This window comes from Acromyrmex echinatior, chromosome 16 (assembly GCF_024713525.1).
Source record: "Acromyrmex echinatior isolate Ae372 chromosome 16, ASM2471352v2, whole genome shotgun sequence".
NCBI classification, from domain to species: domain Eukaryota; kingdom Metazoa; phylum Arthropoda; class Insecta; order Hymenoptera; family Formicidae; genus Acromyrmex; species Acromyrmex echinatior.
In genome coordinates, this window is record NC_141867.1 from 9,981,196 (window position 1) to 10,053,284 (window position 72,089).

At 36.3% G+C, this 72,089-nt stretch overlaps 1 protein-coding gene across 1 annotated transcript; it reads right to left on the minus strand.

The window, feature by feature from the left end:
• Positions 1-6,847: 6,847 nt before the first annotated feature.
• On the minus strand, positions 6,848-57,544 carry LOC147907162 (facilitated trehalose transporter Tret1-like). The gene is made up of 2 exons (XM_087414635.1): positions 55,033-57,544; positions 6,848-8,207 (listed from the first exon to the last, which is right to left on the minus strand). The coding sequence occupies exons 1-2, from the start codon at positions 55,223-55,225 to the stop codon at positions 7,804-7,806; spliced, it is 597 nt and encodes a 198-aa protein (XP_087270761.1). The 5' UTR covers positions 55,226-57,544; the 3' UTR covers positions 6,848-7,803.
• Positions 57,545-72,089: the final 14,545 nt, after the last annotated feature.

The window sequence follows — 72,089 nt, forward strand, 5'->3', positions numbered from 1 at the left end:
GTATAATAATTGTGGATCACACAGTGCTTAGTACGAGCATTCAATGTACAAATTTCTGAAGACGACACGAATTTTTCTACGCGATCCATTTCATACTCGCTCATATCACTAACATATCCACTATCGTCGGATAGCATTTCTTCGTCGGACGACTCTTGGTCCATTATATTCTCAAAGTCTACTTCCATTTCATCAAACACTTCGTCTCTAATATTCGCGAACTGTTCTAATATATTCTGCTACGTCGACTCTTTCCTCAATGTTACCAATATTCTGGAACTCTACATCATCCATTATATCTTCAAATTCTATTTCCATTGCTTCAAATTACTTGTCTGCATTTACACTATCCATGTCCTCAACGTCTGCATGATGTCAGCCATACTTTTCGCATTACGCTTATTGCGATTCGGTAATCTTTAAAAACGCCAACTGATGCCGCACGCTTATGACCCATTATATATAATATTCTATTTGCGACTTTTTTGTCTCTTTGTCTACCCTCTTTATTGGGTTGCAGCGACGTGTCACCGATCTCTTCGTACAAAAAAATATCGTAATCGTTGTCTCTCTCTTAACGCATCGCGACGTGTCACCCGATCTCACAGTTCTTCTTAGATAAATATCATTATCGACGCTTCTGACTTTGAAAGAATGAACTGTGAGAATGCAGTATGATTTCATCATTTATCTCCCCCTTTTATTTATACTCCCTCACTGATGGCGCTTTGTGTAGCAGACGATACATCGATGATGTGCCACCGATTTCCTAGACAAAAGCCTACGTTATAGTACCGCGACGCATTTCGGAGTGGGATGGCGACGGTGACCTCGCAACGCATTTTTGGGACAGATACGGAGTCCGCAGTGACGGCTCGAATCGCACTTTAGGGTGGACGCGTGATCCGCGGCGGTGGCGCTGGCGCCTGCGGCGGGGTGTGGGGTGGCGGCGATGGCGGCAGCGTCTGCGGCAGTGGGATGTTGGGTGGCGGCGGTGGCGGCGGTCCCAATTATACGTGACATCACAACATGGCGGCATGTATCATCATATCAGTAAACACCGATAGCGCTGGGACTCATCATATCAGTAAACATCGATAGCGCCGGGACTTCCCGCGCTTCCCCTCCCTTCCCTACGCCTTCTCCTCCGCGCCTACGAGTACTCCCCGCGCCCCGCGTCCCCCTCAGAGGACCTGGGTTAGAATCGCCACTATTATACTACTTCGGCATTTTTTAATTTTCACTTTACCGTCTCTTATTAATGATTCTTTTTGTTCTTGCTCTATTTATAAGACCGATATTAAGTTCTTTCTAACATTATAGACGTAATAAACATTTCATAGTACTATGCCTCTCTCTACATTGATGATAATCTTTTTTAGAAAAATATCGCCCCATACTTTTTGCTCTGTTTTGTTTAGCGTCGCTCTATTCTGCTTGTTCGAACCTGCCGCAGTATTAATTATCCTGGAGTTCATCTCTTGAAAGTTAGTGAACTAATCTCGTTTCTTGCACACATGCTTCCGCTATCAAAATCTATGTATTTTTGAGGTCGACGATGTACAAAGACATAAGAAATGCATACTTCTTTTTCTGTCTTATGTCAGGTTTCTAGTGGGATTCATTTCCTTGATCGGTAGTCTCTTGCAAGGTGACTAACTTTTCTACAATTAAAACAAGTAAGCGATTTATACTTTTCGTTAACCCTGCTGGTTCGGCTTTTTTATCTTCGACTTTCTTATTTGTCACCAATGCTTCTTTTGGCGAATCTGTTTTATCGCCTAATCTACATTGATGTCTGTCATATTCCGCTAATAGGACTCTTTTTACTTCTGCCGACGTAAATTTATCATCTGACAAACTCGCCAGAGCTATATTTCAATTCTCGTAGCTGCCTGGAAGTCCGGCCAGTATCGCATATGCTAAATCTTCATCTTTTACTTTGGCATTTACCCGCATCTCTGAAGTTAGAAGCAGCAACTTTCGCTCTCGCAACGTATGCAGACATGTACTCATTGCTTTTCATTTATAAATAATAAAATGACTTTTTATATCGCATAATTCTTACTCTTGATTTAGGAAATAAGTAATAAAGGACTCTTGAAATTTAAAACAATGAAAAAATTAAGGGGCGTATAAGAGTCAATGGTTCGCAATTAAAATTAGAGCAAATAAAAATAAATATATTATAAAGTAAGATATAAGAATAAATTATATTAGATACAAGAATAGAATATATTAGATACAAATTATATTATTATATGTTTCGGCACTTATCGTGCCCTCTTCAGAAGTAGCAAATCAAAAATATGAGACCAAGTCTGTTTTTATGAGACATCGTGAAATCGTTGCCAATAAGGGTAAAAAGACCAAGTTGAAATTTATTTTCGATGTTCTAGAGCAAGGAGATTAAGAAAAACTTAAAATTGTCGAATAAAATAAGTAACAATTTCGTCTCAATAAAATCACTCACCATATGGTTCTGGATATATTTTCGTAGAGAAATCGTCGATCCAACATTGAGAATAAACATAGTAAATAAATGCATAATACCAGTCAGATAATTATTATAAATTAATGAAAGAATGAAACAATGAAATATTTATAACTATACATAGTCACACGCACGCACGCACGCACATTATGACAGTCAAACGTTGATCTGAGTGATAATTATTAGAACAGATTAAGGTAAAAATAAAGTCAAATTTTGTTTATAATTGGTATATACAATTTATGTAGACCCTCGGTATCAATTTGAAGGTTTAAGTTGTTCTTTTGTTTTTTTATGTATATCATCTCGGAGATTAATCGTTTGTTATAATATGGTTTTTCGTCTAAAATTTAAATATTATTCCAATCGAAATCATGTTCCATCTGCAATCTATGTTCGATAATTACAGACCGGGCAGACGTATTCCATGTAATTACGGTATTCAGAAATCCTTGTTTTTAATTATCTGCCCGTCTATCCAACATATATAGTAATGCATCACAATCTTTACACATGATTTTATACACTGCATTATTTCTAGTATGTAGTTGAGAATCTTTTTGTACTTTAATGTACTTTATTCAATTTATTGGGACTGTAAAAAGAAACCTTGATATCATTTTTATTAAATTGTTTAAATTTCTCTGTAATGAATGGAATGTATGGGTATATACAGTGAGCCAGAATTTAGAATTTATTCTTTCTTTATTGTCTCGATTATTTTGTGAATTTAATCTCCTTCTTAGAATTATTAATTCTATTATTAATATTGTTAAAAATAAAAGAAAGAGGGTAATCATTGAATAAAAGTGTATTTACAATAAGAGTCAAATTTTTTGAATGGTATTCAGTGTCAGAAAGTAATAATGTTTTGTCAACTAGGTTAAAAATTATACTTCTTTTTTGTGAGACAGGGTGATTGGATAGATAATTCAAGAATCCGTCTGAAAAGGTAGGTTTATAATATCAATCGAAATAAAACTGTTCATTTTTTATCTCTATTTTTATATTTAGAAAATTTAATAAGTTACAACCAATTTCTAAAGTAAATTGGAGGTATAGATGGAAAGAATTAAAACATTCAAGGAAAGTATTTGTTTTTGAAGTTGGGACTGCAATGCAAATGTTATCAACATATCTATAGTAAAAAGAAACATTATCATTAAAAGACATCAAGGCCCTTTTTTCTAATTTTTGCTATATCAGCAATGATGGGTGACAACGGAGAGTGACACGGCTCATGAGAGTGCCATACGTTTGTTTATAAGTGATTGTTGAAGATAAAAAATGTGGAATCTAACACAAATCGAACAGCCGTCAAGAATTCTATTTTGGGTTATGTACTATTTTTTAAAATGAATCTCCAATTTTCATTGATGCAGTCCACAGCCAGCTCAGTTGGAATGCTAGTAAAAAGGGAAATTACATCCAACGAAATCAGTGTATGGCCTGCATCAATTTTAACTTTTTTAAGATTGTTTACTAACTCGAAACTGTTTTTTTATAAAGCTATCTGTTATAGGGATGAATGTATGTAAGATGTTGTGTAAATAAGAGGAAATAGAATATAATAGATTGCTTATAGATAAGACAATAATTCTGAAGGGACAGTTCTCTTTGTGTTCTCTTAGATAATGCATAGGCCATCGGCAATGAACCATCACTGCAATATGCTTTTATATTGAGAATCATTTATATAGTTACATCTCTTCCATCTTGTGAGCATGTCTTTAAGAAAAGTTATAAGTTTTTTGATTGGATCTTTTTTGATTATTGAATAAGTAATCTTATCATTGAACATCTCAGTTACTTTGTTAGTATAACTTTCTCTGTCTGAAAATACTATGATATTGCCTTTGTCAGCATGTATCAGTATAACACTAGGGTGTTCTAATAAAAATGTTTTAGTGTCAGTTTCTAATTAAGTAACTTTTTTTCCATAGTTATCTTGCCAAGAGAGGAAGAGACAATATTATTTAATATGTTTATGGAGTAGTTAGCAATATCTTTCTTGGACTACTATGTTCATACCTACAATCTAATATGTTGTTTTTATTTTTGTTGAGTAAAGTGAAATTCTCGCCTAACTGTAGAAAGCATTGAACATTTTCCGGAATAGAGGATAGATTTACAAATCAATTATTTCTAATAGAGGATAGTGAAGGTAAGATTTTATGTGAGCCAAATTTTGGATCTATTTTGTTTGTATTTGGAAAAAGGGGAGTTTGATTATTTTTTAAGAAAGAAGGTGTATGAATTGTAGAGAGATTATGTAAATAAATAAATTTTACATTGTTAATGACTCCTCTCTCTTATTTTTCAGCCAACTATTTTATTTTGGATTCGAATCGTTTCTTTTCTCTGGTGTAAAAGAAAAAACATGACTTATCTTGAGTGTTGATGAATTCATCGCAAATTTTAATAGATAAATATTGAGATATGCTAACAACAAGATGGAAAATCTGCGATCTATAGTATTGTTTTTTTTCTGTGAGTATCGTTAAGTTCTATTTGCGATATTTTCTTAAGAAACAAATTTTTTTTATGTGAAAATATCTAGGATATATAGTAAAATTTAACATTGAAATTAGTCAATCTAAGTAGATGTTGCGGTATGGTCTTGTAGGTTATATAATGTTTTAAATCGAATATATAAACTACTTTTTATAATTAGTCTACGAAATTTAATCCATAATTTAAGAATTTTAACTACATGAAAACCATAGTTGTGTATAAATTTAAAATATGAAAATTGTATTTGATGCTTCATTACAGCCAATGTGAAAAAACTTAGAAAATAAATAATAAAGGACTCTTGAGATTTAAAACAATGAAAAAATTAAGGGGCGTATAAGAGTCAATGATTCGCAATTAAAATTAGAGTAAATAAAAATAAATATATTATAAAGTAAGATATAAAAATTAGATACAAGTTACATCTTGATTTAGGTTCATGGATTTGTTCAAGCGTCTGTCACACGTCATATATGCACTTTTATAATCCTTTATATGTACCAGTTGATCTATTGCTAGACTTAAATCTGTAGCTACCAACGCCTTATCGTTGTTAGTTTGATATTGTTTTCTATCGGCTGCAGTATCACTTAACTCGATCTTACTGAATGCATAATCAAGTAGTCTTTTATCTTTGAGTTACTTTATTTCGGTTTTCCATGTCCGATAATTTCTATCGAATAGCTTCTCGACTAAATTCTCGTTTCTGTTGTCTATATGACTCATTTTTTTCAATGTTTTTTCTAGAATTTTCTACCTGAGTCTACTTCTTCTATAACCTCTCAACTTCCCAGTATAATGCGCCTTGCCTGTTTATATTTTTTATACTTCTGAACGTACTACCCATAACCATTTGTTAGGGGGGAGCGAATAAATAAAGATGATGATTTACAAGAATTATAAGCACTTTATTGGGCCACAGTTCGATTCGCGCTCACAACGCTTAAAAATTATTTTATCCTTGTTATTTGTCAAATGTCAAACGAAGATAAAATAATATTCATGAGCATTGTCATAAATCAGACCATGGCTTCGTACAATTGCCATCGACATGTCTAATGAATGTGATTGCGCTTGTGAGTACAAAGGAACAAGAAGATATACATAAAAAAGCAAAGAGGGCGCGCCTAGCAACGACAAGACTTATTAGTCGATAAAATGTCAATAAGTAATCGATCGTGATCTACAAGAATGGAAAGTTCGCATTTCACCAGACGCTAATTAATGTCTGGGCAAGCAATTATTCATTATTTTTCTATAACAAATATTTTTTCTCTTTTATAGATTCGAAAATCCTTTTCCAGGATTAAAGTATATTAATATGTTTTTATAAGATGGAGTTTATGCAGAGGATGACCAAAAATTTCGAAATTAATGTATTTTTTACCATTTCTTAGTGTAATATGGCATCTCAAGTCGTGACAACATTTGCTTGATACGAAAGTTTTGCAATCTTTTTTACGAAATGGTAATTCACATACACATAGTTTGCGCGAATAAATAACATCAAGAGAATTAGACTTAAGGAAAGAGACCCAACTGTTCCCCTCCGATCTTATTGTATGTTATTCTCCAAACAAAAATAAGCGATGTATTTTTTATACCCATGCACTTTTAAGAGATGAAACACCTTTTAGAAAAAAATTGGTTTTTCTCTTTCAAAGCGGATATTGTCGAAACTGAAAGAAAAAAATGTTTAAAATAAAATTTGCATTGTTTCAAGAGTACTTTATAAACAACAAAAACAAAATCAAAAGAAAAAAATTTTATATATTTTTTTTATTTGTTTATCTCCACCATTTAACTTTTTTTTTAATTTTGATTTTTTTATAATAAAAAAAGATTATTTTAAGATGAATTCAATCATGTGTGATAAAAATGTTAATCGCTTTATCGCGACGAATTTGTTATATGAAAATTGACACGTACAATTGTGTGTATAGATTGCATGAGATATTGGTGTGATAAAATGTAAAAACATGTCGATGCGCTGGAAAAACAGCGACCTCTGCTGACTTCATCGGAGTTCAGACTTTATTTTAGGATTCCCTTAAATTAGTTTTTGATTTTGCCAGTTCCAGCAAGAAACAACTCATCGAATTAATATCGAATCTCGACATCGTTTCGATTATTTTGCCGTCAATTGCATGTCAGATTGATGTCTCATTTCTCACTAGGATGGTTTTCGCAATCATGTTATTTTTGTCAAGAAACTGAATTTGTCAAAAAACTAAACTTATCAAGAAAATCTATTACACTAAATCTATTACACTATATTTGTTAATAATATTTTAACTTAAAACAAAATACAGCAAATCTGCTTTTTGGACTGCTCAAAGACTGCCAACGAACGCTTTCAATATTCCACAATTGCAAAATGAGGTAATACGTTTTCTTGCTGGGTTGATTATGATGTTATCATTTTTAAAGCACACTGTTGACAGTTGCCGTGTGCTGCAGCTTACATCAAAACGCTAGAAAAAATGACTAAATTTCCAAGATAAATTAAAATTAAAGAATAAAATAGAAGCTTTTAAATTACCACCGTACCACATATCAGAAAATATTCATCTTCAGCAAGTCCATATTTCGAACTAATTGCACTGAGAAAAATGTCTGGTTGAAAATGAAGCTTTTGACATTAATTGGAATTTCAGTTGTCTGAACTGAAATTTTAATAGATTTAACCAGAAAATTCTGATTCGTCTATTTTCAATTAGAATTCCTATTAATCTAACCAGATATTTTTCTCATTGCGAAAATTCACATCATTATTGCAATCTGATATCTCAAGTTCACTCCATACTGTTCATTTCTATTTGTTCATCCTCAAGACTAAAGCTTTTTTGTATTTTGGCTAGACTGTAACCACGAGTATCTTTTACAAGTAGGGCGCAAAGTATTCCAGCTATCCAGCAAAGGCCAGCAAAGAGCCACATAGTCTTTGGGACACCAAGGACACCCACCATCTCTCCGAATGTTATAGCTGCTATTAGAGATAGTGCCCAATTAAAAGCAGCTGCACATGCAACGGCAGTTTCTCTGATTTGCATAGGAAAAACATCGCCTAATAGCGCCCATGAAATCGGTCCGACACCGACATTGAAAGCGGCAAAAAAGAGAGTTGTCCAAGTTGGCGGCATCCAAAAATACAAGTCATCATACTCTGGATCTTGATCCTTTAATTTATAAAACCATCCTGCAAATCAAAATTTGAAATTATTTTACTTTATATTTAGTTTTATTTACATAAATATTTACTGCCAAATATGCATTTATGTTTTCACATACACGCATGCGCGCGCGCACTTAATAAAAACTTTTTGTTGTTATTGAGTTTTTTGGTTATATTATTTTTAGTGACAAAAGAATAATTTTTCCTAATCAAAATTATCTTTTTAATACTCATTTATTTTAAACGTTCGTATTAGGTGTAGTAAAAAGAAATCCATTATTTTTCCAATAGATGGCTTTAGTAATCTGTATCTCGTCTACGCGTGATATAGATTAAAGCCTCTATTGGAAAATCTATTAGAAAAATAATGGATTTCTTTTTACTATACCTAATATTTGAAATACTGTGTTCTTTTTCAGTGCTCACTCTCACAAGAGAACCATCGGAACTGACTTTTACCGATTTTAATGAGTTTTGGATAGATGTAGAGCATGAAAAAATATTAGACCCATATTTTTTTATGCTTATCTCGAAATTTAAAACACTCCTTCAAAAATAATGGAATGTATTATTTTTAAAAAATATCTTTTAAATGATGAGATATATCCAAAAATATTTTATATAAAAATTGTGTAGTTTCTTATGCTCTGTATAACTGCAAAAAAGACATGTTGCAAAAATCAATTTTGCAACAAATTGTTATAAACAAATTATTAAAAATTAAACTATAATAATAATAATAAAGTTCAATAAATTAAACAAGCAGAAAGAAAAGGGCTACGAGCCTAAAACAATTATTATAAAATAAAAGAATTTTTTGAACAGTTGATAAATAAAACATGTCATCAATTTAAAATATAAAATTTGATCGGTAACAAATAAAATAAAACAAAATGTAATGTAAAATTGCCACAGGAATAAGAAATCAAAAATAATAAAAAAATACAGAACGAGTCGCAAGTAATAAAAAGAAAGGTACAAAACGAGTCGTAAGTAACAAAAATAAAAATAAAAAGGCAAAAAATCTAATATTATGAGAAATATACATAAGAATTATTAAAGCGGATAGAAAATATATGATGTACCGTCATACATTATATATGTTTAATTTAATACACAAATAAATTGAAAATAAATACCTTTTATTGTGTATTAAAGTGATATGTTATGTCTTATTAGGCAATGCGATGAGATAGAATGTAATCCTCTCTCTAAGATGCTCAGAGACAATGTGAAATACAAAATATAAAGACAAGAAGTTGGAGTGGTAAACTAAAAAGGAAGGGGAACATAAGAGGGAGAAAATAAAGAGGGAAAAGAAAATGGGAAGAGAAATGAATAGAAAAAGAATGCAGCTAAGAAGGAGAAAGAGATTGAATGATCTGTGAGTAAAGTTTCAGGTAAAGATTTAGTATCATTTTATTTATTAAAACCTTGTTTCTGTCTTCTAATGTGAATCATTTCAGACACCAATCTCTTATTATACGAAGATTCGCAGTCTAAAATTTTTACCTCGTCCCAACTAAAATTGTGGTCAAAATTAATACGATGATCAATTATGACAGTGGGAGAACTAGTGTTCTTCTTAATGTCAGAGATATGTTCGTGTAATCTCGTACTCAATTTTTTTTTTGTCTGACCAACATAACTCGCTTCACAATCGTCACAGGAGATTTTATAAACTACATTCTGGTTAAATAGGAAATCAAACTTATCTTTTTCTCTTTTTATAAAACTTTTTAATGTGTTAGGAATAGAAAAGGATACTTTACAATGGAACATACTGGAAATAGGAAGGAAACTTTCGGAAATAGATTTGACGTAAGGAATCGTAAAATATTTGTCTTTCTCTTGTGAATTACGTGTAATATGTTTATTATGTATATGAAACTTTAATCTTTGTTCAATTGTAGAGAAGATAAAAGAGAGAGAATAACAATTATTTAAAAAGGTATGAATAGTATCTATCAGATTTTTTTATTGGAATCGTGGATGTGAGAGGATAATTTTGTTAATGAAACTAATAATAGTGCCTTTTTTATGGCAGAGGATGATTTGAATGGAAATTAAGAAACCTTCCCAAACACGTCTTTTTATGATAAATATCAAATATAATTCTCTGGTTATCTATAACAAACATCATATCAAGAAAATTCAATCTGTCACTTGTACCAACCTCTAAAGTAAATTGCAATCTCTTATGTAAAGAATTAAAAATATTTAAAGCGTCATTGATAGTATCAGATGGAAATGCAAGAATGACATCATCAACATATCTAAAGTAAAACAATGGTTGTACTGACAATTTTTTAAGTGCTATTTCTTCTAGATCTTGCATTACAATGTCGGCGATTATCGGCGATAATGGTGAACTCATTGGAGTACCGAATACCTGTTTGTAAGTTCTGTTATTAAAAGCAAAAAAAGTTGAATCTAAAATAAATCTAACTGCAATAATGAATTCGTTTTTTGAGATGTTTGTCTTCGCCGAAATGTAAACCCATCTCCTATCGATGCTATTTAATACTAGCTCAACAGGAATATTAGTAAAGAGATATTAAGTGTACAAAAAAGTTCTGAGCTTTTTTTTATAAAATTCAATCTTTATTCAAAAACAAACGAAAAAATATTAATCAGCGAAATATTCTCCGTTTGCATCAACGATCTTTTGCCATATTTCGGGGAGCTTGCGAATTCCTTGACGATAGAAACTCACCGGCTTCGAAGCGATAAAGTCATCAATGCATTTTCGTATCTCTTCTAATCTCACGAAATGTGTATTAGCCAAATGATGCTGCAGCGACCGGAATAGATAGTAATCGGAAGGCGCCATGTCTGGGCTATACGCCGCGTGCGGAAGAAGTTCCCAGCCTAACGCAAAGATATGGTCCTGAGTCGCTTTCGCAACATGAGGTCGAGCATTGTCATGAAGCAAGATCACTTTACGACGTCCTTGGTCAGTAAATGGCCTCTTTTCTTCTAATGCATCGCTCAAATTGGTCAATTGTTGTTGGTAGCGGTCTGCCGTGACTGTTTCACCCGGTTGTAACAACTCGTAGTACAACACACCCTTCCAATCCCACCAGATACAGAGCAAAACCTTCTTGGCGTGGATATTGGGCGTCGATGTCGAAGGTTGACCAGGATCAACCCATGATTTTCTACGTTTAGGGTTATCATAAAGAATCCACTTTTCATCGCCTGTAATGATTTTGTGCAGAAAATCTTTTTTCCGGAACTTTGAAAGTAAAGTGAGTGCAGTGTCACGCCGTCGATTTTTGTTGTCTTCGGACAATTCATGCGGAACCCATCTGCCTTCCTTCTGAACCTTTCCCATCGTATGTAATCGTACGGAAATGGCTTGCTGCGTAACGCCAAGCTGTTCTGCAAGCTCCTTTTCAGTTTGCGCAGAGTTTATATCCAGCAGTGCTTGCAATTCGTCCGTTTCAATCTTTTCAGGGCGTCCAGCACGCGATTCATCTTTAAGACTGAAATCTCCTTGGCGAAACTTTTGATACCGTCTTTTACATGTAGCATGACTTACAGCGTTCTCTCCATATGCAGCACAAATCATTGCAGTGGCTTCAGCAGCATTTTTCTTCAGATGAAACGCGAAGTGGATGGAAAATCGAATATGCTCTTTTGTTATTGCCATCGTGAACACTACTGATTTTTGAGGTTATGTGCATCAAACGCCAAACCGTATGGCATTTTAGAAGGCCAAATGTTAACGCTTTAAAACCGCAAAAGGGCGGGAAGATATATAAAATTTAAATTGTTATTTCGGTTGTATCAAATCTAAAGCTCAGACTTTTTTGTACACCTAATACTATATCTAACGAAGCCAAAACATATTCAGAGACAGTACCATTTAAAACAGTATCATTTAAATGCTCAATCAAATAAAACTGACTCTTTAATGTGACTAGGAGCTTTTGGTATGCTATCATTAATTATATCATGTATTATGTAAAAAAAGAGAAAGATAATATATTGAGCTGTTAACAGAGGACACAATCACTCTCAATTACGTCTGGATCACTGGATTATGTCTTTATGTATTTTGGTCAAACCGTAAGCTCTAGGTATAACATCATCAGTTGTAAGCAATCTCCGATATGTTTGCTGATCAATAAACCGATCACGCTTCCATCTCACCAACAATATAGGTAAGTCTTGAGTCAATTTCCTACTCGGATCTTTATTAATGATTACATAAATGTTAATGTCTGAAAGAATCTCCTCTATTTTCGATACATAGGCGTCAAGAGTAGATCCTTGTCAAGAGCAACAGTAACACTTCTCTTGTCAGCGTTTGTGATAAGTGTATTAAGATGATCATTAATAAATCTTTTGTAACATGTAGCCACTCCAAAATCTGTTTGTTAGTAAAAGTAGGAGAAGGGAAATCGTTATGGAATCTGTTAAGTATTGGGAAAGAATTATTTCTGACAAAGTTGATGATATTCTTGGGACGACCACTAATATTATTTTCAATGTGTTTGATAAATTCAATCAAAGTTTTGTCCGTGTTATCTTTATTGATAGGAAGCCCAAATTTTTCAAGTAATAAATACCGAACTTGTAAGGGAATGTCACTGCCGCTCAAATTAACGAACCATTTGTCATGTAGCGTATCTAGGGGAGGTCTTATTAAATTTTTCTGGATTAATGTCAATTCTTTCAGAATTAGAATGAATATTTTGTGAGACATTGTCGACCGTAAGTTGAATATTTAAAGAGTTGTTATTAGTGTGATTAGAAACAACATATGAGATAGGTCTGATTTTAGATTTGGATAATTTAAAATTTTTTTGCCGCAACCAATCAAAGCAAAAATTGATTGCTGGCATAAAATTTTTAATTATACAAATCTAAATCTACTGGTATATCTACTGAAAGAAGTTGTGTGTACATTTGTTGAAGCAGCAACATCGACTGAATATAAAAAACAATCCAAGTGGAATATTGGAAAAGTGACAAAACAGCAATTACAGTTTATAACAGCATACATATAGACTATTACAGCTATATTACAACTGATATGTACAGAATAAACGGGCACAATTCCAAACACCAGTTGAATTTTGTTTCCAAAGTGATTCTAAAGTAAAATGTGATATTTGTGGCGCAACTACTATACTCATTACTTGTTCTTTATATAGAAAATCACTTTATTATATACTTTTTTTTGTGGCCATCACATTTATAATACCTACCATAAACAAGTACATTATTTGTTTATGTAAAAATTATTTATGCATCAATTCTGTATTAACGTTTTTATGTATCTTTTATCAGTGATCAGAATTAGTTATTCATTTCGGACCGATTCGAAGTGATGCCCATTGTTTCCCCATTATCACTCGCTGCTCGATGGTCGAGCCGCCGATAACGCGACTGGCGCTATGTCTCAGAAGTGTGTCCATTAGTGAAAAATATGCTGGTAACGTATCTTTAGGAAAAACTTGTAAAAAATTTTACTTTCAACATAATTTTTATAAATAAAATTTTTTATTATTTAGATACATTTTTTGCAAAAAATATAAATGACAATAATGTACAATAATTAAAATTAAGATATTTTTTTACATATTAGCTGTATAGGAGGGATTCTAACTCATGAGGTTAGAGGGGGGCGCGGGACGTTCTCGTTGGCGCGAGGGGTACTCGTTGGTGTGGAGGAGTACTCGTAGGCGCGAGGAGGGAGAAAGCGCGGGAAAGGTCTCGGTGACATCAGTATTTACATAAATATAGGACCACGATCGATTGATTATGTAAACATGATGACATTCCGCTATGCGTATTTTTTTCGTTATCCGCCGCTACCGCCATCGCCGCCACCGCCGCTGCCGCCCGTCGTCGCCCCCTCCCCAAAAATGCGTAGATAACAAGGGCTCGCATGTTAAAAAAAGATAGAGCGCGCAATGATATCGGAGTGTGATATAAATAAAGAAAGGACGGAAGAAATGATCAATAGAATAAAAATTCCTTTTCTTTTTTTGTGATGCAGTTTTTCAATACGGTTTTTTACTAGCGTGTCGAGGCAAAAGATAGAAAGTAAAAGAAAGTACATATATAATGATGCGAACAAAAATTTTTTTGAATGTTAAGATGTTGAACTATTATATATATTCATATAAATGAATTAATTTCAGAAATAATAACTGTGTACCGATATGGTTGTCGGACTTTCGGGTTGTGGGACGGTATCCCTTGCGCTCGATCGATTTTCAACGTACATATTTTTTTACTCGATCCATATATTATCACTCGTAATCGAAGTTTACAATTGAATGAAAAAACCTATATACACTGTTTACAGTGTCAGATCGGTGACATGTCGCGACGCGTTAAGAGAAGCGCCAATGTATCAGCTGCTAAACTAAACATAACTCTTCTATAGTAAAATGAAAGTGAAAAGTATGAAATCACACTGCGTTCCCATAGCCCTTAAATTTCTTCGAAGAAATGTCGATAACGATTTTTTCTGGGAAGAGATCGATGGCATGTCGCGACACGTTAAAAGAAGCATTAAAAAAAGCGTTGGTGCTGTTTATATAAACATACCAATGAGATGTGAAAAATATAAATTAAAACCGCTCGTAATGCTGCCTTATCTATTTTTAAAGAAAGTGTGACCCAATAAGCAAAGGGGCAGAGAAGTCACAAATAAAATATATAATGGGTTATAAGCGCTCAGTTGGTGTCCTGGAAGACGAACGAATCGGTCACAATAAGAATAATGGAAAAAATATGGCTAACCATCGTGAGAATGTTGAGAACATACCCAACGTGGTTGAGTTTTAGAAACGTGGATCCGGAACAGTTCGCGAATATTAAAGACGAAGTGTTCGAAGTGTTCGAAGAAATGAAAGTAGATTTTGAGGAAATAATGGACCAAGATTCCGACGAAGAAGTATTATCGGTACTGGTTATGCTAGTGATTTGAGCGAGCATGATATGGATCACGCAAAGAAATTTGTCTCCAGAAATCCGTGTGAATAGCTGTACTAGACACTGCATGATCCGTGCTATTATACAACGGGTGATGCTTTAACTGTATGTGCAGCATGCATGATCCGTTTAGCTGACACCGATATTGTGGGAATATATCTTGTAAGAAAGCACGATATCGATTATATTGATGCGCTAGGCGATCGGTCTTGCACGAATTGCAGAATGCGAATGTACACTATATTTCCGTGCAACAAGTGCCCACACTGCACACATTAAAAAACTATTGTGAACACTATTGTGAAAAAATGAACGCGCGCGCAAAAAGTGTTCCTGAAGACTGTGATCTGCGGAGGAGAGATAAAGATGTGCGAATATCGCCGATGCAGTTTCTACGCGATCGAGAAATACGAGGGGTATCCAGAAAATAAGTTCCGTTTTTTTTTACAAATAAAGTTTTTATTGAAAAAATCTAAAATTTACATGGATAATACTTGACAACTTCTAGTCTTTTTCTACATAATTCCCGTCAATCTCAATACATTTTGTATATCTGGAAACAAGCTTCGAAATCCCTTCTGCATAGAAACTTCCCGCCAGTTCTTTAGTCCAGTTAGTTACAGCTGGGCGACCCAGGTCTCGTCTCCAGTGACTATAGATTTAAGGAAGTCATTTCCCTCATCCCTGTAACGGTCCAAAAATTCTTTACCTGCAGTCACTCGTGTGGCCTTGTGTAGAGGAGTCAGTTCTCTGGGAACCCAACGGGCGCAAACCTTGCGAAATTCGAGTTTTTCTGAAACGATCTCATGGATAAGACTTCGGGATATCTCTGGAAAAAGGTTGTGGAGTTCATCTAAAGTTAAACGACGATCATTGCGAATCGCATTTTCAATTTTTGTCGTCAACTCATCCGTGATAAGGGAGGGTCTGCCTCTCCCACTTTCGTCTTCAAGCGAATGTCTTCCTGCCTTAAATTCTCGGACCCATCTCCGCACCATAGATTCACTTATCACACTCTCTCCATATACAGAAACAAGCTGTTTGTGAATATCAACCGATTTAAAATCTTGAGCAAAAAGAAACTGAATGATGCCGCGCAAAACAATTCGAGAAGGAATCGGAATGGAGGTGGCGGGACGCGAAGTGGAGGACTCCATTTTGATAACCTCTCCTGACCGTGTTTCACGAGCTACTGACGCCGAACACCGCTCATTCTATTCGGTAGCTTCCCCTCTTCAATGCTGTGTTGTCAGCTCGCTCATACATCGACCTTACTAAACGTATAATACAAACGGAACTTATTTTCTGGATACCCCTCGTAGATACACGTGGTGCGAAACAGGGAGTCATTATCAATGACGATGATGAAAAGGAATATTGGTTCGGATGATTAGGAGACGAAACATTGACTTCGAAGAAAGATTTTGGTACAAAACTTTCGGTTTAATAAAGGAACAGTGTTAAAACTCAATGCAAAATGAAAAGAAAATTTAATATAACTGCAGGTGTATTAAGATTCCCGTGGGTGGTAAAAAGTGCGTCGAAGTGATGATAATGGACAAGTTAGTGATGTCATACGATCGCGAGGAGAATCTTGCTAAAAAGGTATTTCGTGACCTGTGTGATAAATATATACGTAATCAATTATGCTATCTCTAAAGCAATTATGCTATCTCTATCTGTAAAGAGTGTATCTTAGTAAATGAACATAATACCAAGGTGATAAAACACTATGATATTCTAGATGTAAAGCGATGCTGCAACGTGTGTGAACGAGTCACGTGCAAGTGCTTCATGTAAGAGTATGATCTAAAACTGTAAAAAAAAAAGACAGAAAATCATGAGTGAGTGGAACGCGAATTGCTGGAGCAATGCGGCCAGGTCGCTACTCTAATGGAGTATTTTGCGTGACGGTAACTATGCGACTAGTGCATCGAGCGGCTCGAAGAACTTTGTCGTGCCAAGCGTCTGCGCCTTGCTGTTGAACACAGAAAATCCATGGTGGCGAGGATCGCGCGACTTGCAAAGTTGCAATTGGAGGAGCACGTTGGTGGCGAATGCGCGAATGGTAACGAACGATCTCTCATCTGGCGAGAGATCGACTCCACGTTTGAAAGCCGTATATTGACGGGCGTTGTGGTCAACGCGGATTACATTGAGCCGCGACGGTTTTTGAAAGACGCGAAAGAAATAGTGTTCGAGCATGTGCGAGACGCTATAGAAAGACACGATAGTGTAAAACCGCGTTCAACGGCAAGTTTGCGACAAACGACAAACGTGAATTAAGAGTAAAAACATTGAGATATACCAATACACCGATTTGCGCGAGTGATACGAGCATTATGTCATCGAGCCCATGTTAACGTCACTCGAAGAGTTCCAGGAACGCGAACAGCAAATGGGCATTGTCGCGAATTCTCTATTTGATTGTGAACATGAACAAATTAAATCCCATGCGTGCGGGATGTCATATCAAAGTTCCGCGGGAAATAGCGATGAAACGAGCGGTGATCAATGTGTGTACGACGAACAATGCGTGCTTCGCGTAGTCGGTGGTCGCCGCTTTGTACTCGGCTGAAAGAAATGCGGATCGAGAATCGTATCCGCATTATATGACAGAATTGAATCTCACGAACATTGAGTTTCCAATGACTTTAAAAGACATTTCCAGATTTGAACGTTTGAACGACATGTCGATTAATATGTACGGCATCGAGAATAAATAGGTTCTTCCTCTGGGCTTACCAGCGACAAGAAAGAGAAATACGTCAATTACTGTTGTACATGCAAGATGTACGTGACGACGTTGTTGGACATTTTGCGTGGACAAAAAAATCTATCCCGTCTCGTGAGATCGCAACTAGGAACAAGAACAAGAAATTTTTCTGCGATCGATAAGTACACATAGAAAATTATAATTTTCCGTCTTACTAATAAAATAATGGTAACAGTTATAATTTTTGTTTTTTTCAGATGCTTGCACTACTTCAGTACGAACGAAAAATTGCAATCGCACGCAATGGACTGTGGGAAAATGAACGACTGCGCTATCCGACTGCCGGCACTGACAAGTGGTTCGAATTTGAAAACTACTGCTATAAGGAGCGCATCTCATTCATTGTCTACGCTGACTTGGAGTGCTTTCTACGGAAGACAGAACCCGAGAGGGAAGATGCATCGTCGTACACGTAACAACAGCACGAGATGTGTGTGTGTGTGTATATATATATATATATATGATATTACGTGCGATGTTCGTACGATGACACGTTATCGTCATATCGGTTCCGTCGCGATGAAGACTGTATAGCATGGTTCGCGCGACAACTCCAAGACTTGGCGCATCATATAAAAAATATTGTATCTGCCAACAATATTGTACCCATGGAAATGTTGTCGAAATAGCAATGGGAGGCGTACCGTAGCGCGATGCGGTGTCACATTTGCAAAAAACCGTTCGCATCAGACAATACGCGGGTACGCGATCATTGCCATCTAACCGGGCGATACCGTGGTCCAGCGCATGCAAATTGCAATCTTAATTATAAATTCATTATATCTTCAGATCGTTTTTTACAATTTATCAGGCTACAACGCGCACTTTATAATTAAGGAAATTGCTATCGCGTACAGTGAACATGTAGGTGTACTACCGATAACTAAAGAAAATTCTATTTCGTTCACTAAATAAAGATACCGCCGAGACAGCAGACTCGCAAAAATACATAAAATTACGATTCATCGATTCATTTAAATTTCTCAGTATAAGCCTCGATAAATTAGCGTCGTTCCTAAACAGAGACAAATTAAAAATCGTACGTTCCAAATTTTCAACATTATCGGATGAAAAATTTGAATTACTGACTCGTAAACGTGTCGTTCCGTGTGTTTCCGAGTATGTTGACTACGTCGAAAAAAAAAATTGTAGAACATACGCTGCGCGAACTATTTTAAAACTCGCTGACAAGCGATATCCGAGAGCAATTGCTAAAACATACATGCATAAGATTTGAGTTACTCATTGACACTGATATGGTCATGATTACCGAGCGCGATATACGCAGTGGCCTCAGTCAATATTCTAATAGAAACGCGCAGGCTAATAACAAATACATACGTTCATACGTCGGAACTGTCGTTGTACTTGATGTATTACGATGATAACAATTTATATGGGTGGCGATATATCAACAATTGCCATACGCCATATTTGAATAGATCAAAGACAAAACGAACTTTGACGTGAACGCGATCGCTCTGGATTCATCCAATGGTTACATTTTCGAAGTCGATCTCGAGTATCTACAACATCTACACGACCAATACACTGACCTGCCGTTCTGTCCGACGCGCAATAAGTCGCTCGGTAAGAGCGAGTCTAAACTTCTAGCGACGCTGTACGATAAACAGCGTTATGTCATCCACTACCGCAACCTGCGGCAATGTATTGTCACGATCTTCGCGTAACAAAGATTCATCTGGTGCTACAATTCGCGTATCTCCATGATTTCGCGAGTACATTGAACTCAATACAAATTTCAGAACTCGCGCAAAAAACGATTTCGAAAAAAATTTATATACAAATTAATGAACAACGCGGTATTCGGTAAAACTATGGAGAATGTGCGCAACCACGTTGACGTAAAATTATTAACAAAATGGGACGGAGACAATAATCGCAAAACCGAATTTTCACAGCCGCAGCGTTTTTGCGGAAAATTTGATCGCCGTCGGACTACGCAAACTTGAGATGAAGTTCAACAAGCTGATTTACGTAGGTATGTGTAAACTTGACATATCGAAAGTCTGCTTGTATGAATTTCATCACGTATGTTACTACTGTTTCGCGACAAATATAAAATTATGTACACCGACGCAGACATAATTTCGGACCGTCTTACATCGAGTGCGAGGATATTTATGAGACTATGAAACGCAATATCGCTAGATTCGACATGAGCGATTATCTGACGGACAACGCATACGGTATGCCTCTCGCGAACAAAAAAGTACCCGGTCTGATGAAGGACGAAAATAACGATGCGATAATAAACCTAATTCATTAGTCTTAGAGCGAAGATGTATGCGGTGAGGTCGGATGGCAAGAAGGACATTAAAAAAAGGCGAAAGATATGAAGAATAACATCGTAGCGCAAATGATAACGTTCGACGATTATACGCGGTGTCACGAAGAGATCGAAATGAATCGCCGTCAATCTAAATTACACGAAGAGTACACGATATCCGAATTAAAAATCGCCCTGAATCCATATTGATGACAAATATATACGATACGTCGTACCGAACTCGACGGACACGTTATCGTGAGGGCATTGACGGATATCTAATGTAATATATGTATCAACATTTATATTATTATTACGTTTTTTACATTTTTTATATTTTCATACAGTGTATATGTATTACTATTATGCTTTATGTATTCTTAATTTGTACTTTGTGTATGTTTTTCTAAATATTATTTAAATATTTCCTAAATATTTAATATATTATACACAGTGCGACAAGTACAGTGGCGAATATCGCACGTGTTATTGAGCGAGATAAATAAGCTGTTGATGCTGCGCGCTTTGGAGAGCGGACGATATCAGAGCATTTCGCTCGTGATATCTGTACGAGTTTCCGCTCTTAGAGCACAACCAAACATTCGTGGGCCATTAAGACGGCTACTCAACTCGAGAAGCCACGCTACGTCATTTTCGCTATACAAACAGGTCGAAAAAACGTCATGTCCGAGGATATAGTCGATTCAACGACTGCAAATTAACCAATGCGAAAGTCTATCTGAATTCGGAATGTTATCTGTATGATGACTTGAATCTGGATTTTGATAAAAACAAATGTGCGATTCTCTACGACTTGTACGTTTCTGCAAGGACTATTATGGATACCAGCATCTCGAGCCGAATTTCATCTTTACAACTTTTTTACGTAATGACCCTTTCGTGATCGTCAATTGCTCTCGACAGAACGAATTGGTCAAGAGTGGCACCATGAAAGTGCGATTAGACTTTGAATGTAAGGAAAACATGCCCGCAAATACAACAGCCTACTATCTCATCATACACAATCGCGTGGTTCAGTATAATCCATTGACCAACGTTGTGCGCAAAATCACCTAAGTGCACCTCCAACACGATATAAAATTTACCATACGCCGCAATCGACCGCAGTCCTCTCGACAATATTTCCATGCCAACGTTCGTGGATCTACAAGGATTCATCATTAACAAGAAATTTATCTTGAATGAAGTAGGTGCTGAAACAAGGGTTCTTACACATTATATTTTTACGAGTCCCGTGCCATAGAAATTTTTGATAAGATCTGACAGGTCTTACACTTCCTGATTGAGTGCTTATCACCATGGATAAGCGATGGGAAGATGGGGTGATCCCGTACAACGAGGCGAAACGCCTGATCACGGCGGCTGTATTTAAAGATAATGCTATGTATTAAGGAATGCTATAAACGAACGTGGCTGTGGAACTTGCTTCTAGATGAGCGAGAACGCATGTACATCGACACCTTGGATGCGGTTTTCGAAGATATAGAATCTAATCTAGATGTTACTAATACTATATGATGGACAACATGTTAAGAATTGCGCATTACAAAATGTATTGGAAATATATAACTGGTTGCAAAAGAATTTTTTCAATAAAAATACATTAACGTGTTTATTATGTATTTCTTTTCCCTTCTTTTGTAATACATGTATGAACGTATGCATGAATATATAAACGTATGTATAAACGTATGTATGAACGTATGTATAAAGGTACGTATGAATGTATATGTATATATGTATGTATGAACGTACGTATAAACATATGTATAAACGTACGAGCATACATACGTATAAATGTATATATGAACGTATTATATACTTATAAACTTGACGTATGTATGAACTTGACAAAGAAAATGCGTACAAAGTCGTGTTGAAACGTGTCGTGACACATTCTTGGAAAGAAGGGGAGGGCCTGCTTCTCCTCTTCGATTCCAGAAGTATTACCATACTTATACGTTATAATTTATGCGGATGCAATCAATTGCGGATGCAAAGTCTTGCAATACCCGCTTATAAGAACGGTTGAAGAAATATACTTCGCTAAAGACAATAACGCATCATACAATGTAAAAAATAAATATAACATGTAAAGTTTCAACGTTCTATACACAAAAGAAACGTTTTTTAACATTATGTATGTACACAGTACGGAACATCGCGCGGTGCATTTACTGAGCAGACATTACGATCTGACGGGCTATAAATTTTTGGAAATTGGAATCAACGTTGGTCCACCGAGTTTCGTGGAGATCGCCCTGGGAGATCATCGCGGACACGAACTGTCGCTATCTCTCAAAACGTGGAACAGCCTCTACGATGGAATATTTACATGATGCTTCGAAATACAAGGACAATTTTAAGCGTTGGACCACTAACCGTCAGAGTTTGCATGCTGAATGATGCTATGCTCGTACGTCTCCATTCTTCGTCCGTACACATTACAATGACTGAAATGCTATGTCGTGTTTGATTTTGACGGGTGTACCGATGTAACGTTCGAACGATTAGCCCGACTCGTCAATACGGTATATACGATTCTGCAATCACGTCTGAGAACGCTATACGCGTCATCTTTAATGGACATCAGCTCGTCGATTGCGAACTATTGGCTTTAGTTTTTAATACGTACGAAAAAAAGACGATGTAATAACATGTGAATAAAAAAAAATTTTTCGTTTACATTACTACATATGTATTTTCTTTTACACCCCATCTTTTGCCTCGACGCGCTAGTAGAAAGCCGTATTGAAAAAACTGCGTCATAAAAAAAAGAGATTTTTACTCTATTGATTCATTTCTTTCGTCCTTTCTTCGATATCAGGTTACGCGCTCCAACATCGTCGCGCTCTATCTTTCTCTAAATGCGAGTCCTTGTTACTTACACATTTTTTGTAACATCTAGATTTCTATAATTTTATAGTCTGCAAACTATTTATGATATAAGTGTTTCATATGCAGCGCAAATCCTAGATAGTCTCGCTATAGCAAAAGATGCTTCTCAGTATCAATCTTTGCCTAATTTCATGTACGCAAAGTATTCGTTAGTCGTTTCAAATTATATTATATTTCGAATTATAATGAAGAGTTTGCACCGTAAGTGATTTTTATAAACATGCAAGATATTCTACCATTTAAGTAGTAGAATCTTAGAATTTTGCACGTTTATGTGATTAAGTAAAAGTGACAGTTATTAGTATGATTTTTTAGAAAAAAATTTTTCCCGTAACAACTATGAGCAACTTAATCGAGATCCACTACGAGTATCTTGTTGAGGGAGTAAGTAGTTTTTTCTTTTTTTATGTAGATTTTATGTATGCTAGATTTTTGTAGCGAATTTGTTTTTCTAATATTTTTTTTACTTTTTATTTGTTCCAGTACATTATGGTTGACAACTTAAGAGTCGTACGGCTTCAGTTACGGAACGAGGTAGTGATTCTATTATAGTAATTCCTCTGATAAGTTCATTATAAATTATAAATTATAACTTATAAATTATAACTTATAAATCATAAATTATTGATAGAGTATTTTCTAATTATCTTTTTCTAATTATTTTGTATAATATTTTTTTCAGGAGACACATCATAGTCATATCAGAATAAGATAAATGTTCATGAACATTTTTAATGCGCAAAAAGATAGGAGGAGAATATTGATATGAGATGAAAGTGATTTCTTCCTGGCGGAACTCTTCGGCCTCCGGCCGTACAAGTCTGATCCGAAATCGGAAAACTGAAATTGTAAGTATGATAAAATTTTATCGATAAAATTTAAAGGAATACTTATATATTTATATATTTATATATTTTACGTTATACATTATTTATATATATATATTTTTTGTATTATTATTTTTTTATCTTACAGAAAGTGGTGGCAGCAGCGTCGAGACCTTCCCGCGTCTTCCCCCTCCTTCCCCGCGCTTACGAGTATCCCACGCCATCTCCCCCTCCGCGCCTCCTCCCCTAGAGGAGACCTGAATTAGAAAAATCCCCCTATTATAACTACTAAAATACCTCTAAAATATGGAATGCGCATAAGTTTTGCCAGTTGTTACAGTTGTTGTTTCTGCATTGGTAGTTGTACCCTTTTTGTAAGCATTTTTATCATTTTTTTGACTTTTTTTTATTTTTCTTAATTTTTTTCTGTTGAGATGCCTCGTCCACACTTATACGGAGCGAAGTAAACTCCATGACTTTCCATGACACGATTATGACGTTTCAGTTCTTCCAATTGACGCTGCGCGGCATTGGATTAATTATCGTTTATTGCTTTTGTGACTCCTGCCGCTCCGCCAATCAGCGAGCCGACGACTCCCAGCAGCTGTAAAATAGGAAACCGCCGCGTTTCGCGAAAGTATTCGCCTTTTTGTTGATTTCTTCTTTGTTTTCAAACCCATACCGATTTTCGTCTTGGTTTTCATAGCCGCTCAAACAGCAGTGGCAGCAGCTCTCTCTCCAAGAGTCGAATCTGTCGCAGTAATATGTTTCCGTGTCTTCTCGGCGAGTATTTTATCAGCTACGTGTCGTTTCGCGAGATCTTTGTTCCGTGAATAAGCTATGTCGTGTTCGCAACACGCCGAGTCCAACGGATTAATGCCTCGATCAGTCGCTTTTCTAAATGTTCCTGGACCGCAAAATTGATCCGGGGATAAATAATTCGAATGGAAGTGCGTTTATCGCGTGATTTAAAAAGCCGCAGCTTTTTGTTGTAGTTGACATTCGCAACAATTTTCCATATTGTAAATGGTGCCGGACCGTTTGCTTTGTTATCGATATGTTATCGATGACGATGTTGCTGAAATTTTGAATCAGTTTTTATATGCAGGTAATTTGTCCCACAGTTAATCCATGTAATTCTTAAACTTTTGTAACAAAATAATTTTCGGTATATATTCCACCTCTTTGGCGGTTAAACTATGTACATCGCAGTTGTCCGACACAATAAGAAACATTTTCAATAGTGAGTAGTTTCGCTCTATAAACAGGTCACGCTTCTATAAATAGGTCCGCTCTCGGTGCAATTTTTTCAGTTTATATCAGTATTATGAAGGAGGGAAGGTGAAGATATGAGATTCGTGCTACAATCGCAAACAATCAAAGTAATTAATGTCGACAACAAAGTACAGACTGAAAAAGAAATGCGCAAGCATGGAAACATGTTACCGATTTTTATACGTGGTATTATCTACGGTTCATCAAACTGTGGCAAAACAAACGTGCTAATAAGTTTACTGGTAAGTCCACGTGGCATACACTTTAAGAACGTGTATGTGTACTCGAAATCGTTGCAACAGCCAAAATATCGATACTTAGAGAATTTATTAGCCTCGATTGAAGAAATTGGTTATTCTACATTCTCCAATAATAGCGATGTCGTTTCACTGAACGAGGCGCTTTCAAATTCCATTTTTATCTTTAATGACGTGGCATGCGATAAGCAAGACGCGATCAGAGAATACTTTGCGATGGATCGACACGCGAACGTCAACTGTTTCTATCTCTGTCAGACGTATGCAAAGATACCGAAGCATCTTATACGTGATAATGCAAATCTGTTGATTTTGTTCAAATAGGATGGTACCAATCTGAAACATGTATATGTTACGTCCAAGCTCCGCATGCATGGAGCTGAGGAAATGAACGCAACAGGAACTAAATTATTAGACCGATTTGATCGTGTCCAGATTCCGGACCGCAAGGGAGCCGTGGGGAAGGACCGACGTAAATCGGGAGGCACTTCGCTTCGTCCTGAAGCTCTTGAAGAGTCGAATGGAGGACGAAGTGGAAATCTCAACTCGTGCTCCGCTGAACATATGAGTCGGACATACTTTTAATTTAAAGGGCCCAAACGAGGTCAGTGTGCTGAGAGCACTTTAACGCCAGATGTCTCTGTACGTCCATATGCCCTGGCTTTCGATCATGGAACTTAATCCAAGTGACCGGAAAGAGGGCGAAGTGCAACCGCGGGAGAGCTTACAACGAATACAAGAAGAGGTTGCTCAAATTAATAAACGAGGGTTTAATTGAACAGTGTTATAATAGAAGCAATATTTGGTAATACATTTTCTTTAGATATAAAAATACAATTCTTTGGTTCTTTATTCTGTAATGTGTTTGCGTATAGGTTTATGTTGTGTGAGTGTATGTATCTTCTGACAAAAGGGAGGAGAGAGACGGAATAAAAAGGGAAGGATCATAAGGGAGGAAGGTAGTCGGAGAAAAGGAAGCGAGAGAGGATACGGGAACGGAAAAGGGATAGTCGGTTCTTTCGATTCGGACCACGACTCGGTTGGCGTCAGAGATAGGTGTGAAAAGGTCGTGAAAAATTAATTTGTTAATATTATGAAAAAGAAAGGAAATGGGATCGGGAGGAGTATAATCATTAATTAATGATAAGATCGGTGTCGAAGATGTTGGAAACGCGCCCTCAATACCGTTGACATAGAGGGCGAGACCGGCCGAGGAGTGACTTTGAGGAAGATGCCGGAAGTAGCCGCGTGTGAACGGAAGAAGATGAGATCGGATCGCGAGCAGAGAGAGTGCTCGCCATTATATATTTCCCGCCATTATAGCCGTTCGCCTCTTTTTACTGCCATTGTTACTACGTTTAATCCGAGTCGTATGCTCTCACTGTTTTATAATAAAGTAGCGTGTTCGTGTAAAAATAAGAAGTGTCTAATATTATTGAGAACCTTACGATCCCGAAACCGCGGCTGCAACATTCTGGTAGAACCGATGGATAGAGGGGTAATTCACATAAAGACGAAGATGTGGGGGAGGAAATCGAGGAGAAGTCATCTGGAAGATGATTAATTGTATTCCTCAGGAATGTGCGGGGAGAGAGAGTATGAGATTTCAAATTCCGGAGTGAGTGATGGCAACTCGGAGTGATTTCCAATTTGCTCAACCGGATATTCTTCATATGTATCAATGTTAGGTGAGCGGGCACGAGCTACCGGTCGGCGAAGACGGATAACCTGTGTGCGGCGGTGGCGAGGAGGAATATTACCATTAGAACGCACTACAATATTCCCTTTCTTTAATTTTCTATTACGAAGAAACTCGAGTAGATAAAGAACAATGAAATGAAATACGATAAGAGACGAAACAGTATGAGAAAAATGAAGGGAACAAGAGAAGAGACGAAGTAGAAACTTACTACTGCGTTGGTTGAAGAAACTCGGTCGAGTGAGGAGAAAGGACCTTGCCGGCGGATTCTGGTGATTAGTAGCTGGGGGTTGCGACCAGATGTCCGAGCTCGATGTCTTCCTCTAACGCTGCCTCTAAATCTGTTAATTTAGGAAGCAAGTGCGCGAATTGAACAGAGTTTCTCCCGCACTAATTCTGAATAGTCAAGTATTGACCGGAAAAAGGAAAATCAGAACTTGGACCGCTACGTCCATCTCCCGGAGAGAAATCGAAAAAATGGGCACTGAGTCTCGCGGAACCGGACTTTTTATAGTAATCTTCTTCGATTAACAGCACACTGATTGGTAGATAGGTTCGTTAATTAGATGATGGGAATCTATTTCTTGCTTTCTAATTGGTCCAAGGTGGAAGAGAACATTGATCTGAATCTTCAGCGTGTCATCCTTAATTTTACGATCTTAAAATTTATGAGAGAACTGCGCGTGCAGTACGTCGAGAAAGCGCACGTGCAGCGTCATCAAATTCCACCCTCTGAACGTCGCATGTAGAGTCTTAGGTTTTATGATCACAGACTCATGAGAATCGTCCGCGACTTGACTATTAAAAAATATCTTGGCGCCGGTCTTGCGCTTCCAATGACATATTTATTATTATTTTAACCGCAGTGTCCGAAGAGCACGAACTTGATGTTTTTTTGGTCTCGCCGCTTGTGCACGTGTACCGATTTTTAATTTATCTCGAAGCGAGGAGATACTGGATTCTTCGTTTTAATTTTTTGTGTGACAAAAAAAATTTTTCGTCTTCTCTAGGCTATAACGCTATAATGTCCTTGTGATATTCGCAACTGTCTTTTTATTTCAACGAATTCCAGATCTCCACGAAAGAAAAAAAATCTGCTGGACATAATATATACAATGTAAATACCGACATGTCTTGCGAGAATCTCTGCGAACTGTGTCGCTGCTGTTTTGCTATTGGCAGCAAAAGTATGGATTTGTAGTGATAGACGAAGACAGTGCGCTCACAAATGGACTATACAGAAAAGGATTTAATGAATATTAACCGCGATACTGCAACGTGGTTAGTCGTTGTCGATACGTCAACTACGCAACATTCCCTTTCAAGTACAACATGGATAGCAGCAAGGAGCTGAAGGATCGGAAGAAGATAGCGAAGCAGATTGCGAAAACCAGTGATTCAATTCGTAAAAAGTATCGCGCTTCGAAAACCGGTAAAATAAACGAAGACATAGTGCTGGAAAGACACTTTCATCTTATCGTCAAACTTCTGAAACTGATTGTCGAAAAAATCATTGGCAAAGAATCTCAGCCCATTAAGAAAGAAGAAAATATTGCAAAGTATAACATTATTAAGAAACGAAACCCAAAAAATAATGAAGATAACGAAGATGATGATGATGATTTCTGGATGGATGGTTTCAATTAACACCATCGCCTAAAAAGCAACAAAAGAACCGATTGTCGGATTCACTTAATTCTACATTGACCGCATATCTCGCAAATTATCATATGAACATTTACATTTTCTCTTAGCTGAAGATGTTTATGAAACGCCCAATGAACCGTTTAAAACGTTAGTTATAGTCTTTACAAACGGAATAAGTTTGTGAAGAGTTGCATGACCAACTGGAGCCGCTGTGAAAAAAATATGTAAACATGCTTTTCGATGGCGATTGACAAAAGGAGATCAATTACGTTTATGGCGTATATCTCAACGAGAACGGCATGATGCTCGGTGATAACCAATTCGATTTAGACACGAGTGATTTCGTGATCATAGATGGACTAAAGTACAAAGGTACACCTGAGTTGTATAAATTAATTTTTAAAAAAATTCTCGACGATACTATTTACACTGAGAATGATAAACTAGCATATAAAAATATACTATTGACAACGAATGCTCATAGACATAATCATAAAGCGAATAATCCAATAGTGGACAGCAAAGGGTACAAATATAAGAATATAAGAGCACTTCGTGTCTGATAAAATATAAGTTGGACGGGCATACCATGCGCATAGGAAACTAAACAACAAGTTAGGTAAAAAAAATATACCGCGTGCCATGACCCTAAATGAAAATAAAATCGATTATGTTCATTGGGACGATTCTAACGAACTTGTGGATCGTCTTCGATTGCTTGAGTCTTCGCGTTCAGAGTTGAGTCTTCAGGCAGGTCACAATGTCCACGATAACGAAATCTTATCGAGGAGCTTCGTGAAGCTGCCTTATTATAAATTGAAACGGGGAATAAGCAGTAATTTTTAGTCGGCGTCGAAATATTGATCAACAACGTTTGCGTAAGACCTTTCTAATATTTTTTTTGCGTCGTATACCACGACAAAAAAATGTCTGAGAAGAAAGTCTTGAAAAGTGGCGATTGAAAAAAAACTGCACGCTCTAGCAAGAAAAAATTTTCCACGCGTGTCATAGTTTACGGATACGATGACTTATGACAGGCTAATGTAGTCGAAATGCGCCCTTACATACGATTCAACAAAGATTACCACTACATTTTTACCGTTATCGATATGTTGAGTAAGCATGCATGAATCATACCGCAAAACAAAGAATGGAAATGAGATGGCTACAGCGATAGCAAAAATAATATTCGAGATGATAGAAGATATCCAAAAAATTTGCAAATCGATATGGGAAAAGAATTTTATAACACAAACGTGCAAAAACTCTTGAAAACACATAACATAAATCATTATTTAACGTATTCCGTAATGAAGGTATCGACCGTCGAACGGTTCAATCGTATATTGAAAAACGATATGTGGAAACAATTTACGCATAATGGAAATTACAAATGGATCGACTTGCTGCCGCGTCTCGTGTCAGAGTACAACACACGAAAACATCGAACTATGCGACCAATCGATGTGACTCCCACAATCGCCAACAAACTTTTAAACACAGTATACAGTAGCGTAAAGATCGTCACACTCCCGCAATTCAAAGTGGATAACTCGATACGTGTGAGCAAATTCAAGACGATCTTTGAGAAAGGTTACATGCCAAATTGGACTACTGAGATGTTTAGAATCGTCAAAGTACAGAAAATTAATCTCGTGATGAGATTATCTTCTGGAAGATTATCGCGGAAAACCGGTCGCTGGAGGATTTTACGAGTACGAGTTGCATCGTGTCGCTAATCCCTACGTATATCTAGTTGAAAAAGTGTTGCGTAAAAAGGGGAATGACATTTATATGAAATGGCTGGAATTTGATAATTCGTACAATTCATGGATATACAAGAACAATGTGTCATAAATGAATGTATTTCTACGAATTATATATCATATATATTTATTATATATTTATTACAATATGCAAATATGTAATTGAGATTTTTTTAATTAAAAAAATACATAATATAAACATATAAAAAAATAAGTTTTTTATTACAAATACATAAGTATACAAAAAAAATGAAATTCATTTTACTTATTTCTCTTTTCTTTTGTATAATATTTTATAATATCCCTATGATAGTGTGTCTGTAGAATCTGGCACAAAGTATCGCTTGTCATCGTACGGACTTAGCAATTTTCGTTTTCGATGTATACTTCGTGCAATTTCGATCTTATGTACGATTGCTTGCACTTCATTTCATTATTTAGACATCGTATGTAATCTTCCAATATTATCGATCTCGCTATAACGTTACTTTTGACTCCTTTTGCCATCTTCGTATCCTTCTTCCCATCGACGTGCAAAGCGTACATTTTTACTCTAAGCCCAACGAATTCAGTCATGATCGTGCCGTTGTTTGCAATTCGTTCTTTCATTAAGCCCGGAATTTTTTTATTAACTAACGGAATACAATCCGCATTGTCGACCGCATAATCGCTAGTATCGAATCGATATCACGTTTCATAATATCGTAGACTCGTATATTGTGGCACTCGATGTAGTAAATGAGACTATCCGTATCAATGTATATAACTTTACAATTTTCACAAAACAGGGGTGCTATATATCCATGGAAATTCGTACAAACATGTCTTGGATATATCGAGGATACACATACCCATGTATATAGGTGTGTCGAATTTCACTTCGAGTTCACGTATTTCTATCGCGACTAGATTCTCGAAAAAAACGCTTTTACTATGAAAGTTTGGTTTCGCGATCGTTGCCTCCGCACCGTATCTTCTGTCCCAATGTGTTACAAGTACATCGTACGTCGACGTAGTTGCGTATGATTCTCCATGATTTTACCAAATACAGCATTATTCATTTAAATTATAAATTTTTCTCAAACTCGTTGTTGGCAAGAGTTCTAAGATTCGAAGAGTTCTATTGAGTTCGATGTATTCGCAAAACCATGGAGATTGTGCGAATTGCAGTACGTGATAAATTTTTGCGATTTTGAGACGAGTATATTGTTATTACAATAATGAGTTGTTATTATAATAACGAGTATATTGTAGATTACAATAATGAATTATATAACGCTTCTTATCATACAACATAGCGAGGAGCTTCTTCTTTCGCTTCTCGGGTGATTTCTCGCGCGTCGGACAGAATGATAAGTCTGTGGGAGCGTCGTGAAGATGTTGCGGATACTCTAAATCTTTCTCGAGAACGTAAGCCCATAGGTGAATTTATCAGTCATAACATCAAAATTTCCTATGATCGACCCATCGAAAATCGGTGTATGGTAATGGTTGACACATTGCCCAACTGTACAGCTTGTTAACATCAAAGTACATAAGGTACGTCAACGGTTTCGATGGATCGTACGACTGCATGTATTTATTGTTAGCCCGTGCATATCTGTTTAAACATTGGCTCTAACTTTCATTCGATGAACATGACTATATCGATATCCGTAAGAAGTTCAAATTTTACACATGTATGTTTTAACATCGCATGCAATGTAAAACCTGGTAGTGTATAATAATACGCGGGGTCGAGCCCGTAACTCGCGATGCAACTGTTACGGAAATTTTTGAAAACGTCGGCTAACAACAAAATGTTTATCTTTAAATACAGATCGCTATATTTACAGAGCGTTCGAGAACTGCTACCACATGTTGATGGCGTGCGCGTAATCGCTCTCGGATACGGTATCACCTGTCAGCGAATTATAAAATAATTCACGCGATGGTGACTCGGTTTCCTCTAACTTTTTGACGCAGTCAATGTACTCGTACGAAAATATGCCTTTGCGTGTGAGAAAATCGAAATCCTCCGCGCTGAAGTTGAAAAATTCTGACCGTGTAATTTTCAATTTATCTTTATCGAGATACGACGCCAATTTTTCTAAACTGAGAAATTTATAAGAATCAATAAAATTTAAATTTATACATTTTTTTCTTATTATTTGCAGTGTCTTCAACATGTTTTGTGAAGGAAATATATTTTTTTTGTTATAGGAAATATATCTACTTGTCCTTTAAACGCGATAGTTGTATCCTTGATAATAAAATAATGCGCGTCGATAAATTATGAAAAACTATGGCAATGCAATGTGAATTTCTGTAATTTAAGTTGCAATTTGAATGCGCGGGACATCTGTATCGCCCAGCCAAGTGGCAATGATCGCGTATCCGTGTGTCATCCGGTGCAAACGGTTTTTCACACACGTGGCAGTACGTAGCGTTGTTAAAATTTATCATATCATCTCGCGTAAAATCTATCATGGGAACGTTAGTGGACATGATAGTTTTTATTTTATAACCTGAATTTTTTAATTCTTTGGCGAACCACGCGACGCAATCGTTACCGTGACGAAACTTATATACACAACAAATCGTCGTACGAACAGCGGACATAATATACTAAACTAAATACCCGATGATGTTGGTACGTATAATTGGACATTTTGATATCCCTCTCCGTCTTCTTCAGAATGTATAATATTCCAAGTCGGCATAGACTATAAACGGGATATATAGATTATAAAGCGTTCCTTCCTGATGTAGTTGCCGAAGCTCAACCACTTGTCGTCTTCACTCGGTAACCTGGTGGTACAGTTGTTTAGTTTTTCACAGTCTATTGCGTGGATCTCCAGTTTTATATTCGAGCTAAAATTAGTGTAAACATCTAAAAAAACCGTATAATTTATTATTTTCTCAAAGAATTTTTTTTATTATAAAAATTTTTTTACGTAATTTTCAATTATATAATATATACATTTCGATCGCAAAAATACTTCTTGCGCTTTTTTTGTTGAGTTGCGAGCTAACAAGGCGGGACAGATCCACGCAAAATGCTCCGCGTTATTGTTCTGTGGATTCTGCACGTAAAGCAAATTGACGTGCTTGTACCTCTTCATATCGGTAAAGGAAAAATCGTCATTTCATTTTGCTTCTCGAAGCCATACGTTGATAGAGATGTCATTGAAATTTTCAAATTTTTTAATTTGATTCAACTAATTGGAAACTGGATGTCTTTAAGATTTAATACCGTCGTATAATTCCGATATGGATATGGTGATTCTCGATGTATTACTTTGAGCCAGGTGTGGAACGGCTATCACTGACCAAGCAAAATACGCGTTGTCTAAAAATTGCAAAAATTGTTGATTACCGCTTTCTTCATTTTAATTTCCCTCGGTAACTCAATGTGGCATCCCGCATGCAATGGATTGTACTTATTTATATTAACAGTCAAATTCAGGATACGCGACTGCGTCCATCCGCGCGCGCGCGCGCGCGCATGTGTGTGTGTGTGTGTGTGTGTGTGTGTGTGTGTGTGTGGGTGTGCGTGCACGTACGTACGTACGTACTACACATAGTGTACATTATTCATTATAAGGGCTTACAAAATTAACAGAAATATGACTGGTCTGTCAGACTGACGTAGCCATTGGTATATTTTTTAACATCACAGTTCAAAGTTAAATAACTGACGTACTAATATCAATTGTGTAATTTATTATAAACGTTTGGACCTTAATCGAGTTATTCTCAATGCAAATATAGACAAATTATGGTGTTTACAAATTATGAAATACGATTCCGGTAATGATTCTATTTCATTTTGTTTATTTGATCTAATATCTAGATAGATTCTAATATAAACTATCAAGAAATTAAACTTTTTTTGATTGTAGAACTTGTTATAATACGTGTTTTTTGCATATAATGCAATATTGTCATAACTTGGTACATATCCGTACCTGAAACAATCAATTGTGTTTTTTATGTTCGAACTGAAACATGGCATGGAGCACGAATACTTTGAATTGTATCAGTATGTAAACAATATAAAGAATTAAAATAATTTAAATAAGTTTTTACGCCAAAAGTGTTATCAATAAATTTAATGCTTTTTTCACAAAATTTGTGATAAAAATTTTATTATAGAATATGAATAAATAGGTAAAGCTTTAAATAATATCGAAAATGCTGCATGATAAATAGACGAATACGTAATTAATAATTTGTGTGTGTGAACTGTTTTCACATTTGGGTCTTCAATGTAAGAACCATGCGACTGTCGGTTCAAAGAAAAAGAAAAGTTCAGAAATACGAAAAGATCTCGATTTAGCAAATTGAGGATTCTGGGAACCCAATGTGTATAGTTAAGATTAAAAGTAATAGACGTTCGATAACGGATAGGTGTTTGATTCGAAAGATGTTTTTGACAGTGATTCGACGATGACATTCGACGATGATTTGATAATTGTCATAAATGTTTTGTAGTTCACTAATATTATTAACATGTGTTAGTGGGTATACGACATAATAGTAAAGCATTTTTCGATTGATGATTTAAGTTTAACAGATAAAAGTGCATAAGTTTTTCTCGGTGAGACGTCGATGTACGGTTGTTACGAAAACACGTTAGATACGATTTTGCACAAATGTAATATAAAAATTTTTTTCTACGGAAAATCGACATGTCACAACATGTTTTGCGGTTAAATTACTTTGTTGAATACTTTGTAGAAACACGATTTTGTAGTTTCGCATAGGTCAAGCGTACCGACTTCAGCAATACTTGTTACCAATAATTATAAGTAAGTAAACATCCGTTTGATCAACAACTGGTGAGTGAATATCATTTCTCAAGGAAACACACAATTATAATACATAATTTTATAATACTACTACTAGTTCCATTCATGATTGCGTTTCAAGATTGAAAAGGGCTTTATCGCGCAGTTTACAGAATTGTCTATATACATATATAAATTCACACCAAAATACAGGGTTGGTCATATTCGACGGAAAGATGTTTTTTTTTTCAATCATGGGAAACGTCGTTACTCGATCTAACATCTCTGTCAAAAGTTACAGTGTTGCCAGATCTTCCTGTCGAATATGGCCAACCCTGTATTTAGGCAATAAGATCAGCTTTGATCGAATATAGGATTTCCTTTACTTAATTGATGGAAATAAAATTTATTTATTCCATTAAAGAAATTTTTTTATACGGTTTATAACATATATATTGTATACACACACACACACACGCACACACACACGCGCGAGCGCGCGCGAGCGCACACAATATATATAATAAAATATATATATAAATATATATATATATATAAAACGTTATAAATATATATAATATATAAAACATATATAAATATATATACAATATATTGTGGCGTGACGTTTTCCGTCCGTCACAAGGGCCGCATGGCCTGACCGAATAGTGCAATATAGCGTCCTGGATCCTCTCACATTTTGGGGGCGGACGCACCTGCGCTTTTCCCGCGTCGTCGTTCGCGTATCTTACGCGTTCCGCGCTGCCATTTTTTTATTTTTTCGTTTCGGTGTATTCCCGTACCGAGGGTTACAGAGGCCGGCGACTCCCGCGACCTTGGCGGAATGACGCAATCTCACCGGGGAGAAGAGGAGGAAGCACGACAAGGATTGAAAGTCCAGAGACGACCGCTGAGGACAGACCCGCCGGGGGGCACGATACCTGGCCCCGGGTCGCACGCAGGTGATATCTTTCCCGCATTCGTTACGCTTTTTTTTTATTGTCGCAAAGCACCTTTTATCGCACCCTCTTCCAGGCGTAAAGCGGATAGAGAGTCGGCACGACATGACGGGGAAGGCCACTTTGCGCTACAAGGACGGCGAGAGCCCCGGATAGGCGCCTCGAAGTCACGAGGCGGCCTGAGAAAGACTACTCGATCTCTCGAATTTCGCGCGCCAGGACATATGCGACATGACGCGGTTTCCGCGAGTAGCGGAAAGCCGCGGGGCCACGCGCTAATCAGGCCCCCTCGCGGGGATAACGAGCCCTGCGTGCGCCCGGGAGGATTAGCGCCCGGCACTTGAGCTGTGGCCCGCTCGGAGAGAGGACGCAGGACGACAACCGATTACGAGCCTTCCAAGGTCAGCTAGAACGAGCACCTGCGAGGGAACCGGTGAGACGAACGTCACCTCTGTACAGTCGCCGGGTTCCGCGTCCGGGAGGCGTAGTTATCGAATTTGTATCGGATATATAAGAGTGAGTGCACGTGGCCTCATCGTGTCTTAGAGTTTCGCGGGATCAGAGTACGCGTGTCGCCTCCCGGAACGGCCCTTGTCGTCGGGATAATTCTGGGGCGTCCGCCAAGGCCACAGCCTCGTCATTTGTTATCGGTTCTTTTCTTGTTATCGCGGATCGCATGTTGCGTCGAAGTCCCGTGCCGTAGTATTGTCGCGTACCGTCTCTATCGTCTGTAGCGTAAGATTTACCTGTTTATTTGGTTTTCGATGTCATAGCCCTTAAGGTCGACTGATAATCGCAATTGATGAGTGTGCCCGACTGTCGTATTGAGATTGTGTATTGCCGAGCTTGCACGTATTCGAGCCTTCCCCTGCGTCGCGTCTGAACAGCGCGAGGTTCCGCGAGCGCGCACGAAGTCACGCCGTGTCCACGCTACAAGCTGCCGAGTTCTGTAACATTTGCGAGGCGATGAAGTATAATTCGCGAGAGTATTTCCGTGTGGCGTGAGCTCGTGCCTCGAGAATGTAACGAAATTGATACGCCTAGTGTAAAACCTCGGGGCTTGTGTAAATCAGTTATTGCGCTTATGTAGAATTTATCGTCTCGGTTGTATCGCCCAATGTAAATGTGAGTCGAAGACTCATTTAATATATGTTTTACTTTGTTACTGTTAAATTCGTGTGTACTTTATTCTCGCTCCTATTCGCTCCTCCAAATGATCTGCTATCCTCGACCACGAACCGCCCCCTCTGCCATTTCCGAGGCTGAGCTACCAGTTGAGAGCCCGTCGACATTCGCAGCTCATTATAATTGACATAAAGAAAATATCACGTAATTTCTGGAAAGAATAGCACGCTCACTCGTGCCTGGCGCCCAACTATCGTTTTGTAATTATGTGCCACCCTTAAGAGTGGTCGCGAGAAGACGCATTTTGTCACGTTTCGTTTAACGCCACCCGGCATCCGATCGCCTGCGAGAATCTTAGCTGTGAATGTGCGACGAAGTTGCGCCACGCTCGTGAGTGCGGTTGCAATATATATATATATATATATATATATATATATATATATATATATATATATATATATTTGTGTTATTTCTTGTTGAAACATTTTACATCAGAAACAAAAATCTTTTATAAATAAAATTAATATTTCCTATAATTAAAAAATAATTATATATTGTAAGATAAATGTATAAGAAAAAGGACTAAATTAATAATCTATAATTGTATGAAATAAATTTAAAAACTGTATAGCTAATGTCACGAATTTACCGTTGTATCTGTAGAAAATTTGTTATTGATCACAATAATGAGATAAAACTATATTTTGCAGCAATTTAATTTTAATTCTATTATAACATTAAATGATTGTTGTTATTAAACAATGATTTGGTATTATAGCAGTTAACATAGATCGTGCAAAAGCGTTCGAAGAAATAATGTATTTACTTTTTAACAGTTTAGGTTGACAAACAATGTTGGCCTCTTTAAAAAGAATTCATAACGTTTTTAACATTAAAGATACACGAATAACGAATTTTCCATGATAACTTAAATTTCGGTAACAAACGTTTGCATGGAAACATGGAAACATATTATTCGTTTTAGCATTTTATATTTACTCATATATTTAGAATTACATTCTTTTTATATTATGATTTGAAGATGCATCATATCTGTAATATATTTAATGTGAAATTTATTAAAATAAAATGTTAGACGTAACAAATTCTTCGAATTAAATGAAAGAAACTCAGATCGCGTTGAGAAATATATCATGATATAACCGTTTTTGCATTCAATAATAAAAAATTACATTATATTAGGTGTTGGAATTAATTCGTAGCGTTTTACAAAGTATTTATAAGTTTTAAAAGTACTTTCATTAATGTATTTTTTAATGCTCATGTGAAATAAATAACATTCTTTCATTAAAAAAACGCTACGAATTAATTCCAACACTTAATAGTTTACGTATTTATAAAGCATTAATTTAAAGAATCTTTAATGTAATAATATTGTAACTAAGTGTTCATTTTTTGTCTACTTACATTCAGTAAGCGTGATAATATTCAATAACAAAGGGATATATAGTATGTGTCACCTCTGGAATCGATTTAAAAAAAATCTCTTTGAAATATCGTTAAACACAATGACATAAGGAAAACACGCTTTCTTAATGCATGCCTAATTTGATTGTTTGTACAAGGATTTATGGTTGGAAGGAAATTTTTTATGAAGAAAGTGACGGTGTTGAAAAATGGAGCCTTTCTTTCATAATATTTTTACATGTCCTATACCATGGAATTTCTTGACAAAATCCGAAAAGGACTGTGCTTCCTAGCTGAGCTTGCCACCATTGCAATGAGAAGACAGGATGATTCTGTACAGCATGGTAAAACGCGTACAATAGTTGTAATTGGTATGGAAGAGAATGATTATTAAGACTCTTATATACGTTAAAAAATTTTAAAAACGCGAATGGCTGGCTGATCTCAATAGCGACGACTTGACCATTGAGATCCTGGATGCTGATTACAAAGATACAGATTTATTACGTAATCTGGATATTACTAATATCCAGATGTCTGTACGACATAGAAAACATGTTAAGAATTGTGCGTTATGAATATGTTTAAAATATACAACTGGTGATCGCAATCCCAGAAAGAAGTGTATCATGTTTAAAAAGTAAAGTATAAGATTATTTTTTAAATATGTTTTAATGTCTTTTCTCGAAATTCATTTTTGAAAAGAGAATAGAAGCAGACAGACTTTATTATCGTTGGCGCCGATCCCTGTGATAAAAAAGATTCCATATCGTTAGAGTGCATTCTTATATGTGTCAATTTGGTATCATTCGACCACGTCACAACAGTACTTCAAAGTATAATGTATATAAAAAAAAATTCCCTCAAGGGGATGTGTAAAAAAAATTTGAAAGGGAACACTGTGTTTGAAAGGTGAGCTCCTGGCAACGTTATCGCATCAGTCGTTCAGAGAGCTTCAAAAGAGTTCAGACAGCTATTGCTAATTATAAGTTCTCCAATAAAATAAAATATCTCAAGCCACGTGAACTATTACGTTTCAATTCAACAGGATAAGATGTGCAAAAGATAAGTTTATTTAATTTTATAAAATATTTGCTTATACGTATTATATGTTATGTATTTTTGTAAAATCTATTTACATGTTTTCTTTTTTTTCACAGCGCATTTTCTCAAACATCATCTAGCACATTTCTTCGAAACCTCGCTACATGCCTCGTATCTTAATGAGAAAATATGCACTGACATCGATAAATTCCTGGACATTGGGATTTATATCTCATGTGCATTGTGATTTATGATAAACGAGACAATCGCATATTCATACCTCATACTACGTGGAAGACGTAGTAGAGGCATGCAGATATCGAGCGATTAATGCAGTCAACAATCCCATCATCATCACCGATTCAAGATCTAAATGTGGAATTTATTAAAATATACGAATAGCGTGAAATTAACATTAAATGGCACATGTTTGTACATGAAACGAACAATTGTGCTTTTCTTATTTCAGCTTGAACAATATGTTGAACATGTATTCTATGAACTGAGTTAATATATGCACGGTGTTAAGAAATTCGAATATTTTGTCATTTTTAAGACAAAATTGTGTTACTAATAAAATTGATGTTGCAAACATTTTGTACAAAATTTATGATAAAAATTCTATTATAGAATGTGAATTAATAGTCTATGGTTTAAATTATATTGTACGTACTGCATTACATGATAAATAAATATATGTTAAAATATATATTCTTTTCTTCTAAAATTATATTTTATCCTTAGTATCTTCGCCACTTCTTCTTCATATCTTCGTAGTAGTATTGAATTAATCAATAAGAAAGCGCGCTTGACCATTTGTATTACATTGATAAAAAAAAATATTATCATAATTAGTGTACTAGATTATATTATTAAAGATTCATAAAAATATTATTATAATTAGTTACTAAGTATTATAGTATCATTAAAAATTCATAATATATTTATCATATCTATTCAATACAATTGTGTGCGAAAGAAGAAACAACAACGTGGGAGAGAGCACAACGGCAGGAAGAGAGAGCGCATACAATAAGTGTAGGACTGCAATGGGCGAGACAGAAAGAACAATGGATAGGAGAGAGAGAGAGAACAATAGGTTAGAACGGATGAGAGAGAGAAGGAACAAACCCTTCCCCTTTACTATGGACCCCGATGACGTGCTTTCCCCTCTTTCGGATCCAGCGTCTCCCCCTCCCTGACCACCCTCGCACACACACATACGCACTAACACGTAGTGGGTTAAAACTCGCCTTGCTATCCTACTTACCTCATACATCGAGAAACGTTATACGGGAAAGTTGTAAAATTATATACTGTAATGCAAACCGTCACAAAAATTATTAACGTAATTAAAGGCGGTCAAAAATTCCTTTCTCATCGGAAATTTCAAAACTTTCTCGGGAAGCATAACGCTATTTACACAGATGTGCCCTTGTATTATGAAATTCGATGGCACAGAGAAATGTTTAGAAAAATTCTTTACAATAAGAAAAGTTTTTCTTTTTTTGCAAAATCAGGTTCCTGCTGAATATAATAAATTTTAATTTTTCTTTGAAGATTTAGATTTACCAATTACATAAATATATAAAAATAAGGACTCTCAATCTTAAAAACAATAATTAGAACTTTAGAACAAGGCTAATGAGAGTCTAACGCTGATGTAAGAGCGAAAAGTTAGGAGATGTAGATAATACTCAAGTGTTGGCGATTGTCTTCATTTTATCGAATGTTCACTTTGGAGTCATTTTCAGCGAAAAAGTCGAATACAATACTTCGTTGAAAATAAGTCACTGGCAGATTGACAGAAATGCAGTAATCAATACGCCATATAAATTATTACTATTTTATTGTTACTTTAATAATTAAAATCAATAATATTCGTGTGACTCACCTCAACGAGAAAACAAACATTCGAAGTTCACAAACATTGAGTCACAATTTTCATGAGATATAAATTAATACAAATCATTGCTCGAATTAATATCGTGTCAGTTGATCTTGACGTGTCATTTGAAATTGAACGTTACAAAGTGATAAGGAGACTTATAAACAAGCAATGACAATAAATAGTAATAAGAGAGTCAACCTATAACTATTTTAAATCTCAATATTGTTTTAATGTGTCTAATAAGGAAGCAAAAAAATAATTCTGCGTCTGTTTTTAAATTAAATTCATTCTTCTGCATGTATATATGAAGTATCTGAATTTAAAAATTTATTGAAAAATCTTTCCTTATTAAGAATTTGGATATTTTTCCAATCAAATTCATGATTAAAACCAAGTCGGTGGTCTGTGATCACTGATTGGTTCTTGTTTCTGCTGTTGATATGATTGCGATGCTCAAATATTCTCGTGGATAATTTTCAACCTGTTTGACCAACAATCTTTACAAGGGATTTTGTACACAACATTTTTATTAGAGAATTTTGGGAGAGCGCGACGCGTTGTCACATCTGCGAGAAATCGTTCGCGCAAGACGATACGCGGATGCGCGATCATTGTCATCTCATCGATAGATACCGCGATCCAGCGCATTCGAGAGAATTGTAACTTAAATTATAAAAATTCGTTTAAAATTCCAGTCATATTTCGCAATTTATCGGGCTACGACGCGCATTTCATAATTAAGGAAATTGCTACCGCGTACGATGGACATGTAGATGTACTATCGATAACCCAAGAAAAATATATTTCATTCACTAAACATGTCGATAGCACCAAAGACAAAAATGAAAAGAATTTTCAGAAAAATGTAAAAATAAGGTTCATTCTTTTAAATTTCTAAATGCAAGCCTCGACAAATTGGTGTAGTATCTCGACAAAAATACATTAAAAATTGTACGTTACGAATTTTTCAAGCTCAGTGCGGAGAATTTTGATCTTCTCACACGAAAAGGTGTCTTTCCGTACGAATATATTGACTGCGTCAAAAAATTACAGAACTTGCGCTTACCACCGCGCGAATTATTTTTTAGTTCATTAACAGGTGATACAGTATCCGAGAGCGATTACGCTGCGAACATCTGGAAGCGATTCTCCATCTGAACGTTCGGCGAGTACAGTGTACTTGAAAACTAATATCTTGCTATTTTCGAAAATTTTCGCAAAGTTGCGTCGTGAGTTACTGTCTCAATCCCGCCCATTATTATACATTGCCAGGATTCACGTAGGACACTATGCTGAAACATATGCGCGTAAGATTTAAGTTGATCACCGACATTGATATGATTATGTTCATCGAGCGCGGTATACGCGGCGGTCTCAGTCACATTCGTCGTATTTGACTACTACGATGTACTGCGATGTGAATAATCTATATGGATGGGCGATGTATCAACCTTTGCTGTACGCTGAATTTCGATGAATCGAAGACGCTGCAAACTTTGACGTGAGCGCGATCGCTCCGGATTCACCTACCAGTTATATTTTCGAGGTCGATTTCAAGTATCCGCAGCATCTACACGACCAGCACACTGACTTACCTTTCTGCCCAACGTGCGATAAACCTCCCGGCAAACGTGAAAATAAACTTCTAGCGACGTTGTACGCTAAGCAGCGTTACATCATCCACTACCGCAACCTGCAGCAATGTACTCGTCACGGTCTTCGCGTAACAAAGATCAACCGAGTGCTACAATTCCCTCAATCTCCATGGCTCCGCGATTACATTGAACTCAATACACAATTTAGAACGCGCGCGAAAAACGATTTCGAGAAAAATTTATATAAATTAATGAACAACGCGGTATTCGATAAAACTATGAAGAATGTGCGCAACTACGTTGACGTAAAATTATTAATAAAATGGGACGGTACGACGCGGAGGCAATGATTGCGAAACCGAATTTTCACAGCCGCTGCGTCTTTGCGGAAAATTTAATCGCTATCGAAATGAGCAAACTCGAGGTGAAATTCGACAAGCCGATTTACGTGGGTATATGCATACTTGATATATTGAAAGTCTGTTTGTACGAATTTCACCACGAGTACATGTCACCGATGTATCGCGACAAATGTAAGATTATGTACACCGTCACGGACAGTCTCATTTACCATATAAAATGCGATAATGTTTATGAGACTGTGAAATGCGATATCGCTAGATTCGACACAAGCGATTATCCGGTAGACAACATGTACAGTATGCCTCTCACGAAGAAAAAAGTACTCGGCCTGAAGGACGAGAACAACAGTGGGATAATAATCGAATTCGTTGGACTCAGAGCAAAGATGTACACGGTGAGAGTGGACGGCAAAAAGGACACTAAAAAGGCGAAAGGTATAAAGAATAACGTCATAACGCAAACGATAACGTTTAATGATTACACGCGGTGTTTGAAAAAAGAGATTGAAATGACTCGCCATCAATCGTGTATACGATCTAAATTACATGAGGTGTACACGATATCCGAATCGAAAATCGCTTTGAATCCATATAACGATAAACGATACGTCGTACCGGACTCAACGAAGACGTTACCGTGGGGGCATTGGCGGATACGTTTGTAATATATTATATGTATTATACATATTATACGTATTATATGTAGTGTATGTTGCTATTATGTATTATTATTGTAATTTATACTTTTTTTTATATTCATACAAGTATTATTAGTATGTTTTATATAATAGTATTTATTATGTATTACGATTATTGTACTACAATAATATATAATACATATCTAAAGTTTGTAACATTTATATATGTATTATATAATATTAGTATTTTAATTTAAACATTATGTATCCCATGTTTTTATCATTTATGTGTATTATTATTATTATGTATTACTATTCTTTTAAGTTACATTTTACATATGTTTTTTACATTTATATAAGAAATTACTATTATGTATTACTACCTATGTACATATGCATTCTGCTCCATATATAAGTTGTTACAAATAATTATGTATGTTGAGTCATCTAAAAAGTATCCGCGGTTTTTTGTCACTAGATGGTGTTGATGGTCATATATCGAGCAACACTAATTCGATTGTGTCAAACGAACGCGCGTCTGAAAGATGACATTTTAGGTTACATTTTTTGTAAACAAAGTTTGATGATTCATCAATCGTGTCAAAAGTTATATTGGTTTGAAAATGAGTGAAATATCTGAAGAAATACGCTATGTGATGCTTTTTTACTACAAAAAAGGCAAAAACGCAGCACAAACATGCAGACAAATTTGTGACGTTTACGGCGCGGATGCTGTAAGTGAACGCAGGACGCAGGAGTGGTTTGTTCGATTTCGTTCTGGAAATTTTGATGTCAAAGATCGAGCTCGCTCTGATCGGCCAGTCACTGAAAAAGTCGATGAAATTTGCAACTAGTCAAGTAAGACCGGCATGTGAGCTGTCAGGAGATAGCCAATGCACTAAGAATCAACCATATGACAGTTTGGAATTATTTGAAAAAGGCTGGCTACGCAAAGAAACTCGATGTTTGGGTGCCACATGAATTAACGGAAAGAAATTTGATTGATCGAATTTCCATCAGCGAAACACTACTAAAACGCAACGAAATCGACCCATTTCCGAAGCAAATCATCACAGGCGATGAAAAATGGGTGAAATACAAGAATATTGTTCGTAAAAAATCATGGAATAAGCGCGGCGAACCACCACAAACAACTTCAAAGCTTGGATTGATGGCAAATAAGGTGATGCTGTGTGTATGGTGGGATTGGAAGGGAGTCGTCCATCATGAGATACCACATAGCCTAACGATTAATTCAGAGATCTACTGTTCACAACTGGATAGATTACAGAAAGCGATTAAGGAAAAACGACCAGAATTGATTAACAGAAAGGGTGTTGTCTTCCATCATAACAACGCCAGACCACACACATCTTTGATGACGTGCCAAAAATTGAGGAAGCTTGGTTGGGAAGTTTTAATGCATCCACCGTATAACCCGGACCTTGCACCGTCTGACTACCATTTATTTCGATCTCTGCAGAACTCTCTTGATGGAAAAACATTGGCCGACAAAAGAGCTGCCGAAAATCACTTGAAAAAGTTTTTCGCCGATAAACCACAAAAGTTCTACACGGATGGAATTATGAAATTACCCGAAAAATGGCAAAAGGTTATAGATAATAATGGCCAATATATATTTGATTAAAATTGATTTTTAATAAAGAAAAATTTCATTCAAAAATTGAACAAAAAATCGCGGATATTTTTTAGATGACCCAATATTTTGTATACTCCAAAAACGAAGATGATGAATGGGGAGTGATAAAAAAAAATATACGTTTATATACTTATATTGATATATTTTTTTATATTGTTTTTGTGTATCCATGAATTGTACGATCCCTCGAATCCCAGTTACTTGACGTACGCCTTGTCTCCCTTCTTGCGCAATACTTTCTCGAGATATACGTCTGGATGAGTAGCGTGATGCAACTCATACTCGTAGAACTCACCAGCAACGGATTTTCCGCGATAGTCCTCGAGTAGATATGTTACGGAATTGGCTGCACCTTAACGATCTTAAACATCTCAGTGGTCCAATTTGGCGTGTAACTCTTCTCAAAAATCGTCTTGTACTTGCTCACGCGTAATCGCCCACTTTGAATTTTGTCAGCGATTTTTATCACGCTGTACATCATGTTTAGAGTCTTTCAGCGATCGCGGGAGTTATGTCGGCGGGTTGCATGCTGATAGTGCGATGCTTTCGCGCGTTGTAATCTGATACGAGATGCGGCAGCTTGTCGATCCATTTGTAATTGCCGTTGAGTGTAAATATTTTCCACATCGTCGTTTTTGAGCATGCGATTGAATCATTCGACTACCAACATTTTCAACGTCGAATACGTAGAATATTATAATGATTAACGTCGTATCTTTTTAAGATTTTCAGCAATCGTTTGATGGAACGACGTCGCTGTTATTGGAGAACGTAAAATAGTCGATTTCGTCGATAGATAAATAAATTTTCGAGATATCGATACTTTGGCTGTTGCAGCGATTTCGAGTAGACGTACATGTTCTCGAACGTACGCCGTTTGGACTTTCATGCTCACACTAAAGGCTATGCGTTCTCGAACGATTAATTAAAGGAGCACGAATCGCGCAGTTGCAAAGTGTATTTTGAGCTGTGTCATCCTTCCGATATTCGAGACTTGAGAGCCGAGCAGTTGCAATATATACCGAAGGTCGTATTTTTACGCGTGTATGGTGATTACATCAGGTCTGGGACAGGTCTGGGACAAGCTTCCGAAACACGTGGCAAATTCGAAAGTTCGAACTTATCGCTCGCTGCGACGAGCACTACAATCAGCCGTGGCAGCGGACGCATATTGATGGTCCCGCACCGAAGAAGGACTATAGCGTATGTCGGTGTCGCGCGGTCTGAATCGAACGATAAACGCGCTTCCTTTCGAGTTACATATTACGGGCTATCAGTTTTGCGGTCCGGACACTCGGCTTATGAAGCGATTAACCAGAAGTGACGCGGGCATAAATCCGCTGAACGCAGTATGCTGAAAACACGACATTGCGCATTCTCGGAGCAACGATCTCAACGATAGACACGCGGCGAACAAGGTACTTGCCGATAAAGCGCTAGACGCGTCTTCGGCTCTAAGCGAGAGAACCGCCGCAGCTGCCGTCTGGGCAGCGATGAAAGCCAAGACCAAGATCGGCATGGACATAAAACTGAAGAAGACGATGAGGAAAAAGGCGAAGAAAAAGCGAATACTTCCGACGGCAAAACGAGGCAGTGCATTTCTGCCAATGTTGGGCGTGCTCGGATTCTTGGTCGGCGGAGCGGCCAGCATGGCGAAAGCGGTAAACGACAGCAAAGCCGCGCGATGTCAGCTCAAAGAGCTGCAACGTCACGATGAAACAGGGTACGCGGACTGTACTCGCTCCATACAAATACGGACGCGGACTGTATCTCGGCCCGTACAAACGTGGACAGGGCGTAGCAAGAAAGAAAGAAAAACACCAAAAAACGATAAAAATGCCGTCTGGCGCAACTACCAATGTGCAATTGAATGACGAATGTACAATTGAAACATATGCGCGTACTTTAGAGGCGTTTTCATGCATAATACGTTACCGACGAGCGGCGCGCGCCGAAACGAAAGCGGTACCATCGACCGCCCAAGGAACTGGTGCGATATTTCGGTGCTACGATAGAGTACAATCGCACGTCTTATCAGACGTACGATCAGAGTTTCTGCAGACAGATGTGTCTGCGGTTTTTACAAACGATAGATGCGCGTGAATTTAAAAAGCTCAATGAGGTGCTGTGAAATCTTAATATTAGTTGAACGCTTTTTTCGTTACGTCGTTGACGCTTACGCTGAGCGGGAAGAACATCGTCCTCGCGACGAACTACTTTCCTGCCATAGATTTGAATGACGGAGATTACTTAGTCTGACGATTTTTCAGACTTATCACACAATACCGAACGTGAATGAATCGAACAACAAATTTTATTTCGCCAAAAACGATGCGGAAATTACAATTCCTGAGGGTACAAAGTGCGAGACATAAATGAATTTTTGAAACGCGTATTTTATGGAAACGTCCGCACCGCGACGTGCTTGAAATCGTTGACCGTAGTGCGTGGTGACAATAACAACAATGACGCAGATGACGATAATAGTGAGGGTGGAGTACAATTACGCTCCGCGCAAACTACAACATAATGAGATGCGAGATTAGATGTGCATACAGAATAAACTTTGGCAAGCCCATCAATATTGGATCTGTTGGGATTCTCATATACTACCGCCGCGAAGGTGACACAAATCGGACGTGTCGATTAACATAATGAACTTAAACGTTATTCGAGTAGAGTGTAACGTGACCGCGGGCACGTACAACAACGGCAAAAGCGCGCACACGATACATGAATTTTTGCCGAGCCTGCCGCCAGGATATCGGAAAGGCCAGCGCAGGCCCCATTAACCTGCCGATCATTGCACGGAGCATTATGGATCTGATGGTACGCATCGTCGACCAGACGGACAATTATTCGATTTTCGAGAAGAGATCACCATTAGATTGCACGTACGACGATGACAGTGATAACGTAAGCGTGAGATGCTGAACGGAACATACGCAAAGAGATAATTCTTTACAAGGCCGGTGACGTCACAGCTCGATAACACTCGCTCATCCAATTGCATTACGAAGAAGAAGCTCAGCGCGTCGAACGTTACATATTTAAAGTCTTTGGGGATTCGCAGTGCGCATCATTTAAGAGGAAAACATTAAAGACGAGCCGATCTTCGCATCGTCAACATTGAAACTCACACGTACAGCCCGTTTGCTAACACAACGTTCGGGTACAGTAACGAAATAAGAATACCCATAGAGCAACAGGATCTGTACACACTGCCGTATGAAAGCTTTCTATATATCGAGGGAAAACTGAAGAAGAACAAAGTGATCCAAGATGCGACATTGGGAAATAATTACGTCGAGTTCATATTCGATGAGATTCGATATGAACTCAATGGTATGGAGATTGACCGTAATAGAAACGTGAGCATAAAGCTAGCGTGCTCAAAGACTATGTAACAATGCCATCCGACAGAAGAGTGATTCTGCGGAGTGCCAGCTGGGATACGCAAACTACTGCGGTCGAATACTTTAATTTCTGTGTACCGCTCTACGTACTGCTTGATTTTGAAGATTACAAACGCGTGGTGATCAACTCGTCATGAGTTGATTTTAATACGAGTACACAACGATAATAATTTTCTGACGGGAGATCCGGCGACAGAGCCAACGCTCGAATTATTCAAAATACAGCGAACGTGTTATTGAGCGAGATAAATAACCTGTCAATGCTGCGTGATTTGGAGAGCGGACGATATCTGAGCATGGCTTTTCGCTGGTGAGATTTGTACGAGTTTCCGCTCTTGCAGAACACAACTAAGCATTCGTGGGCCTTCAAGACGGCTACTCAGCTCGAGAAGCACTACGTCATTTTCGCTATGCAGATCGAAAAAATGTCATGTCCGAAGATATAAATCAATTCGACGATTGCAAATTAACCAATGCGAAATTCTGAATACCTGAATTCGGAATGTTATACGATGACTTGAATCTGGATTTTGATTAAAACAGATGTGTGATTCTGTACGATTTGTACGACACGCGTTTCTGCAAGGACTACTACGAATACGAGTATCTCGAGCCGAGTCTCACCTTTACAACTTTTTTATGTAATGGCCCGTGCATGATCATCGATTGCTCTCGACAAAACGAATTGGTCAAGAATGGCACCGTGCGATTAGACTTTGAATGTAAGGAGAACGTGCCCGCAAATACAATAGCCTATTGTTTCATCATACACGCGCGTGGTTCAGTATAATCTATTGACCAACGTTGTGCATAAAATCACCTAAGTGCATCTCCGACATGATAAAATCTACGATACGTCGCAATCGACCACAATCGACCGCAGTCTTCTCGACAACATGCTCATGCCAACGTTCGTGGATCTGCAAGGATTCATCGTTAACAAGAAATTCATCGTGAAGAAAGTGGTGCTGAAACAAGGGACCGTTCTCACACATTACATTTTTACGAGTCCCGTGCCATAGAAGTTTTTGACAAGATCCGACAGGTCTTGCGTTTCCTGGTTGAGTGCTTATCATCATGGATTGCGATGGGGGGACGGGATGGTCTCATACAACGAGGCGAAACGCCTGATCACGACAGTTGTATTTGACGTATGATGCTATCATGTATGTTAAGGAATGCGAGAAACGAACGCGGCTGTGGAACTTGCTTTTGGACGATGAGCGAGAACGCATGTACATCGTGACCTTGGATGCAATTTACGAAGACATGGAATCTTTAACTAATCTAGATGTTGCTAATACTATGCGATGTGGACAACATGTTAAGAATTGCGCGCTACAAAATGTTGAAAATATATAATTGATGGTTGCACAAAAGAACTTTTTAAATAAAAATACGTTAACATATTAATTACTATATTTCTAGTTTTAGTATTTTTTATATTTACTGTATTTCTTTTTTCCTTCCTTTGTAATACATGTACTCGTATGTATGAACGTATATGTATGAACGTGCATATATGTATGTATGTATGTACGCATGTATGTACGTATGTATGTATATATATATATATATATATATATATATATATATACAGAGTTGGCCATATTCGACGGAAAGATGTTTTTTTTTTCAATCATGGGAAACGTCGTTACTAGATCTAACATCTCTGTCAAAAGTTACAGTGTTTGCCAGATCTTTCCGTCGAATATGGCCAACCCTGTATATATATGTGTACGTAGGTATGTACGTATATATGTCTGTATCTGAAAATATCGACGCTTCTGTTAAACGCGACATGTCCGATCTGACAGTACATATATACAATGTATATAGATAGTGTATAAGACTTTTTTCATTCAATCGTAAGCTTCAGTTACAAGCGTTAAGACATGGACCGAGTAAAAGAATATATACGTCGAAAATCGATCGAAAGGAGTACCGTCCGTTATCGCCAAGTCCGCCAAGTCCACCGCCGTCGAAGGAAAAAGCGAGATATTGGGAATGTCCTGAGAAAAAAGTCACTATCAAAGTCGCCAATATTAACGTCTGCTCATCAACGTCATCAATGCTATCGAAATATAAATCATAAAGTATAAACATTGATAAACTCGCGAACAAAAAAAAACGCGATAAAACGTGTTGCAACACATTCGCAATTTTTGGAAAAAGGGGAGGGTTACTCCCTTTTCGATTCTAGAAGTTTTTGCGATCTACATCGCAATTTACGCGGACGCAATCAGTGAGTATCTTGTGATACTCGCTTGTACGGTTGAAAGTGTATTTCGCTAAAAACAATAATCGTACGAAACGAAGAAGAATTACAGTAACATGTAAGTTTTAACGTTTTATACACAAAAGAAACGATTTTTTTTAACATTATGTACGCAGCATAGAACATCGCGAGGTGCATTTATTGATTATTGTCAGACGTTACGATCTGACGGCTACAGACTACAAATTTTTGGAAATTGGAATCAACGTTGGTCCACCGAGTTACGTGGAGGTCGTCCTTGGAGATCATCGCGGACATGAACTGTCGCTGTTTCTCGAAACATGGAAGAGCCTTTATGAGCGATGAAATATTTACAAGATGCGAAACGAATACAAAAACAATTTTATAAGCGTTGAACCGTTGACCGTCAGCGTTTGCACGCTGAACGATGCTCGTACTTCTCGATTCTTTATCCGTACGCATTACAATGACTGAAACGACACTACGATGTATGTTTGCATTTTACGGATGTATCGATATAATGTTCGAACGATTAGACCGACTCATATCAAATATACGCGATTTTCCAACATCGCGTCCGAAGACGCAATACGCGATAGCAACATCTTTAACAAACATCAGCTCGTCGATTGCGAGCTATTGATTTTAATATGTACAAAAAAGAAACGATGTAATAACATGTGAATAAAAAATTTTTTTGTTCACTATATATGTATTTTCTTTACTTCCCATTCATCTATTTATTCATCCTATACTTCGACGCGCTATCGTACTTCGTTTAGATAAACAACAGCCAACGCTCGTTTTTTTTTGCCGTGTCACGAATCATGTACATAAGTACGCATGTACACATGTATGTACATATGTATGAATGTATGTATGTACCTTTCCGCGTAAGAAAAAAGGAATCACAAAATTAGATTTGGATTTTAAAGACGAACGCTTCTACAACAGTATGGTAAAAGTATAAATTGATACATTCGAAATAGATATTTTGTAGACTGATTTTTTATCATAAGATATACAAAATATCAATTTCATTGTTTTTGAATACATTTACTTACCAAATCAGTATATGCATACATTGACTAAGTGTATATACATTTACTGAATTAACACTTTGACACATACTTGAAAAAAAATAATATACGTATAGAACTGCAGTGTGTATTTACGTTTGAATTATGTTCTTTAATAGTGAATTCACGGTTTTTAATGTTTGAAAATCCTTTTTGTTTGTCGCGTTTAAACAATATTTTTACAATTATTTTTTGATTATACAACGTCTTTTTTCTTTTGGAAAAGGAATCTCTGTAACATTTATATTTTAAAATTAAATTATCAGCGTGTGCAATACAAGCATACAAGAGAAGTGTAACATATAGGCCTAAGAAGAAGAAGAAAAAGAAAAAAAAAGAAGAAGAAGAAGAGGAAGAGGAAGAAAGAAGAGGAAGAAGAAGAAGAAGAAGAGGAAGAAGAGGAAAAAGAGGAAGAAGAGGGACAAGAGGAAGAAGAAGAAGAAAAACATCCTGCATTTTAAATAGTATATGATATTATTCTTATACAAATAATTAAAAATTGATTGTAGAAGAAAAATAATTACACCAATCGATTATATGGGAAAAATTATTAAAGAAACTTATATTGTATAACTCTTTCTTAATTGTTCTTTGTTTATGTAAAAATTATTTGTTTATAACAATTAATTGCAAAATTGATTTTTATAATGTACTTTTAACATCAAAAATATTTTTTCATGTCCGGTTCTTTTTATAATACAATTGTTATTTTTTAGCTATTCTTGGTGATCTAGGCATGGATAGAAACGATTTTTCATAATTTATTTATTTTTTACATAAACACAGTTTAAGTATGCTTCTTTAGTCATTTTTCCCGTACAATCAATTGATGTAATCAGAATTTTTTTACAATCAATTTTTAATAATTTGTTTATAACAATTTGTAGCAAAATTAATTTTTGCAAGATGTCTTTTATGTCATTATACAGAGTATAAGAAATTATACAACTTTTATATAAAACATTTTTTTGATACTTAGAAATAAATCTTTTCGAGATGGCATCATTTGTAAGACTTGATAAATTTTTAAACATTCCTATGTTTATTCCTAAATTTATGCAATAAAAGTATATATATTGTTATAACATAATAATTAAACAACAAACCGCAGATACATTTTACTTCAATTGAATATAACGTTGATTTTTTTCCATAAAATCTAATTTACTATCTACTATAAAAGCCATAAAGCAATTCTTATAATATTACACTTTGAATGAATTTTTAAAAATACATACATTAGTTAATTTTGCGCACATTTAATTAGTTCCCGACATCAATAAAATGTATAGCGCTGTGGTACTTTACATTAAGTGATATCTTTTTAATGACCTTGACCATGATATACGTTATCAAGATTATAACTCTAACTGAATAACCTCTAACAGGTTTTAGCCGACGGTTGCTAGTTAAAAAGTTATTAATAAAAGAAATTTAAAAAAATAATGTCTCTTTTCTACTATATAGAACAAAAATTCTCTGCTTTACAATAGATTTTTCCTGTTTTAAAAGAAATTTTCTTTAAAAAAACGTATAGATGCAATTTTTAATATTATAGCAAAATATGATCTCTATTTTAATAAAACATAATACAACTCGTTTTGTGTGGAAAATCGTGTACCCTTTGGTATGGGGAGAGGTGGGGTAATCGCTTCGCATGGAAAGTCGGGCGCCTTTTGAGGGATAGGCGGGATGAAAATCGCTTTGCGTAGAAAGCCATATGCTCCTAAGCGCTATAATAATAATACCGCTAACCATATAATAATTAGTAATAATAACAAAAATTATGAGAAAACGTATTCAAAGAAAATTTTTATTTTTAAAGCCGGAAATCTATTTTAAAACAGAGAATTTTTTTTCTATATAGTGGAAAAGAGACGTTATTTTTTTTAATTTTCTTTGTTAAAACTTTTTAATGAATGGCGACCACCGGCTAAAACCTATTGGAAGTTACTCAAGATCATGATGATCTTAACCTTGACAACATGTATCATCGAAGAGATCCCCTAATATAAAAATTTACCTTTTTACCTTATGATTTATGTTACGATTCTAATGTTTGCATTAAAAAAATGTAATAATAACATGTTAATTTTTATGCAATATTTTTCACAATATATTGAGGTACGTATGTAACAAAGCATTAGAATAGCATAGAATGATAAGATAAAAGAGCTAGACATGCATATTATTTGTTATGATAGACATCACCATCATAAAAAGTCGTTTACCTAACAGTATCAGGAACAATCCCATAAGTACCGAAGATACAATTAGCAGTATTCGTCGTCCAACTATGTCTATTAGACACATTGCTAGGAAACAAGACAATATTTGTACTCCACCAATAAGGATGGTTTGTTCGCTTCCGGTTAAATCGCCTGATCCGCCAACATTGAAGATTGTTAATGCGTAGAAAATCATAATATTAACGCCGCTTAATTGTTGAGCCAGGAACGCAAAAAAGCATGTAAAGAAGGAACTAATAACGTATCGATTTTTAAGGACATTTATTGTAATCTGTAAAAAAAAAGTATCTTTAAATTTTATACACGTATATTACAATAAAAAGCAACTTGTGAAATTTTAAAAATAATTTTTAGAGTGTAAGGCATCTTATTTTATTACAATATTTATTTACTTTTTAGAGTAACTCCGGCAAATATGCCGCGCTGGGATTTACGCCGCAGAAGTCAGAAAAAGTAGAAGGAGTGGGGGTAATTTGCCCGCAACTACTTACATGCCTTTATGTTATATTAGTATTGTATTACGATTTCAGTTTCTTACTGTTAATATTAATGAAATTATTGTAAATTGATTTATCTGTGTAAGTAGCGTTATAAATTGTAATCTACATAAAATGATTACTGTAGGTCGTGCAAAAGACTTAGTGGTTATATCATAATACATGAGTACAAGGAATAGTAAAATATGTTGTACAAAATATAAGTACTTTGCTCTTGCATTCTTTGTTTAATTTATTGTCTTGTATATCCTACCTGTTTGAGATATATGACATTTTTAACAGACGGGATTTATGCCTAAAGCATACAAAGTGCGCAGATTAAATTCAGTACACTAAATACAATAAACGCACATTACATGAAATATATACCTCATATCATAACACTTGTAATATATCTGGGAAGATTGTAATTATTATTTATTACTTCATATACATATTTATCATTCTTATTCCTTAATAAAACTTTAAAAACGCATTTTATAAGTTATTATGTCATTTTACATCTTATTTATATATATTATTTGTAAATTTCTTATAGCCATACATACCTCCCCTCCCTCTATGAGTAATATATCCCACCCCTATGGGATATACGTATACGGCAGAATGCAAGGGTTTGAAAAAATTCATTTTTTAATACGAAATATAAATATTTCGGATTTCTAATATTTTGTTTATAATAGTAGACAGTACAAAATTTTTACTGATATATTTCATTTACTTTAAATACAGTAAATAATACTTACTAAATTGATAAGTTTTTGATAGGTGCGGCGTATATACCGGAATTACTCTATGTAAAAAATACTTATTTTAACCTCTATACTAGAAAACGTTTTAATTTATTTGTATAGTAATCTGCAATATTTAATTTTAACTTATATACCCTGCTTAAAATTTATTATAGAGAACTATAGAAAGAAGTTCTATAGTTTTTAATGAGCGTTTTGAATCGGTAAATCCCCATCCAATAATAGTTTTCTATGTAAAATAATGTATAGTCTCCAACAGTTTCCGATAGGGATTCCACTTGTCGATTAACACCTAGATACCAAAATGCAAATATCATGTAAATAAAAGAAATAAAAAATCAAAGCCTTTTTTCCCTCATATTTACATTATATATTCATCACGTGTGAGATACACCAAACATTTATACGCATGTATATATTTTTAAAAACGCACGGAGTTTCGGCAAGGTTCGACCCTAAAATTTGTGGGATGGTAACCTTAGACGCTAACTCTGAGCTATAATCGTACACATGTGTATAAACAATTTAGAATTCATCTGTTTTTCGATATTATTTCTCGTACAAGTTATTTAGATAATTATTTAGAAGACGTCCTTCACCTTTAATTTTAATGAAATTATGCTTATTCGATGTTTTCATACAAAACAAAAGATTGCTCTATTCTTGCTATGTGAGAAAAGTTACTCTCTAAAACTGAAAGAGTGAGATTTCATTTAAAACGAGTGAAATACAAGTGCAACTAAAACCTAAAATTTAGCCCGTGTATTTTGAGTGATCCGCCACTATTATGTAATTAGGCGTTAAATTAGGCTCCATAAAATGTAGTGAAATCGCACTCCAATAGAGTGAAAAAGCACTCTTTTTCTGGTGTAATATATAGATTCACTCTCTGCAAAGAGTGCAAAGTAAAAGGAAAGAGTAAATGTTAAGTTTAGCCCTCCTTCACGTCCAATCTTGAAAAAATTCATTTGATGTTTTTACACGAAACAAATGAATGTGACAGGAAAAACGTCGTTCTGCCTTGCGGAACGAAATATTAGTCATTAAAGTTGATCATTATTACTCTCTAAACCTCGTGAAATCTCACTCGAAGAAACTGAAAATTTAGCCTATCTTAAAAAAAGAGTGAAAATACAGCTACTCTTCAAGAAGGCAGATTTTCACTTTTTTTAGAGTCAGATTTACTCTTTTGAAATGAAATTTACTCCAAAGGAGTGAAATCTCAATCCCTTTTTTGGAATGCAATAAGGTAGATGGAACTTCACTCCAAAAAAGGGATTGATATTTCATTCCTTCGGAATGAATCTTATTCTAAAAGAGTAAATCTCATTTTAAAAAGAATTAAAAAATCTGCTACTCTTGAACAAGATTAACCGTATTTTCACTCTTTTTTCAAGACAGACTAAATTTTCAGTCTCTTTGAGTGAGATTTTATTATTAAGTAAGCACTCGTTGTGTTGTTTTTACACAAGGTGATGTGGCTTCTTCTTCTTTGCGTTCGGGCGTGGTCGAGAAGAAAACTACCTCTCTGATTTTGAGTCTGATTTTCGTTTACTGCAATGGCTCACAGATGCAATAGGATTTAATTTTTTTAAATAAAGTATATTTTAAAAAATTGATAAATATGTAGTTTAGGGGAGTCCTCTTCCAATGACCTTGACCTTGACATATATTGTCAAGGTCATGATCCTGAGTGACCTTGAGAAAATTTTGACTTCACTCATTAAAAAATTATAAACAACAGAAGTTTAAGAAATAACGAATATCATATCTCTTTTCCATCATATAAAACAGAAATTTCCCGTTTTAAAGTATATTTTACAATTTTCCACGCTCACACCTCATCTTCCCCCTGCTTGGGGGCGTACGACTTTCGTATTTTCTTATATAATTTTGTTCTTAGAACAGAAAATTTTTTCCTGCTTTATTCTGCATACATTTTATAATGTGCGCCCTCAAGCAGGGGGGAACAATGGTTAGAGTTAGATTATTATATACCTCATCAGAGAAAGATATATTATATAGATCATATATCTTTCTTTGTAGAAAAGGTACTAATGATCAGATTATGTTAGGTTATTATATCTATATAATACAAATGGATATAAAATCATGGCTATATAATATACATATGAGTACATAATGATCATGTATCGTGGTTCCCTGCTGCAAATTTCTATGGAAAATTTTCCTATGGGTTTGTCTAACCATGAGTTAGGTACCCCGCGAAAAATTAAATTCGACTGGTCCCCATGGGAAGAAGCTATCTTGCTGTAAATGAGTCTCCCATGAGTCTTTTCATGATCCTATAGAGGACTATAAGATTCTGGTTGTGTTTCAAAATTTACTGCCACTAAAAATCTATAGTTTTCGTTATGTACACTATAGATTCAATATTATATTATATGACAGTAAATTTTGGAACCTAACACAGCCTCTGTAGGAGCTTGTATAGTATAAACAATTAATGACAACAGAGAAAAGTATCAGGGCATTCCTCGTCTTGAACCCAGGCCTGATCTCTCCTACGAATTAGTAGACTTCCGTCCTGCCATTGAGCCACACAAAGCCACCAGACATTGATAACTTCTCTGTGTCTATTTCCTCTAAATTTCTTACAATAAATATCTATAGGATTTACACAGCATGTATATATACGATAACATAGGACATTTTTTTACAAGATTTTACATAGAAATCTATGACATCCAATCCATAAAAACAGTCTCCTAAGATCACATGGAAAAAAAAATGATGAGCATTGACACTGCAATCCTAAATGATATACAGGATGTCTCGTAATTGGAATTATATTCGTGTGCAGATAAAGTTAATTAAACTGAGTTGAAAAGTCCTATATCATTTCATAATTTTCACAATAGTTAGTTTCTAAAAATTGCAGAATAAGCGGATAAAATCAACGCATAAGACAACTTTAAGATACTTTTCAGAGTTCTTTATAACATATTTTAAAGATGTTTTTCAAAGAACTCTTAAAGTTACTTCAAAGTTGTCTAATATGTCGATTTTAAACATTTTGCTCATTGGGTAATAATTGCAAAAATTGCAAAATGATATAGGATCTTCCGGTTCAATTTAATCCGCCCTATTTGCACACAAAAATAGTTACAAATATTTTGAGATATCCTGTATAATTCCAAAATAGTCGCAAATATTCTGAGACATCCTGTATAGTATCTATAATTTACATATTAGAGTGTGTACACAAAATGCTAAACAATAGTCGACTGATGTAATTCCACGTAAAAATCTAAGATAATTTTTCTATTATTCTAAAAACTGAAAGTCACGTGATAAACAAAGTTTGGTGATTCAAAAAAGTCAAGAATATATATTAGTAGTAATACTAGACGAGTTCTAACGCATGGAGCTAGAAGAGAACGCGGGGCGCGGGGAATACACGTACGAGCGGGGATACCTAACACGAGGAAGGAGGGGGAAAGGTCCCGGCTCTCACGTAAACATAGGGCCACGGACCTTATTTTTTGTCGTCACCCGCCGCTTTCTCCCCAAAAATGCATCAGTAATAAAACTTACATGTTAGAGAAAGATAGAGCGCGCGACAGAGCACGTAACGTGCTATGAATGAAGAAAGGATGGAAGAATGAATAGAGTACAAGTTTCTTTTGTACGACACAGTTTTTTCAATATAGTTTTTCCTGGCGCGTCGAGGCAAAGGATGGGAAGTAAAAGACAATACACACGTAATAATGCGAACAAAAATTTTTTATTCACATCTTATTACACCGGTTTTCGTACTTATTAAAAACTAAAACTAATAGTTCGCAATCGACGAGTTGATGTCCATTGAAGATGTCGCTATCACGTATAATGTTCTCAGATGCGATGTTGGAGAATCGCGTATACATGGTATCTACCGTATCGACGAGTCGAGCTAATCGTTCGAACGTTACACCGATACATCCGTCAAACATACGGCGTAGCGTTATTTCGGTCATCGTAATGCATATGGATGAAGACGTACGAACGTAGCATCGTTCATCATGCAAACACTGACGGTTAGCGATCCAACGCTTATAAAATTATCTTTGTATTCGTTTCGAAACAGCTTGTAAATATTTCCTCGCTGCTCGTAGAAGCTTTTCCATGTTTCGAGAGACAGCGATAATTCGTATCCGCAATGATTTCCAAGGACGATCTACACGTAACTCGATGGGCCAACGTTGATTCCAATTTCCAAAAATTTGTAGCCCGTATTCGTCAGATCATAACGTCTGCTCAGTAAACGCACGATGCTCCGTACTGTGTACATACATAATGTTAAAAAACGTTTTTTTATGTATAGAACGTTGAAACTTACATGTTATATTCCTTCTTCGTAGGATGCACTGCTCTCTTTAGCGAAGTACATTTTTTCAACCGTTCGTACAAGCGGGTATCGCAAGACTGATTGCATAAATTGTGACGTAATACTTCTGGAATCGATGAGAGAAGACAGGTCCTCCCCCTCTTTCCAAGAATTTCGAACATGTTGCGACACGTTTTATAGAGTCTTTCTACGTATTTTCTTTGTCACGAATTTAAACATACGTTTGTACGTACAAACATTTATACAAACGTTTATATAATACATACATACGTTTATACATACGTTTATACATACATACGTTTGTACATATACTTATACATACATATATTTATACATACATATGTTTGTCCATACGTTTATACATACGTACATACGTTTATACGTACGTTCATACAAACGTTTATACATTACAAAGGAAGGGAAAAGAAATAAATACGTTAACGTATTTTTATTTAAAAAATTCTTTTGCAACCACCAGTTAAATATTTTCAACTATAAATTACATTTTGTAACGCGCAATTCTTAACATGTTGTCCACATCTTATAATATTAGTAACATCTAGATTAGATAAAGATTTCATGTCTTCGTAAACTGCATCCAAGGTCTCGATGTACATACGTTCTCGTTCATCGTCCAGAAGCAAGTTCCATAGCCACATTCGTTTCTCGCGTCTCTTGACATATACGACAGCATCATCTTCAAATACAGCCATGGTAATTAGGCGTTTCGCCTCGTTGTACGGGACCGTCCCGTCCTCCCATTGCAATCCATGGTAATAAGCAATCAATCAGGAGGCGCAAGACTTGTCCGATCTTGTCAAAAATTTCCATGGCACGGGACTCGTAAAAATGTAAGAGACGTGAGAACGGTCGTCTGTTTCAGCACCGCCACTTCCTTCACGATAAATTTCTTGTTAACGACGAATCCTTACAGATCCACGAACGTTGGCACGAGCATGTTGTCGAGAAGACTACGACGTATCGTGTTAGAGGTGCACTTAGGTGATTTTGCGCACAACGTTGGTCAATGGATTATACTGAGCTACACGATCGTGTATGATAAGACAATAGGCTGTTGTATTTGCGGGCACATTCTCCTTGCAGTCAAATTCTATGCGTAATTCTATACGTCCACAGTGACACTCTCACGGATTCGTTTTGTCGCGAGCAATCAATGACCACAAAAGACCCTTTCTCGACAAATGAGAGCACGTTGAGTAGCGTTTCGAAGCAATCGATTCCATAATATATTTTACGAAAACGCGCGTACATATCAAATAGAACGGCGTATCTCTTTTTGCCAAAATTCAGATTTAAATCGTCGTACGGATAAAACGCCGAATTTAGATAAAGTTTCACGTTACTCAAATTACAATCGAACACACTAACATCTCGTGACATGATATTCTTTCGACCGGTCTGCAAAGCAAAGATAACGTATCGAAGCTTCTTAAGAGCTTCTTCTGAGTCGCCGTTTTGACGGCCTATGAATGCTTGATCGTATTATGTAACAGAGGATCTCGTACAGATCCCACGAGCGAAAACTCATGCTCAGATAATGACCGCTTTCCAATGCTCGTAGCATTGATAATTTATTGATCTCGTTTAACGCAACGTGAGGCATCCGCCACTGTACTTTAAATAATTCAATCTCAGATTCCGTCACAGGATTTCGCACCAAGCAATTGTTGTCGTTGCGCGCTCGTATCAAAATTAATTCGTGGCGAGCGTTGACAATCAGGCGCTTGTAATCTTCGCAAAAACCCAACAGCATGCAGAGCGGCACGCAAAAATTAAAGTGTCCTTCCTCCGTGTAGGATCTAGAGTTCCAGTGTTCAGCACAATCAAAGCTTTATCGTACGTCAATGACATGTAATTCTTGAGCGTGCTATGCCCACGTTTCGGTTGCGCTCAATCTCTACACCATTGAGTTGATATCGAATTTCATCAAACATGAACATCACGCAATTATTTATAATTCGTCGTTGGCATCTGATTGTTTTTCTTTTTTACCGTCAATCTTCCTTCGACGTAGAGAAAACTTTCGCACTGCAACGTGTACAAATCCTGCTGTTGTATGGGTATCTCGTCGCTGTACCCGAATGTTGTATTAGCGAACGGGTTGTACGTGTGAGTCTCAATCTTGACGATGCGATCGTCAAAGATCGGCTCACCGGTAATATTTAAGATATCAATCATTTCAAAAGTTGCGCACCGCGAATCCCAAAGATTGAAAAAATTTAACATTCAACGCGCTGAGCTTCTTCTTGCTGACGCAATTGGACGAGCGATTGTTATCAAGCGGTGATGTTATCAGCCTTATAAAGAATGCGTTATCTCTCTGCGTGCGCTCCGCTCCGTTTAATACGAGCATCTCACGCTGCCGCTGTCGCACGTGTAATCTGACGGTGATCTCCTCTCCGCGAATATCGAGCAATCGTCCGTTCTGATCGACGACGCGTATCGTTAGATCCGTAATGCTCCGTGCCGTGATCGGCAGATAAATGATCTGCGCCAATCTCTCCGATATCTTATATCCTGGTGGCACGCTCGGCGAAAATTCGTGTATCGTGTGAGCGCTTTTGCCGTTGCTGTACGCACCCGCGGTCACGTTACACTCTACGCGGATAACGTTTACGTTCATTATGTCAATCGACATGTCCGATTCGTGCCATCTTCGCGGTCGCAGTATACGCTTCGACGAGAATCCCAGCAGCGATCCGATGCTGTTGGGTTTGCAAAAGTTTATTCTGTATGCACATCTAATCTCGCATCTCATCGTGTAGTTTGCGCGGAGCGTAATCGGGTATTCTCCATCCTCACCATTATCGTCATCAGTATCATTGTTGTTGTTGTCGTTGTTGTTGTTGTTGTTGTTGTTGTTGTTCTTGTTGTTGTTATGGTACGCACTATGTCAACGATTTCAAGTGCGTCGCGGTGCGAACGTTTCCGTAAAATCGCATGTTTCAAAAATTCATTTATGTCTCGCACTTTGTACGAACCCTCGGGAATTGTAATTTCTGCGTCGTCTTTGCCAAAATAAAATTTATTGTTCGTTTACATTCGGTGATAAGTCGTGTGATAAGTCTCAAAAATCGCCACTCAAATCTATGGAGGGAAAGTAGTTCGCCGCGAGGACGGTGCTCTTCCCGCTCAGCGTAAGTGTCAGCGAAATGACGGAAAAAGCGTTCGACTAATACTGAGATTTTACAGCACCTCGTCGAGCTTTTTAAATTCACGCGCGTCTACCGTTTGTAGAAACCGCAGACACATTTGACCACAGAAGCTCTGATCGTACATCTGATAGGACGTACGATTGTACTCTATCGTCGTAGCACCGTTCTCGAAATATCGCACCAGTTCCTTGGGCGGTCGAAGATTACCGAAACTATCAAAGTATACAACGCGGTTGTTCCTCTTCGCGTACGCTACCCAATGAGTACCAGACCCGGTCGCATCGTCCAGATTCACGATACCGTTTTCGTTTCGGCGCGCCCCGCTCATCGGTAAAGCGTTACGCATGAAAACACTTCTAAAGTACGGTACGCACATACGTCTCGCGAGCACGTCCAATTGCACATTGGTAGTTGCACCCGAGAGCATTTTTATCGTCTCTTTGGCGTTTTTTTTTCTTCGCTGTTACACCCTGTCCGCATTTATAGGGGCTGAGATACAGTCCATATTTGTGCGGAGCGAGATACAAACCGCGGTCCTGTTCCATCGCGCGGTCGTGACGTTGCAGCTCCTCGAGCTGACGTCGCGCGGCTTTGCTATCGTGTATCGCTTTCGCCACGCTGGCCGCTCCGCCAATCAAGGATCCGAGCGCGTTCAACATTGGCAGAAAAAATAACGCAACACCTCGTTTTGCCGATGGAAGTATCCGCTTTTTCATTGTCTTTTTCCTCGTTGTCGTCTTCTTCTTCGATTTCATGCCCATGCCGATCTTGGTCTTGGCTTTCATCGCTATCCAAATGGCAGCAGCGGCGGCTCTCTCGCTCAGAGTCGAATCTCCCGCAGTGATGCGTTTCCGTGCCTCCTTGGCGAGTACTTTGTCTGCCGCATGTCTATCGGTGAGATCGTTGCTCCGAAAATACGCGATATCGTGTTCTCGACACGCCGCGTCCAGCGGATTTATGCCCGCGTCACCTCTGGCTAATCGCTTCGTAAACCGAGTGCCCGGGCCGCAAAACTGGTAGTCCGGAATATGTAACTCGAAAGGAAGCGCGTTTATCGCTCGATTCAACAGACTGCCGCCCGACGCTGACATTCGCTACAGTCCTTTATCTTAGGTGCGGGACCGTCGATGTGCGTCTCCTGCTACGGCTGATTGTAGTGCTCGTCGCAGCAACGATACGTTCGAACCTTCGAATCCGCCTTCACGTGTTCAGGAAGCTTGTCCCACACGTAGTCGATATAGTCACCGTACACGCGTAAGAGTACGACCTTCGGTATATACTGCAGCTGCTCGGCGTTCAAGTCCTAAATGTCGAAAGGATGACACAGCGCGAGATACATTTTGCTACTGCGCGATTCGTAAATTCGCGCGCCTTTAAATAGTCATTCGAGAGCGCGTAGCCTTAGTGTGAGCATGAAATTTGTGCTGCAACCGCTGTCGATACGCGTCACCAACTGCCTACGCGGCACCACGTGCAAAATTCATCGTACGACATGTCGATATTCACATGATCGTTGTAAATGTGTTTCAAGTTGGTACCATCCTGTTTGAACAGGATCAGCAGGTTCGCTCTATCTTTCTCTAACATGCAAGTTTTATTACCGATGCATTTTTGGGGAGAAAGCGGCGGGTGACGACAAAAAATAAGGTCCGTGGCCCTATGTTTACGTGAGAGCCGGGACCTTTCCCCTCCTTCCCCGCGTTAGGTATCCCCGCGCCTACGAATATTCCCCGCGCCCCGCGCTCAGCCCCATGGATTAGAACCCGCCTAGTATTACTACTTATATTTTCTTTATGGCAGTCAGGATTTTTTTTATCCGATATGAAATGTACCTCATTTATTAACTATTATCGTGGCTTCTAGTTTTTGGGAGTTACGAATTATTCTTTCAAGTTGATATAGATACCCATAGGAATGCGGAAGATATGCCTCATGGGGACTAAATACCTATAGGATACTATACTTTGACGTATAAGAACATGTAGGTGCGCATAGGACAGAGAAGACGTCATCCTATGGTAGCCTATAGATATTTGCAGTCTCCATGGGGCACCTCTTCTTTGTTTATGTACGCCTACGTATTACTATACGCGGACAAACTGATATCCTATAAACTTTTTAATTCTCATGGAGCATCTATCCACATTCTTGTAGATATCTCTATTACCTTATTTGCATTCCTATGAATGTCCTACGCATACTTAGTCCTATGCATGCTGCGCAAATTTTATAAGTAACTCCTACAGAAGCTTATAGTCCTCTGTAAGAACCCATGAAAAAATCCATAGGAAGCATTTGCAACATTCTGCACGCTCATTCGCTGTAAGCATATCACTTAATTCTTATTTTCTATCAAATATTAAACAAGCACAAATAATGCTTTCAAGCTTTGTTAGCACAAAACGAAACGCTCCCCGAGACAGTGAGCTGGTAGCGAATTACACGCCTACAAGGACTGCGCAGTTAGACGGCAAACGCCATATTGGGAATGAAAAACTAAAATCACGAGATAGACAGACTATTTCTTACAATATGGAAATCAGTTGCACTAATGCATATTAAAGTCGTTGTACACTTAATAATAAATCTTAATAATAAAAAAATTATGTATACGTATATAAATTATTATATTTTATTTAAACGTCCTCTCGGATAATTGTGGATGTATGTAGGATATCCTGCTGACATACTCGTTGGCCAATGGACATTTATATTTTCTTATATTTATTTTTTTTCCAAATTATATTAAATGTTCACATAATTAAATGTTATCATATGTGCATATTAAATTTACATATACTTATATTTAAATATCAATAAATATATACCTATATTTATTAATATTTTAAAAATTTTTAATCTTACAAACATTCTATAAATGTCCTGAGCTATTCAGGACATATTATAGGATGATCCTGAGGATATCTTGTGCTGTCTGGGAATACAATAGTTTCCGATTTTTTGTCCAAAGAGAAGTATTCAACATTGCAGAAACTCGCAGTGTAATAGCTAAGAAGTAAGTACGTATGCAACATGTATGCATTTGCAAAATATAGATATGTATATAATGAAAAGATATATAAATAATAATATATGCATTTATTTCAAACAATGAAATTCTAACCTTATATTCTAATCTTATTATATAATTTATATTTTGCCAATATAACATTTTGTAGAGCTGAAAACTATGGAGATTCAACAATTGGATTTGTAGAATTAAATCGAGAACGCTACTTTTGTCACATTTGAGGGGAAATGTGTCCTGAGCATAGAGTTAACAGCAAACCGTATTCGGTATCGATGCTCGTTGACAAGAAAAATGAAAGAGTTGAATATCCTTGTTTAAAATATCCGATAAAATCAGAAAAAACTCTATTTGATTGATTCGTGTTTTTGGTTCGTAAATTTCAGATTATTTACCTAATATATTTGATATATTTTCTATATTTCTATATCATTTTTGTCGCTCGATTTAAATATTGTTTTTAATCAACTTATGGTCATATTTTATCATAATTAATAGTATTATATCATAAAATTCATATTATTAAAAAAAAAATATTTTTTACTTTTCTGACAAATTCTAATGTATGTATTTTATGTATGTTGCTGTTCATTTTAATCAACAAGACGAAGATCCATCTTAATTTTTAATACCAACAATTATATAGTTATTGTACAATGCGAAGTATATTTTTTAATTTTCGATCGACTTTATGTTATGTCTTTTTTTTACCGTTTAGACATATTTTATAAGCATAATGATCCGGTCGTGATCAAAATTTGTTGCCGACATGTTATTAAAGTTCAAAATTAATTTATTAAGACATTTTTTTACTTATCAATCAATTTGTTTATATGTAAAATTTCTAGCTCGTAGCTCTTTTTCTTTTAATTTGATTTTTAAATTAATGAGTCATTATACTATTACATAATTTTTAAATAAAGTTTTTTATAATTATTAAAATACAATTCTTATTTTTTTATTATTCTTTTGTAGAATGAATTTATATTTTCAAATGCAATTTATTAATTACAATTATGTATCGAAAATTTACTATTTTTGAAAATGCATATCGGAATCGACGGTATTCAAACCTAAGATCTAACGGAATAATAAAATCTGACGGAATAATAGTCTAACACTCTAACGCTGAATTATAATCGCACGCTTGTCTGGATACTTTAGCACGTGATAGTTATAAAAACATTTCTGGATTAAGTTACATAAGTTCTTATAAACATTGTATCATATTTATCATATATCTTAAGTATCTTTTTAATTTTAAATTTTAGATTATTTGTGCGATAGATTTTCAATATTTCTCTATTATTTTCATCATATAGCTTTATTATTGTTTTTAAACAATTTCTATCCGGTTACGTTTTACGAAAATTAATAATTAATAATATCCTATCATATTTTTGAATCATAAATTTCAGATTACTTATCTAAAATATTTGATAGATTTTTTATACTTTTGTATCATTTTTGTCATCTTAGATATCGTTTTCAATAAATTTCTATGAAAATTAATAATATTCTTTCGTATTTTTAGTTCGTAAAATGTAAAATCTAAAATTTAATCGTAATTGAAATTTATCATTAAAGATAGAATATTACTAATTTTGATAAAATACGACTAAAATAATTGATTAAAACCGATTTAAACATTTAAGTTGTATAACAAAAATGATACGGAAATAAAGGAAATATGTCGCATACTTTAGACGAGAAATCTGAAATTTACGATTCAAAAACACAATAGTATATTATTAATTTTAATAAAACATAATCAGATAGAAATAGATTCAAAATTTATTTAAGTTATATAACTGTACCTAAGCTATACAACGAAAATAATAAACAAACATGAAAAATTTATCAAATATAGCAGTAGGTAATCTGAAATTTACGATTAAAAATATTTAAGCTATGTAATAAAAACTGTATAAAGTTTCCAAGAAACTATATAATTTAATTCAGAAATGTCTCTATATTAGAATAAGATAAATGTTATGAAAAATTGCCAACATAATGTGACATTTAGATTATTAAATAATTAATTATTAAATGTCCTAAATGAATAATTAATTATATAACAACGGTATATTTTTCTGTAACATCTATTTTATTTAAACATATAAGAACATTTCGGATTGAATTGTATAGATTCGTATAAATTATCCTATCACTTATTTTATATTAAATCAGATAATGTGACAGAAAAGATTGTGTACATAGTTAATTATTCTATTTTAACAAGTTTAAACAAGTTAAGATACAAAACGATACAACTTTATAGCTTTGTATGCTGAAATCTGCGAAGTAATTATTCAATGATTTCAAGAATATTACATTATATTGACAACGATACGATAATTTTTCTATAACATTTATCTCATTGAAACATATAGGAACATATTTGAATTAAATATATTTCGTATAAATTTTCGTTTATTTCTTATTAATCTGATTTAATAGTAGTAAGTATACTAGGGGGATTCTAACCCTGGTCCTCTGAGGGGAGCGCGAGGCGCGGGGAATATTAGTAGACGACGGGAAGTTGAGCGCGGGAGATACTCGTAGGTGAGGGGAAGCGGACCACGAAGGATACTCGTAGGCGAAGGGAACGCCTAAAAAAATTATAATAAATTGTATAAAATAAATCTTACCTTCTCTTCCTTTTTCTCCTCCTCACTTCGCTTATTCTTCAGTCTCCTCTTCCTTTTCCTCCTCCGCTTCCGCGAGGATGTCAAAAAGTTCCATCGTCGTGCAGGTGGAGGAGCCATCATGCGACGCATTCATCTGCATCAACGTTGTTAAAACGTACAGGCTAATCGACGCCCATATACACGACATCTTCCTCCTCCTCCTCCTCTTCTTCCTCCTCCTCTTCCTCCTCCTCCTCCTCCTCTTCCTCCTCCCAATCATTGATGATGATGACAGGATCCTCGTCTTCCTCCTCGTCGAGAACGACGTCCTCTTCCACGTGGACGTCCTCTTCAACGGAGACGTCCTCCTACCCCTCAATCAATTTTACTTTTTTACACGGAGACTCGTTTTTTTATGTCTTTTTTTTTAGTTACACATAAATTATCAAAACCACTAAATGGCGGAATATTATTTTGCAGATTCTGAATTTTAAAAATCACTCGTAATATATTGCAATACACTCTTCGTAAGTTTTATACTCGCGCACGCAGCAAGATTCGACGCTAAGCCACGCACAATGACCACTGTGGCTACTTTTTACGCGAGACCGTGAGTTATGAGGGATTGAGATTATTAGACCTCAATAACGAACCGATCAGATTCTACATACACTCAATCGATAGCGCCCACTCAAAAATAAAATTGTATTATACTGGTGTCATGCACGCAGACATGATTCGACAAAGACTGACACCGAGAAATATCCATTGCCATAACAATGCTGCCTATGTTTTACTTTTGCGCTGCACAGGAAACATTTAAAGAAGAAATAAAACATTTGAGATCATAAATAAATAAATATTTGCAGTGTATATAACTATAGAACTCTAGAATTCTAGAACTATAAAAAAATACGTAACAAGCGCTCGCACGTTACCAGAAAAAGGTAGAGCGCGACGATAAAACACAAGTATAGTACATCTTTTTTTTTCTTTCTCTTTTTTTTATGATATAGTTTTTACAATACGTTGAGTTTTTCCTTTTTTTTTTTTACTATCGTATCGGGTTAGAGGATATGACAGATGGGTAGTAAAATAAAGTACATACATACATAATGAAGCGAACGAATTTTTTTTTATTCACATTTTTTTTACACTGATCTTTCGTACGTATTAAAAAACTAAAGTTAATAGCTCGCAATTGATGAGCTGATGTCCATTAAAGATGTCGCTATCGCGTATAGCCTTCTTGGACGCGATATTGGAGAATCGTATATATTTCGACCGTATCGACGAGTCGGATTAATCGTTCGAACGTTACATCGATACATCCGTCAAATTCAAACATACGGCGTAGCATCGTTTCGGTCATCATTATGCGTACGGACGAAGAATCGAGACATACGAGCCATACGGTAGTATTGTTCAGCGTGCAAACTCTAGCCGTAGCGGTCGAACGTTTATGAAATTGTCTTTGTATTTGTTTTGAAGCACCTTGTAAATATTTCATCGTTACTCAGAGAGGCCCTTCCACGTTTCAAGCGACAGTTCATGTCCGCGATGATCTCTCAGAGTGATCTCCACGTAACTCGGTGGACCAACGTTAATTCTAATTTCCAAAAATTTGTAGCCGATATTCGTCAAGGCGTAATGTCTGCTCAGTAAGTGCACCGCACGACGCTCCATACTATGTATGTACGTAATGTTGAAAAAAAAACGTTATTTATTGTATAGAACATTGAAACTTTTACACGTTATACACCTTTATCACATCGATGCGCTGTTCTCTTTAGCGAAATACATTTTTTTTCAACCGTTCGTACAAGCAGGTATGAAAAACTGATCATATCCGCGTAAATTGTGGCGTATATAATAATACTTGAAAAGTATTATTATAAATCGAAGAAAGGATATGCCGCTCCTCTCTTTCCTAGAATTTCGAAAGTATTGCAACACGTTTTATCGTGTCTTTCTACATATTTTCTATGTCACGAGTTTAGACAACATATGTTTACACGTACGTTCATATATACGTTCATATATACATACATACATACATATTTACATGCATACATGCATATTTACATACATACATGTATTACAAAGGAAGGAAAAAAGAAATATGTAATAAATACGTTAACATACTTTTATCAAAAAAAATTCTTTTGCAATCACCAGTGTTTGAGATCGGTAATTCGAAAGAAAAGCAAGAATTCTTTCAGTCGACCGACATTAATTGTCATTGAACGCATACATAAATTGAGTTCGTGATTTCATCTCGAGCATGATCTTAATCCTCGTTAAAATCATCGAATTCGTCGTTCTTTGTTCTTTTTAAAAACAATTCGTTACTCGCAAACAAGTTGTCGTTACCGGCAACGGACAATCGAAAGTTCTAGAACGATTCAATTCGCGCACGCGAGCGCCGCGCTCCAACGAATACGTCACGCGCTGTCACCAATCCCACGCACGGATTTTCTGTCGCGCATGACTGTTACGTTGAACGTCGCTAGAAAAGAATCCAAAGCGCCAATCAATTTTGTACACCTAATGCCACGTAATAATTACGATTGTGGCAAATTTTTATTGGATTTCTTCCAAGAAG

What these genes read in the sequence shown, in the direction of transcription:
- LOC147907162 (XM_087414635.1), bottom strand. Translation starts at nt 55,225, where the DNA reads ATGATTTTCTACGCATTAACAATCTTCAATGTTGGCGGATCAGGCGAT. An exon ending in ATTGTTCCTGATACTGTTAG is followed by an intron (nt 8,208 to 55,032) that starts GTAAACGACTTT and finishes TTTGATTTGCAG; the next exon opens with GATGGTTTTATAAATTAAAG.